We start from the raw sequence: 72,089 nt of genomic DNA, 5'->3' as shown, positions 1-72,089 counted from the left end.
AGTCCTGCAAAGGGAATCTGTGTTAGAAGCTAGAAAAGGATCATAGGCCCTTCTTCGAATCATCCAACATCTAGCCTAAAAGAAGTTAACATGTGTACCTCCACTTGGCCAAAAACCTAAGTTGAGGGTGGCTAATTCAAATATGTTTAGCCTGTAATGACAAATTTTTTTTACCAACTAACCTTCCAAGGGTCTAATGTTTTTAGCCTCAATCCCTCCTTGGACATGTGTACCTCCACTTGGCCAAAAACCTATGTTGAGGGTGGCTAATTCATTAATTGACCTCGTCTTGGCCCTGACCCTACTTTGGGTATTGTGTACCTCAACTCATGGAAAATTCATGAGTGTAGGGTGGCTATTATGAGTGAGGACCTGAAAATGGGTATGAAAAGAGTTTGATGTTGAAACAAAAAGAGAAAGCAAGTAAAATATATGACTCAATGAAATTATCAAATGAATGAAAAGTAAAAGAAAAGAAAGAAAAGTGTTTGAAGAGAAAAAGTTAAAAAAGAAGTAAGAGTCATATCCAAAAAAAGGAGTAAGGCAATAATGAAAAGAGAAGAAAAATATGGCGTAAAATGCAATGAAAAGAGGTAGAAATATTAGCGGAAATGTTAAGGAGGGAAAAAAGTCACTAAAAATGTACCCAAATATACCACACCTGACCCTAAGCTTATGTTACAAGGAAAGAAATTCCTACCGTGATCCTAGAGTCGAGTGTGGTAAACCTAAGCAGTGAAAATAAGGGCAAGCCTATGGCTATGAGTACTAAATATATTTGAACTTGTTCTTGAGCATGAGTATTGAACAACGATCCTTTTACCAAAACTTTCAATGGATATGTGAAAAATGAGGATTTTATTTTGAAGTGAGGGTACTAGTTTCAGTTTCGGAAAGTTGGTACCTTGGTGAAGAGGCAAAACAGTAGAGGTATCTGTGCATGGTGAGTTTGTGTCATGATATGACCTACATGAGTTAGATTATCGAACTTGAGAGTGTAATCTTGCACTTAATCAAATAAAGGGTTGGAATTGATAGTCATGTGATTGTGAAAGATTAAAATAAGTATACTTTTGTACAAATGTTTTTTGAGTCATAGTGCGTCGCTTGAGGACAAACAATGAATTTAAGTTGAGAATGTTGATGTATCGTGGTTTCACAGTGCTTTCAATGCATTTTTCTTAAGAGTTGTGTGTGTCTAGAGACTTTTTCTAGTAGTTTTAACAAGTTTAATATGTTTGTTTTGCAGGAACAATGTTCAAGTTGAAAATGCATAAGGAAGCATAAAATAGTGCAGAAGACGATCTATGGAGGCCATTGACGACCCATTGTTCGATCGACGGTCCGGAGGTGGTGACCGCCGATGTGCAGTGCAGGCTAAGGCAGAAGATTAGGGAAATATGATCAAGTGTGGACCCACGAGAGCAAACGAGGGTCAGTCAATTAATCGATGGACCATACTTGTGAACTGTCGATCGGTTCAGATAAGGTTCCAGTACGTTACTTTTCAAAATTCTATGTGTGGAACGATTGAGGAGAATCGACGGACCGTAGATGAGTCGACGGACCGTACTGCAAGCCCGTAGTCTGATTCAGAAAAGATGCTAGCCAGTGAAGAAAAATAATTTTAAGTCTAAACTGACGGAGGTAGTCAATGGACCGTCATTCCATCGACGGTCCATCAGTTAGGTCATCGATTGAAGCCTCATCAACTAAACAAACTTTCCTTATTTAAATTCATTTTTATTTAGGAGTATGTTTTCTATAAATAGGGGATTAAAACCTCGTTTTGGGGGGTTAGAAACTTTATTGTTGTTCTACTTTGTGTTTGGCAATCAAATAATTTCCGGATATGATTTGAAGGATTTACTTGCAATTTCAAGTTTAATTTTTGGGTTTCTTATTATTGTTGAGTAAGTTCATGATTTCTTCATTCAAAACTATGAATTGTGATCTTGCTTGCATGGGTAACTAAATCCTCAACTAGGGTTGTGGGAACCATGGGTATTTAACAAAGTAAACCTAGCAAATTAGCAATTCTCAAATAGTTTCTTGCATGTATTGATAATTCTTTTGTTGAGAAGTCCTTTTAACGAGTTCACGTGTTAGAACTAGCCTTGTTGCTACTTGTCGAACCAAGGCAGAAGTTAATAAGAAAAGAATTATCAACATATATTTAGTGATAATAACTAATAAGCTAGTGTTGATTGGTGCGAAGTAATAACAAAGTCATACATCAATTATGATGTCTAATATGAGGTAAAGGTAAGTGTTAGTAGTTTATACACACGTATCCGGACCAAGGTAGGGATGAAATTCTCTAGATGTCGGACCAAGGATTTAGAGATACATAACTTACAACTTTACATGCAAAACACTAGGGAAGAATTGGTATTGCTAGGAATACGACGTTATGAACCTATGGGGAACACATATACCCTAGTTAGTCTCACAACTTGATAAAAACTCAATATTACTTTTGCTTATTTGTTAACTTAGAAATGTTTAAGAAACTTGTTTCCTCAAAACAAACTTTAATTACTTGCCTTCGGAAAGACCTTGGCTAAGTAGAAGTAATCGTTACTTGAAGTGAAGTCTAAATCATTTTCCTCGTGGGATCGACCCCAATCTACTAGTTGGGTTCTTTACTTGATTACGATCGCTTATACTTTCTTAGACAGGTGTAATTTGAGCATATCAACACTATTCTATTAAGTGTCTAGTGTAGACAATTGAAATGCAATTATTCTATCAGATAAGTGACTCATCAGTTCTGCAAAGAGGTATATGTTACTATATTCAGATGATAATGACTTTATATATTTCTAATGATATTGTTTTTGTTTGTCATAAAATTTTGAATTCATAAAGACATTCAAACTTAAAAAACATCAAAAATATACATTCATATCATGACTAACCTTCTGAAAATCTCTAAATACTCAAATTCAACTCTTGCCTGAATCCCCATTTACCACACAGATAAGAATAGATTAATTCTAACTTATCACTACTTTTATTTCAATTTTAAGAGGAAAGGTCTCTTAGTAATTATTCGTTCTAAACACGACTCACATATTGGTAGTGACTTCACTTTCAATGAAGAGTTGTATTCATTCTCTAACCAACTTCAAATTTCCATTTAGAATAATAATTATCGTCCATTTCATAAGAAGACGTCTTTAGCTCTAGTTAGTTTCTTTTAAATTTAAAAAAAATCAGTTAGCATGTTAGTACAGTTAACCAAATTAATTCTTTATTTGCTTGCTTGTTTGATCAGTTAATTACTTTTAAGTTTTTTGTCTAAAATTGGCATAAAATCTTGTCAGCTCTCTCGTCATCACTCTCCTCTACTATGCTATTTCATGCTTCGAATATTATAATCATGCTTTCTTAGCTTTTATATTTCGATTGGTGTGCATATTGCGGTTTATATATATGATTTATTAGAAATTAGTAGCTACTTAAATCTTATATGCAGCTAAGTATATTAAGTCTAATTCTTCTCCTTTTGTTTATTTACACGTGAATTTGGACGAGTCTATCTAACTCTAATCCTTGCATTTTCCGAGTTGAATCACTCTCGAGTCAGCCCCGGGTCACTGTTCTAAGATGAAAGTTGATATATGTTGTATGGGAGGCAAAAAATAGGTCCCCATAATCTGAGGTCTGGAAAGCAAGAAACGTAGCAGATATACGAGTTGTATACAGTGATATACATCAGATTTATACAAAAATGGGAATTGAGCCTAAGCCCAAAAGCTGCACTAAGTCAGGCCCAAAATAGAACCCCAGTTCAATCTCTCCCTTACTCTTAAATTATTTGATTGTGATTATTTATCGTTTGTTGTTTTATTAATTCTAACTTTAAAATTAAAGATTAACTTACTTAAATTTCCCAAAGGATAAATCATATTCGCTATATTAGTTTATTTTAATTTATTTATTTTTATCAACTCTTACACTTTTATTGAATATCTCTTGTGAAATCTTTTTACTTATTCTTCAATTAATTTAAAATAATTTACATGCTCTAATTGAACAAATTGCTACAAATTAATATTTTTTATATGATTAAAAAAAATTAATCAATCTAGTTTTATTGAAATTATATTCACTAATAATTAATTTTGAATATTCTAATTAAAGCTCCCTTCTTTAAAAAAAATCTTTGTTTAAGTATTCTTTCAACTTAATATTGTAAATTATTATTTTTATATTTTTTCATTTTTCAAAAAAAATATTCAAATGTTTAACCAAGTTGTAGGACAACCGCGTGTTAGCAGGCGTTTTAAATGTCTTCAAAACCTTCTAAAAGCGTAAGTAAGAATCTCTTACACATTTTTTCTAAATTTTTGAAGACTTAATCTGTTAGAGTCTTTTTATATTATAAGTTATCTTAATTTCTTTAAAAATTTAAGTGGCAACTCTTTTCTAAGTATTTTTCTTATATTTTTTTATACTTAGAACATTTAAAAAAGTGATTTTCTAAAGATAGTAAAATTACGATATAATAATCGTTTGGTCTGTTCCTTTTAAGTTGGACCCCTAAACTACGTCCCTTAACCCCTAAACTACATATTTTTGGTCTGTTTTAGCCTAGCAACTAAATTAGTACTCACCCAAGCCAGCTCATTCTCCAAGAAATCAATCAAACTAGAGAAAAAGAGGAGAAAAAAAGTTGACCAGCCCTAGTCCAAGAACGCAACAAGGTTTGGTTAGCTCCAGCCCAATATAGAAACATTTCTCCGTGAAATTTGTCACATGGTATGTGAAAATTCCCTAGTGGATTTCTTTCATCCGCTAGGTCCCTAGATTTTCGTTAGAATTTCGATTCTCTTAATGTTATCTAGAACTAGGGTTTCTTGAATGTTAGAAGTTTTTGGGTTTTAGCAGTTAGAATAATCCAAATCAGATTAAAACATTGTTGCTTAATTTCTTGCATGATATTCAGAATCCTAATTGTGTAGATTCATTTATTTCATGAATTACACATGCTAGGTCGGTCTAAACTGATATACATGCTTCAGTTTAAAAATATCACATTATCACATATTGTTGTTGCTTACTCGGAGTTTGTATGTCAGTTATTGAGTTATCATGTGCTTCAGTATTTCAGTCATAATATTCTTATATATATTCGAATTCAGAGAAGGTTAGATCGAGTAGACTAGGGTACAGTGCATTCGAATATTCCTAGAATTACGTTACCCTGTATCTTTATAAGTTCCTTCTTTGGGCATAACATTTTAGTGATCCTGACATTCATGCCTCTATACCTCTGGCAGGGTATATTGGGTTTTGTTGATGCGTCTTACACATTGGACTCCACATCTAGCTCATGCAGTTTTATATCGTTTATTAGTAGCTCCCACAGCCAAATTCTATTGGATTGATGATGTTGTCAGTTACGATTAGATTTCAGTCTCAGCATGTTGTAGACTTGGTCAATGCATTCAGTTAGATCATGTTCAGTATATTTAAAATAGCATCTTGCTTATCTTATACCATTGCTCAGTTATATGTTTTTTTCAAATATGTATATTGCTTAGCTTTATTATATCCTACATGGTCAATAAATTTCAAGTAGTGACACATACTTCATTCAACTTTTTTCTCAATGTGTGATCAACCAAAACAACCAGCAGGTTCCAGTTCCTCCACATTCTAGTGGTGGATCAGTGGCAGCCAGGGTTCATAATTTTGTTAGGATGAATCCACCTGAGTTCATAGGATCGCAGATCGGTGAGGATCCCCAAAATTGCATAAATGAGGTAAAGAGATCTTTGGGATGATGCAAGTGACTAGAAATGATAGGGTCAAGTTTGTAATATCTCCTAGCTCGTAATAGCCAAGAATAATCTAAGAAACTAAAATTTATCATTTTTGGAAAGAATAGGAAAAATCTAGAAAATTTCCTAAGTTTAAGAAGTGAGTTTTGGTCATTTTTCAAATGGTCATAACTTCTAGCTCAGGTTGAGTTAGAGTCGGTTCTTTATATGGTTGGAAAGCCTTTAAACAATATTTTTCAAAGGCGCCAAGTTTTTAGAATTTTGATATCATATGAGAGAGATATTCCCTTCAAAAGTTGAGTTGTTGAAGTAAGAAAAATCCAATTTCGGATTTTAGTAAGGGCAAACTTGTCTTTTAACCCATTTACTTCCTAAATCATTTTAAGTGTTTATTTCGGGTTAAAATAAAATGGGATTCAAAATATAAAGGTAATTTAAACTTAAGGCTTGGAGAAGAATAGTGAGAAGAAGGAAAAAGGAAGGAAAGGATCAACAATTCATCAAGTACGCCAAGATCTTCGAGTGGAATTCGTCGAGTGTGATTCCTATTAAGGTATGTGAGATATTTTCTCCTTGGGTTATTTCACACACACACCACCTTGTTTAATTCAGCGAATTTTGAGTAGATTCAATGATGGAAAGTGTAGTTCTTGAAGAACATTGCTAAAAACCATGTTGGTTGAGTTGTTAAATGCCTTTAATTGATTTGATTCGTGTTTTAAAGTTGTTTCACGGGGCTAATCTATTGAGTATTGAGGTTATTAGTGATTCTAAGTGTTCGGGGAAAGATCCTAGATTTTACAAGGCTTAGAGATAAAAAATGGGGAATAAAAGTCAAAATTCTCGTCTGATAGGCCCTGGGGCGCCGCGCTTGCCAGAGGCCCACAAGACAGGCTCTGTTCCACAAGACCGAGAACTTCACGCCAAATCAGAACCCTCAGGACAGATTTTTTTGCCTAGGATCTAGCGTTCCACGCCTCTAAGAGCGTCACGAACACTTGGAGACCTTTTTCTCCATATTTTCGTATTAGTTCCTAAGTTATGTACCTACAATTCCTAGTTGATTCCAACACTATATGGTACAAGGATACATCTAAAAATCATGAAATCATTCATAAATATGGGATCATGAACCTTGAATCCATAATCAAATTCAAGGAAAGTTAACATCAAAGTTAAAGAAGTTAAGAGTCAAGTCTAATAGTTAAGAAACAAGTCAAAGTGAGTTCTTAAAGTTTTTAAGAGTCTTAAATAAACAATGTAACCTAGTTCTAAGGCTCATACTACAAGTAGAGTAAAGAGTAACGAGTTGAGTTATATTCTCAAAAGTTCCCAATAGTTAAGTTACAAGTCAAGCAAAGAGTAAAGAGTTGACTTCATTTCTCAAAAGATATAAGGGAACTAAGTATTCTCCAGAAGTTTATAAATGTTTTCACATTCATGTTAAGAGGGAACTAATATTTCCCCAAAAATAATTTTGAACAAGAAAAGGGAACATCGATTCCAAGAAAGCTTTTTTCTTAACTTAACTGTTGAGAAATTACCTCAAACTAAAAAAAGGAATTTATTTATAAATCATGAACTAAGATATATTTTGCGAGTAGTATTGAGCATCGATATGGGGATAACAGTTCATATTAATTCAAGTCCCAAATGTAAACTATGTAGCCATCAAGGGTACCAATGGGTCATACTCTTTTTATATAATAACGTAACTTAAGCTAGTGGATCCACTAAGTTAAGGAAATCTATGTGATGGCAATGTATAGGATAGTTCTGGCAGCGTGGGAGAGACGTTGTATCACCACTCAGGCTTGTAGTGGTGTTTTCGATTAGAGAATCTATCGCAGAACTATATAACTTTCATATATGAGTAAAGTTGAGTTTTTTATTACATTTCCGATAATGAACTAAGTTGATTTACTCTTTTACAAAGCTTTATATGTATCACATCTGTATTAATTGCCTTTTATATATGCATTTGAATTGAGAATTCATGATTTGAATAGAGCCAAGGTAAGTTCATCTTATTCTTATCAAGCTTAACTCGTTGTTTAGAATTCCAACTAGAATACTCGTACAATTCAATGTACTGATGTCAGTTGGTTTGCATCGTCTTATGATGCAGACGCACGTAACTAGGATAAGCATTCAGCGCCTTGTTGATCAAGTTTGACCACTCATAGTCAGTGGTGAGCCTCCTTGCATTCCGGAGGATCTTTGTTATTGCTTTCCAGTCTTTTTATTTCTAGAATGTTGTGGGTTTTGTCCGAACATTCATCATAGTACTTAAAGAGGCTTCATAGACGTATATTCAATCTGTTTAGTTGATATCTTTTATTTTAGATATTTTATTTTGAGACTTAAGTGTCATTTTGGCCAAGACATTAATTTAAGTTATTTATGAGAATGTTCTTGCTTGAGTATTGAGTAAGTCTTCCGTTGAGTTAAGTAAGCTAGGTCGAGGGTTCGCTCAAGGCGACCAATGGTCATTGGGTGCCGGCCACGTCCAGGGTGTAGGCTCGGGGCATGACAAACTTGGTATCAAAGCATAGAGGTCAAGAGTCCTAGGGAGTCTATGAAGTTGTGTGTGCATATTCCTAGTTATCAGTGTGAAGCATGCCACATCAATTATTAAGAGGCTACAACATTTCAGAATTCCTCACTTGTTTCGTATTCTTTTTCATGCATTACATTTTATCTCTAAAAGTATCTTTAATTCGTGCTTACGCATGTTTCAGAACAACAAGCCTCTACGAAAAGAATTAAGAGGTTGTCCAACCAAAAGAAATGTAGAGGTCCCAGAGGTACCGAATGCACCAAATATGCAACCTCAAGGAGAGGTCACCAATGTTGAGTTTTGTGAGGCTATCCAGATGATAAGACAAGCGGTAACAAACCAAGTTGGGTAACAGAGAAGAGCTCGACAAGAAGAGGTCTACACGTCAAGGATTCATGAATTCCTGAGGATGAATCCTCCTTGTTTCACTAGTTCGAGCACTATTGAGGATTTGGAAAACTTTGTGGAAGAGTTAAAGAAGGTTTTTGATGTGATGCATGTCATTGATGTTGAGAGAGTCAAACTATACCAACTGAAGAATGTGGCTAGAACTTGGTTCAACCAGTGGAAGAAAGGCAGAGATAAGGATGCACCACATCCGAGTTGGGCTTGTTTTGAAGAGGATTTATTGGGGTGTTTCTTTCCTACAGAACTAAAGGAGGAAAAGGTATGGTAGTTCCTTACTGTGAAACAGGACTCCATGAGTGCTCATGAGTATGGTCTGAAATTCCACCAACAGTCTCGCTATGCTCCTGGGATGTTTAAAGTATGAGGATCATAATGATTTAGTTTGTTTCTGGTTTGGTTCATGCATCTAGTAAAGAGGGCAGAGCTGCAATGTTGATCAGTGACATGGACATATCCTGGTTGATTGTTTATGTTCAGCAATTTGAAGAGGAGATGCTGAGGGACAGAGTCGATTATAAGAACAAGAAATTCAAGACTGGGAATGAGTCTGGGAAGCATCATCTGCTAGTGCACCTGCGCCAAGAAATAGAGGTGAGTACAATGGCTAGAATTCGCAGAAATATAAAGCTATTCCAACGTAGTCTCGAGGAAGCGTGGCACAAGGAGGTAGTTGGGCTCCTACATATGCTAAGTGTCGTAGAACTAACCCAGATAATCGTCATGATTGATAGACAGGTTGCTTCAAGTGTGGTCAAGAGGGAAACTTCATGAGATAGTGCAAAATCCGGGCAACAAAGGACAATCTTCATCAGTTGCACCACTAGAAAGGGTTGCATCTAGAGGAACCACTTCTGGTACTATCGGGGGGCAAACCGCCTCTATGCAATTACTTGCCACAATAGCAAGAGAACTTGCCAGATGTTATCATGGGTATGATCAAAGTCTTTACTTTTAATGTTTATGCTTGTTAAACCCAGGAGCAAGTTTATCTTGTGTGACTTCTTATGTTGCAAAGAGTCTATTATAGCTAAAAGAGTTTATTATGATTGTCCTATTTCTATCCATCACAAAAAAACAATGGCTGATCTAGTTGAGTTAGATATGGTAGATTTTGATGTTATTCTAGGTATAGACTAGCCTTATGCCTGTTATGCATCAATACACTGTAAAACTCGAGTGGTCAAGTTCAAGATTCGTATTGAGCCGGTTCTAAACTAGAGTAGTAATTCAGCAGTTCCTAAGGGTCGTTTTGTACCATAAGGCGAGAAAGTTAGTATCAAAGGGATATATCTATCACTTAGTGCGAGTTGATGACTCAACTGTTGAGGTACCCTCCCTTCAGTCAGTTCCTTAGTAGAAGAGTTTCCAGAAGTTTTTTCTGATGATCTACTCGAAGTCCCTCCTGACAGAGAAATACACTTCGACATATATATCATTACAAATACTCATCCTATCTCTATTCTGTCGTACAGAATGACACCCGCAGAGTTAAAAGAGTTGAAAGAATAGTTGAAATATCTATTAGAAAAGGCTCTGGTCTTGTTTGTGAGGAAAAAATGGTTCCCTTAGGATGTGTATAGACTACTGTCAGTTGAATAAGGTTACATCAAGAATAAATATCCGCTTTCAAGGATAGATGATCTTTTCAACCAACTTCAGGGTGCCACATGTTTCTCGAAAATTGATCTAAGATGTGGCTACCATAATTTAAGAGTTAAAGAATGTGACATTCCTAAGATAACCTTTAGAACCAGATATGGGTATTATGAATTTTTAGTTATGTCGCTTGGGTTGACCAATGCACCAGCATTGTTCATGGATCTTATGAACAGAGTGTTCAAGCCTTATTTAGACATATTTGTTATCATCTTCATTAATTACATATTAATCTATTCAAGGAACAAAAAATATCATGCTAATCACCTCAGAATAGTATTTCAGACTTTCAAAGAAAATGAGTTGTATGCTAAGTTCTCCAAGTGTGAGTTTTGACTTAAGTCTGTGGCATTCGTAGGCCACATAGTTTCCGTTGATGGGATTAGAGTATATATCTAAAATATAGAAGCAGACAAAGCTGTCCTAGACTGATGTATCCAATAGATGTTAGTAGTTTCCTTTATTTTTTTTGGATACTATAGAAGGTTTATTAAAGGGTTTTCATCGATCTCGTCACCTTTGACTAAACTGACCCAGAAGAAAGTTAAGTTTCAATGGTACAAAGCTTGTGAGTAAAGCTTTCAAGATTTGAATAAGAGGTTCACTATTGCTCAAGTTTTGACCTTCCCAGAAGATACTCAAGGTTTTGTAGTGTACTGTGATGCAGCAAGAGTTGGCTTGGGTTGTGTGTTAATGTAGAAGGGCAAGGTCACAGCTTATGCCTCCAGAGAGTTGAAACTTCATGAGAAGAATTATCCAACTCATGACTTAGAGTTGGCTATTGTAGTATTCGCCTTGAAGATATAGTGTCACTACTTGTACGGTGTTAATATTGATATATTCACTAACCACAAGAGTCTACAATATGTGTTCACACAGAAGGGGCTCAATCCCAGACAAAGGGGGTGGTTAGAACTACTTAAGGATTATGATATTAGTATTCTTTACCAGCCAGGGAAGGATAATATGGTTTCTGATTCTTTAAGTTGGTTATCCAAGGGGAGTATCACCCATGTTGAGGAATAAATGATGGAGTTAGCCAAAGATGTGCACAGAGTTGCATGCCTAGGAGTCTGACTTATAGATTCCACAGAAGGAGGAATAGTGATGACTAATGGGGTTGTATCATCACTAGTGTCAAAGGTGAAAGAAAAGCAAAACTAAGATCCTATTCTTCTTGATTTGAAGGCAAGCATTCATAAGTAAAGAGTATAGGCTTTTGACCAAGGGGGAGATGATGAGTTGAAGTATCAAGGTAGATTGTGCGTATCTATGGTGGATGGACTTCAAGAGAGGATCATGGAGGAGGCTCATAGCTTCAGATATTCCATTAATCCGGGTTCCACCAAGATGTATCGCGATTTGAGAGAGGCATATTGGTGGGAGGGTATGAAGAAGGACATTACGGAGTTTGTTGCCAAGTGCCCCAATTTCCAGCAAGTGCAAGTAGAAAACCAAATGCCTGGAGGTTTGGTTCAGAATATAGAACTTTTGGAATGGAAATGGGAGATGATTAATATGGACTTAATCACATGCTTGCCAAGGTCCCGCAGATAGCATGATTTAATTTGGGTGATTGTTGATAGAATGACATAATCAGGTCACTTCTTTCTAGTAAAGACCACTCATTCCGCAGAAGATTATGCAATGTTATATATTCAATAAGTGGTAATACTTCATGGGGTCCGAGTTTTAATCACTTCAAATAGAGGTGCACAATTTACTGCTCAGTTCTTGAAGTCTTTCCAGAAAGGTTTGAGTTCAAAGGTGAACTTAAGCATTGTTTTTTTATACTCAGAAGGATGGAAAAGCGGAGCGTACTAACCAGGCCTTAGAAGATACATTGAGGGATGTGTGATTGATTTCAAGGGGATTTGGGATGATAACCTACCTCTCTTTGAGTTTGCATATAACAATATTTACCATTTGAGCATCCAAATGGATCCACATGAAACTCTTTATGAGAGAAGATGTCTCTTATTGGGTGGTTCGAAGTTGGTGAAGCAGAGTTAATAGGACTATATCTAGTTCACCAAGTCATGGATAAGGTGAAGTTTATTCAAGTGAGATTGAAGACAACTACGTCAGAATTCCAACACAGATGTGAGGAGAAGGCCATTGGAGTTTGAAGTTGATGACTGGGTGTAACTAAAAGTTCCAACAATGAAGGGTGTTATGAGGTTTGGTAAGAAGTGGAATCTTAGTCCATGATTTATTATTCCTAATAGAATATGCAAGAGAATTGGCGATGTAGCTTATGAGTTGGAGCTACCACAGGAATTAGTAGCGGTTCATCCAGTATTTCATGTATAAATGTTGAAGAAGTGCATGTGTGATCTTTCATTGATAGTACCAACTAAAAATGTAGGTATCGAGGATAGCTTATTATATGAGGAGATCCCGGTTCATATTTTAGATCGTCAAGTTTGAAAGTTAGAACAAAGGAGCTTGTGTCAGTCAAGATCCTTTGGAGGAACTAATTTGTTAAAGAACCGACTTGGGAAGCTGAATAGGATATGTAGAAGAGATATTTGCACCTCTTTGAATCATTAGAAAATGTGATCAAGGTACTAATTCTCTTTTTAGTACTTCATAAACTATGTGTAATCATGATTGTTAATTTTTTTTTGATTGTTGAGTGTTAAACATGATGTTACCTTTCATAGCTTAGTGAAAGAAATCTCATTCAAGGAAGAATTTTCCCAAGGGAAATATATTGTAACATCTCGTGGCTCATAATAGCCAAAAATAATCTATGAAACTAAAATTTATCATTTTTGGGAAGAATACGAAAATTCTAGAAAATTTCCCAAATTTAAGAACTGTCTCTTGGTCATTTTTAAATAGCCATAACTTCTAGCTCAGGATGACTTAGAGTAAGTTCTTTATATGGTTAGAAATACCTTGGAAAATCTTATTAACGGCGCTGAGTTTGCATGATTTTTATATCGTATGAGGGAGATATGCCCTTCATAAGTTAGGTTATTGAAGTAAGTAAAGTCCAATTCCGGATTTTAGTAAGGGCAAACTGGTCTTTTCACCCATATACTTTCTAATTCATTTTAAGGGTTTATTTGGTGTTAAAATATGTTAAATTTCAGAATATGAAGGTTATTTACACTTAGTTCTTAGAGAAGATAAGAGAGAAGAAGGAAAAAGGGAGAAAAGATCAAGAATGCCAAAATCTTCGAGTGAAATTCATCAGAAGTCATCCCTATTAAGGTATGTGAGATCTTTTTATTTTGGGTTAGTTCACCAACACTAACTTGTTTAATTCAACAAATTTTCAGTCGACTGAATGATGGAAAGTGGAGTTCTTGAAGTACATTATTGAAAATCTTGTTGGTTGATTTGTTATATGCCTTTATTTGATTTGAATTGTGTTACCAGGTTGTTTTACGGGTCTAATCTATTAGTTATTGAGGTTATGAGTTATTTTAAGTGTCTGGGAAAAGATCCATGGAAGTTTAGAGGTTTAGAGATGAAAAACACAGAAGAAAAGTCAAAAAACCTGTCTGACAGCGGTGCACCAGCCAAAGCCCCTCAGGACAGGCACTGTCCGAGGGCTCTATGCCTCTCAAAGCGCCACAGATGCCTCGAGACCCCATTTTTTCCCCATCTTTTCTACTAGTTCCTAAGTGATATACCTAAAATACCTAGCTGATTCCAACACTATAAGGTACATCAACATATCATGAAATCATTCATAAACTTGAGATCATGAACCTTGAATCCATAATCAAATTTGAGGAAAGCTAAAATCAAAGTTAAAGAAGTTAAGAGTAAGTCTAAAAGTTAAGAAGCAAGTAAAAGTGAGTTCTTAAAGTTTTCAAATAGTTAAGATTAAGTCTAAAAGTTAAGAAGCAAGTAAAAGTGAGTTCTTAATGTTTTCAAGTGTCTTAAACAAACATTAACCTTGTTTTAAGGCTTACACTACAAGTTGAGTAAAGAGTAACGAGTTGAGTTAAATTCTCAAAAATTATAAGGGAACTCCCTAAGTTTATACATGTTTCCACATTTAAGTTAAGAGGGAACTAAGATTTCCCCAAAAGAGTTTAGAACTAGAAAAGGGAACATTAATTCCAATAGAGCTTTTCTTTAAGCTAAGTGTTGAGCAATTACCTCAACCCAAAGAAAGGAAGTTATTTTAGAAGCATGAGCTAAAGTATCTTTTGGGAGTAGTTTTGACCACCAATGTGGGGATAACAATTCATATTAACTCAAGTCCCCATGTAAACCATGTAGTCATTATGGGTATTAACGAGCAATACTTTTTCGATGATCACAAAAGTTAAGCTAGTGGATCGACTAAGTTAAGGAGTTATATACGACGACAAAGTATAGGACAGTTCTGGCAGTGTGGGCAAGACGTTGTATCACTACTTAGGCTCATAGTGGTGGTTGTAGCTACATAATCTCCCACATAACTATATTACTTTCATATATAAGTAAATTTTAGTTTGTTATTGCATTCCCTTTAAATGAACTTAGTTGTTTTACTATTTTAAAAAGTTTTATATGTATCGCATGTGATATATATATATATATATATATATATATATATTTCCTTTGAGTATTCATGAGTTGAGCAGAGTCAAGGTAAGTTCATCTTATTCTTATCAAGCTTAAGTCGTTGTTTAGCATTCCATCTTGCATACTCGTACATTCAATGTACTAATCCCATGTTGATTGCATCGGCTTATGATGCAGACGCAGGTAACCAAGATAAGCATATAACACCTCGTTCATATAGTTTGAGCCCTCAGAGTCAGTAGTGAGCCTCCTTGAATTCTGGAGGATCCTTGTTATTGTTTTCCAGTCTTTTCATTTATAGAATGTTGTGGGATTTTTCCCAACATTCATCATAGTATTTTTAGAGGCTTCATAGATGGATAGTCAGACAGCCTTTATTTTGAGACTTCATTGCCATCTTGCCAAGATATTAATTTATGTCATTTATGAGAATGTTCTTCCATTAGCATTAAGTAAGTCTTCAACTGAGTTAAGTAAGCCAGGACAAGGGTTTGCTCAAGGCTAGAAATGGTCATTGGATGTCGGCCACATCCAAGGTTTAGGCTCGGGGCATGAAAAACTTAGCACCCTACTAAATTAAGGATGTACCTCACAAATGGTATACTCAATGGAAATAAAATAGGGGTACAGCTGCAACTCCTATCACTAGGGAGTGCTTTAACAAGACTTTTTTTGGACTCTTCCGAAGAGGGTTGAGGGAGGTAAAAGCTCAAGAGTTCATGAATTTGAGGCAGGGTAGCATGTCCATCCAAGAGTACAGACTCAAGTTCTTCCAACTCTCCGGGTATGCTTTTTACATAGTTTACGATTCCTACGCTCAAATGAAAAAGTTTCTATATGGGGTATTCGACTTAGTGAAAACAAAGTGTTGGAATGCTATATTGATTGAAAATATGAACCATCTCTAGGATCATGGCTCATATTTAGCAGGTTGGGAGAGATAAGCTTAGGAAACAGGCTAAGGAGAATGAAAAGTCTAGGACACACAAGTATGAGTATTCTCAATAGAAATCGGGTGGTGGAAATTTCTCAAAGTTTAAGCAAAAATCTTCAGGCCTAGCACCTTCATTAGCTAGTGTTTCATCCACCAAGTTCAAACACGATCAGAAAGGTAAGGCATTAGGTTCTATGTCTCAAGGAGTGTCTTAAGCACCAGAACCTACCCAACTTGTCCAATATGTGGTAAGAACCATCGAGGAGAGTGTCTTGCAGAAAAGAAAGGATTTTTGGGTGTGGTCGATCTTGTCATAGGTTGAGAGAATGTCGTAAAGCTAAATTCGGTCAAAGGGGGCAATAATTGTAGATCTCAGTCCACAACTTCAGCACCACCAGGAGGTCGTACCTCACAGTAGGGTAACTCATCTTGTACAAGTGGCGGACAACGCCAATACATGTTGTATGTTCTTCAGACTATCTAGGATCACCAAGATTCTTATGATCTAGTAACTGGTACATTATGAGTTTTTAACATGGATGTTTATAATTTGTTGGACCTAGGGGATAATCTCTGCTTTGTAACTCTTTATATAGAAGTCAACTTTGATGCTAGTCCAGAAACTCTCACAGAACACTTTTCAGTTTGTACTCAAGTCGACGACCCAAGTATAGCTAAATGAGTATATAGAAATTGCCCTGTCACAATCTCTCATAATGTCACCTTTGAATACCTTGTAGAGTTAGAAATATTAGATTTTGATATCATTCTAGGCATGGATTGATTATATTCCTATTATGCCTCAGTTGATTGTAGAACTAGGATTGTTCATTTCCAATTTCTTGACATATTCAAATAGAAGGGTAGTAGGTTAGCACCTATGGGTTGATTCATTTCTTTCCATAAGACCAGAAAGATGATCTCTAAGGGTTATATCTATCATCTAGTTCGGGATAAGGATTCAAGATCTGAAAGCCAAACTCTTGGGTCAGTTCCATTAGTAATGAGTTCCCAGATGTGTTTCCAAAAGATCTTCTTGGAGTTCCTCCCGAAATAGAAATTGACTTTATTTCCTTAAAGATACCCAACTTATTTTTGTTCCTCCTTATAAAATGGCTCCATCTGAACTTAAAAAATTAAAAGAGTAGTTGAAAGACCTTCTAGATAAGGTTTTCATCAGACTGAGCACTTCCCTCATGAGGTGCACCAGCATTTTTCATGAAAAAAAAAGATGTCTCTCAGAGTGTGTATTGACTATAGGCATTTGAACAAAGTCACAATAAAGAATAAGTACCATATCCCCAAAATTGATGACTTGTTTGACCAACTTCATGGTTCTAGTTATTTCTCAAAGATAGACATTAAATCTTGTTATCATCAACTCAGAGTCAGAGATAGTTATATTCAAAAACAACCTTCCGAACTTGGTATGGTCATTATGAATTTGTAGTTATGTCATTTGGATTAACCAATGGTTTGAGGGTTGTCCTGCAAACTCTCAAAGATTGCTAGTTATTCTTTAAGTTTAACAAATGTGTGTTTTGGTTGCAATTTATTGGTCTCCTTGGTCATATTGTGTCTTGCGACGCGATTCAAGTAGATTCTCAAAAAAATAGAAGAAGTGAAGCAATGGACTAGAACTAACTCTCCTAGACATAACAGATGTTTATTGGGTTTGGTTGGTTATTACAGAAAGTTCATGGAAGGATTTTCATCCATAGCCTCTCAATTGACTAAGTTGACTCAAAAAAAAGTTAAGTTTCAGTGGTCACATGATTGCGAGAAAAGCTTCACGAAACAAAAAACTAGGTTGACTACAACTTATGTTTTAACTCTACTAGAGGGTTTAGATGGTTACGTTTTCTATTGTGATGCAACTAGCGTCGGACTAGGTTGTGTATTGATGTAGTGAGGTAAGGTTATAGCTTATGATTCTAGACTACTTAAGGTGCATGAAAAGAATTATCTGACTCATGAGCTTGAGCTTGCAACAGTGGCGTTCACACTTAACATTTGGAGACATTACTTATATGGTGTTCACATAGATGTATTCACGAACCATAAGAGCCTTTAGTATTTTTTTCACCTAGAAAGAGTTGAATATTCGCCAGAGGAGATGGTTTGAGTTCTTCAAGGATTATGGTATGAGTGTGCATTACCATCCTAGTAAGTCCAATGTAGTAGCAGATGCTCTTAGTAGACTATATATGGGTAGTGTAGCACATTTTGAGAATGAAATAAAAAAAACTAGGAAAATATGATCAATGATTGCTCGTTTAAGAGTTTTCCTTATGAGTATATCAGATGGTGGTGTAATAGTTCAGAATGGGAAAAGCAAGACATTGATCTGATATTGTTTCAACTAAAGGGTGCACTTCATCATCAAAGAGTGGAGGTTTTACCCCAAGGGGAAGATGGTGTTCTTTGCTATTGGGGTTGACTATGTGTTCCTAAGGTGGGTGAGTCGAGATAGCATATTCTTGAAAAAGCACATAACTCTAGGTATGTTATTCATCTAGGGTATAATAATAATTACGGTAATCTGCGGGAGGTCTTTTGGTTGAATGGTATGAAAGGGATATAGCTGATTTTGTGGCTAAGAGCACTAATTGATAGCAAATGAATGTAGACTGAAGAGGTCAACAGTAACACTTGGACGTGGGAAGTTATCAACATGGACTTCATTACAATATTACCTTCTACTCGTAGACACTAGGAGTCCATTTGGGTGATAATTGACAGAGTTACTAAGTATGCATGCTTTTTAAAGTTAAGATTACAAATTCGACGTAGGACTATGCCAAGATTTAAGTTAATGAAATAGTCAGGTTGCATGGAGTTCCTTTGTCTATCATCTCATACACAGGTCCTCGGTTTACCTCTCACTACTAGATATCTTTTCGGAAAGGTCTTGGTACTCAGGTTAATTTTAACACAACATATCATCTACTAGTGATGGTCAGGCAGAGCGTACCATTCATACCTTAGAGGACATGGTGAGAGCTTGTGTAATCAATTTCAATGGTAGTTCGGATGATCACCTTCCTCTTATAGAGTTCTCCTGCAATAAGAGTTACCATTCCAGCATTAAAATGGCCCCTTATGATGCTTTGTATGGGTGTAGATTTACATCTCTAGTTGGTTGGTTTGAAGTAGGTGAAACAGCCTTGATAAGGCCAAATTCGGTTTATGATGCGATGGAGAAAGTTTAGCTCATTAGAGTCGCCAAAAGTCCTATGCAGATGTAAGGAGAAGGGACTTAAGAGTTCCAAGTTGATGATTGTGTTTTTCTGAAGTCATAATACATAAATTGAACCTTTAACTTGTAATCATTTTTCTTTTATTCCATTCCAATTTGGGTATGCACAAGTAGACTCTTAAACTTGAACAAGTAGACACGTGAGTCTTACGTGGTACGATACATATAGGTTATCACATAGGATAAAAAATGACATGTGGGAGGTCATGTTATACATGTATGTCTATTTTTTAAGCTTTTATACAAGTTTAATAGTCTACTTGTGCACACGCAAAGTTTAAGGGCATAAACGTGATTAAAAGCCAAGTTAAAAAGAATATTTATGTATTATGCCTATTCTAAAGTGTCACCTAAGGAGGGGATAATGAGATTTCAAAGAAGGGGAAGCACAGACCTAAATATGTAGGCCCTTATAAGATCTTGAAAAGAGTTTATACAATGGCTCATGAGTTAGAGTTACCAGCAAAACAAGCAGCAGTGCATCCGGTCTTTCACATTTCATTGCTAAAGAAGTGTGTGGCTGACCCAGCATCCATAGTACCATTGGAAAGTGTAGTTGTGAAGTATAGTCTCACTTATGAGGATGTGCTAATTGAGACTTGTATCGTTAGGTCCGAAGGCTAAGAAACAAAGAAGTCGCTTTAGTTAAGGTTTTATGGATGAGTCAGTCCGTCAAGAGCTACTTGGGAAGAAAAATCATCCATGAATGCTAAGTATCCTCACCCATTTCTTTTCGATTCCATTCCAACTTGAGGTAATAGTTCCTCTCCAATTCTTAGTCATTCATGCGCAAATGTTGTCTTAGCATCATGTTCCTTTAGCTTGTACTAGCATTTTCAGCGTATTTGCATGTCCTTGGAACTTATTTCAGTCAGAAATCAGTTTCTAGTAATTAGTGGTAGGGTTGGAAGCTCTTTTCCTTCATATTCAGCTAGTTTAGTCTTCACTCGAGGAAGATTATTTCCAAGGGGGAGATAATGTAACACCTTTTATCCTAAAAAGACCAACCAACATCCAAAAGTTGCATGTTAATTCCAGAAGCTACATGTGCAATCCATAGTTACCACTAGGGTGACGCACAGACTGTAAGTGGTGGTCCGTGGATTTCAACCTACAACCCTTCCCAAAAAGGTCCAGAAAATCCTCTAAGGGTCGACCCACTGCCAGATCCACGGATCTTAGGCCAGGTCACAGGTCGTGGTCCTGGTCCATGGATTGTTACCCCACGACCTTAGTCTCTTAATGAGTCGATGGTTGACGCGATAGACCGTTGGTTAGTCCGCCGACCGTGTGTCGGTCCGTCGGTTTGCCCCAATAGCTTTTAATTCAAGGGATCGTTTGGTCTTTTCCTTATGATTTGGACTCCTAAACTACGTCGTTTAACCCTTAAAATAATTAGTTTTTTCCAGTTTTAGCGTAGCAACTAAACTAGAACTTACCCCTAGTCAATTCATTCTCCAAGCAATTGATCAAACTAGAGAAAAAAAAAAGTCGAGCAGCCCTAGTTGAAGAATACAACAAGATTTTATCAGTTCCAACCCCAAAAACGAAAGATTTCACCCTGAAATTTGTCACCAGGTATGTGGGTTTTCACTGGTGGATTCTTTTCATCCACTAGGTCCCTAGATTTCAGTTAAAATCTTGATTTCCTTAATGTTTTCTAGACCTAGGTTTCTTGAATGTTAGAAATTATTGGGTTTTAGCTGTTAGATGACCCAAATCAGATTGTCATATAGTTTCTTAGTTTTTCATGTGATATTCAGAATCCTAGTGGTGTATATTCGTTTAGTTCATGTATTAGATATGCTAGGTCAGTCTAAATAGATATACATGCTTCAATTTATGAATTTCACATTATCATATATAATTGTTGCATTCTCAGAGTTTGCATGTCAGTAATTGAGTTATCCTGTACTTCAATATTTCAATCATAATATTGCTTATATACATTCTAATCGGGAGTAGACTTGTACTTCAGTCTTTCAGTCATAATATTTCTTATATAAATTCTAATGGGGAGTAGGCATAGACCGGGTGGACTAGGGTTTAGCATACCCAGATAGTTCCAGAACTATGTGTCCTTGTAGGTTTATAAGTCTCCTCTGTGGGGCATTATATTTTAGTGATCACGCCAGTCATGTATCTATACCTTTGGCAGGGTATATTGGGTCCTCTTGATGGGGTATTTACATCGAACTCCACATGTAGCTCATTTGGTTTTATGACAGTTATTAGTAGCTTTCACAATCAGATTCTATTGCATTGACCATGTTATCATTTACAGTCATATTTCAATTTGAGCATGTTATAAACGTTGTCATTGCATTCAGTTAGATCATGTTCAGTATATTCAATATAGTACATTTCTTATCTTATATCATTGCTCAATTATATGGTTTGTTCAGTTATGTATATTGTTCAACTTAATTCTATCATGCATGCTTAGTACCTTTCAAGTACTAACGCATACTCTACGCTACATCTTATCGTGATCTAGGTTCATATCATAGGCTTTTGATCACACATAGATCGGTTCCCGATCTTAAGCTCTGCAGCATCAGTGGTGAGTCCTCATTCTCCAAAGATGACAGACATGTTTCTTTTCTGATTTTAGTCTTTAGTTTCGTTTTTTGCTAGATTTAGTTGGGGCATGTCCTAGCACTTCTAGTGAGATAGAGGCTTATTTAAGACATAATTAGATTGAGTTATTGCATTGAGTTTTATTTCAGTATCCTACACTCTTCTCAGTTTTATAAGTGTGTGTGTATTTTCCCCATCATTTTAGTTTATCTTATGACTTATCTTCCGCACAATATTTTCTTACTTAACTTTATTTAGTATGCTAATGATATTTCAGCAGGGTTAGCTTGGGAACAATCATGATCTTCAGTCCTGTATCTGCGTCTTGGGGGTAGCTTCGGGATTGACACCTAACTTGATGTCTTGTTTTCTTCTATTATACCATCACCAAGACCCTTAGCGATAAGGTGAATTTCAGCATCAACACCCATGATAAGTAGTTCTTTCCAAAAATGTCAAGTGCCACAAATTCAAGTTTTGACAAATTCGACATGATGAAAAATATCATAAAAGCAATTGAGTTAATATTATGATGTTTATTTCTTTTAATAAATGGTAAATTAATGTTCAAATAATAATTATAATATCATTATAAAGTATATTATATGTTATATGAATGTACATTGAATGTCTCAAGAAACATGTAAACTAATGAAGTATTTAAAACAATAGATTTAATATGTAATTAATATTTTTCTACAATATTTATCATTAGTTTCAATAGATATTAACGCCAAATTCTTTTAAGAGTTTCATGTCATATTTAATACAATAATATTGTTCTTTATAACACACCAATATGCTTATCATAACAAAATGAAAATAGTTATAAGTTATTTTAACTAGCATTCTATCATATTGCTTAGTAATTAATTTAGAGTCGTAAGTTAGTAGTATATAAATAACATAACAATATAAACTTGAAACGTATTGATTATTATTCCTAGTAAAGTGTCCTAATAATATCTAACCAAGTTATATGTGTGTGTGTGTGTGTGTGTGTGTGTGTGTGTGTGTATATATATATATATATATATATATATATATATGCAGTAATTGAATTACAGATCAAAGATTTATGCAAGTCCTATTAGAGATTATATAAACACAGAAATGTATACCTTACTCTAAAACAAATTAATTAACTTTTAGGGGGAAAATAATTCCGAATTAAGTAGGTCTCAGTTGGTTAGAGACTCGTATTGATAACGTGTTGTAAAACAAGAGGAAAGTATAAGAACATTAAACAATATAGGGAGACAAATGGTGATGGGAAGTATAAATCTCTTCGAGTGTGTTTTATAATGGTTAAAAGACTACCCTTTTATAGGATTTAGAAAACACATGTTTAAATCCTTTAATCAAATACAATAGAACAATTTTAATAAATACAATAAATATATACATTAAGTTACGGATAAATTAAAAGAAACATCCACAATTAAATGGATTTGTAACAAATATAAAATTTCATTTTATTTTATTTCTTGTAATAGATGTTTAAACTAGTTTTCCATACATAATAATCTTAGAGTAATTTCCCTAGATAGTCACCCATGTTTTGGAAATTACCTAGAATATCACTTATGTTTGTTTTAGGACTACAATATAATTCAATTTTACCTATTTTCCTCAAACTATACTTGATACAAAAAATACATTATCTCTCTAGTATTAGGATGCCGTCACATTATTTTTTATTATTATTATTAAAAAGATATGCTTTAACATATTTAAACGTTAGGTTGCAGTATGTTTTTTTATAAAAAAAAAGATATTGTTTTCTATTTATGTTTTTTTAAAGTGTTTTATTTTTTAGATATAGAAAGATAAATAAATGAAAAAAAAAGTACCCCGTTTCTACAACTCACTAGTAATGGACTGTGTTAAGTATTCTTAAAAAACAAGTTTTAAAATTTTTAATGATAATATTATTTTTTAGTACAAGTTTTTTAATTAATTTTTTAAATAATAATTATAGTTTTTTATGGTGCACTTTTTCTTCTCCTATTTAGATAGATATTTCTAGGTTCCATTTTGTTGGAGCATTCTCTAAAATCACTGAAAGTGTGATAAATATAAATAGACAATATAGTTTTTTTTATAAAATTATTCAATTTTCAGTTTTTATTTTTTAACCTTAAAATTTGAAATTTGAAGCATTTAAAGATCTTTCATTTTTTCTATAACAGTCATTACTACTTTATTAAAAAAATAGTTCAATTTCATTTTGTTCCTTTAAAATTGAAATAAGAGGCATTTAAAAATCATCCATTTTTTGTCGTTACAGTTTTTTTAAACAAAAGAACTTTTATTTTCTACTTAAAATAGCTATATCAAAATTCCTGTTTTTTTAATTGTATTTTTAGAGCATATTTAAAATATTTTTTGAAAAATTAAAATTCTTGAATATTTGTGGTGCTGACATGTGACACTTCTTACTCCTCCTATTATATATAGATAGATTATTTAAAAAAAATAGGCAAACTCATATATTATACCCAGTAAAAGAATTACATTAAGAACTCTAATATGAGCTTTTCCGGTTCTTCAAGGAAATATGTGGGTTCCTCCGATTATTAAAAAGAATTAGAAAAATATTAGTAATAAGTTAAAAAATATGATATGGCCTAGTAGGAGATAAATAAAGTATTTTTTTGTGTCAAGTATATTTTGAGAAAAGTAGGCAAAGTTGGTGTCATTGTAGTCCTAAAACAAACATAAGTGATATTCCTAGGTAATTTCCCAAACATGAATGACTATCTACGGAAATTAATTAATAATCTTAATCTTAACAGTACATTAATACTTGCTCTTAATCGTAATTTGACTCTCAAAAGAACTTTTAGAAAAGATTAGACAAACACAATTTACTTATATAAACAAATTTTAAACGAATAAGTCAAACAAAAAAAAATCAAAAACACTTTTCGAAAAAAAAATATTTTAAAAAATGCTTATGAAAATAAGTATTTTTTAACAGCAACCCTAAACGGGTTCTACATGTAATAGAATTGATCCATCCTAATCTGGCCCACTTAATGTCAGTTCTATTTTTTTTTCTTAGTTTAGTTCAATACTAGATAACCATATGAAAATAAGGGTCGTTTGACCATATGTGATATGGAATGATGATATTATATAAAAATATGAAATTATGATATGAAATTGAAATTTTGTATGAAATTTTTGTGTTCGTATACTTTTTCATAAACATAAGAATTCCATAAGTTGTAAACTATTAAAATAACCCAATTGTTTATTCAATCTTACCACATACACAAAAAATTATAAAATCGAATGATAAATTATTACTAGAACTTCAGCTAAGACGGAATTTAGAAGTATGGCAAAATGTGCAGCAAAGATCACTTGGCTAGTGAGGCTATTCAAAGAACTTGGTGTTAGTATTGAATTACCTGTGAATATGATGTGTGACAGTAAGACTGCAATCCAAATTGCAGCAAATCCTATATTTCACTAAAGAACTAGATATATCGACATAGATTATCATTTTGAAAGGGAGAAAATATGTCAAGGAATGTTGAAGACAGTTCATTCATACTAAGAATTAGTTGGCTGATTTGCTCACAAAAAGCCTGAGTAAAGTCTAACATCAAGTGTTGTTAAACAAGACTGGAGTTGCTAACATGTTTAAACCATGAGCTTGAGGGGGGAGTGTTAACTAGATTATGTTGTTAACAAGCTAGCATGGTTAGCTTAGTCAGCAGTGTTAGTTACAATTATTTAATGTTAGTTAGTGGTAGTTAGTTCTAGAAGCTTCCTAATAGCAACTACAATTACATGTTAAGTGTGTGTTATATGAACTCCTCATATTGTAACGAACTCTATATTCAATAGAAGATATTTTCCTGTTCAATTATTTCTTCTTCTTCTTCTGCATAAATCAAAGCTCGATTAATGGAGATTAACAATTTTTTTTCGAGGAAGCAATGTCACGTGACATCTCATACCTCTTCTTAAATTCGCCCCCTGCTTGAGGACATTTATTGCATATATCTTAAGTGAAACTTTCATATATCTATTTTTATTTATTATATATCTACTATTTATAATTTTAATAACTATATGAAAATATTGAATTGCGTTATTTGAACTAAATAATTTTTTTCCCTCTTAACTGTTTTCTCAAAAAGTATGTTTTTAATTTTGTTTACAAAAATAGTATAAACGTGGTTCACAGTAACGTTTTATGCTTTATTTATTTTTTAAAAATTTAATGAAAAAAAATCAAAAGTTCACGGAGCAAACAGAAATAAAACGTTATTGACAATAACGTTTTATACTTCGTTATCTAGAATCACGTTTTAGAGATAAAACGTTACTTAAAGTAACGTTTTTATATTTTAGTACGTTTTATCCAGTCACGGGCTCTGCAATTAAAGAATCGAATCCTGTATTTTACAGATTATAAAACGTAACTGACAATCATGTTTATTATATAAAACGTAACTATCAATCACGTTTTAGGTTTATTTAATCACGGGGCACCAGATTAAGAATAAAATCCTGCTACATTGGAATCTTACAGATCATAAAACGTTATCGCTGATCACATTTCTGCATTAAATCGTGACTATCAATTACGACACTATGTTAAAGTTAATTTTCTCTTTTTTTTACTGACGACAAATGGTTATAAAATGAACCTTGTTGAAACAAATGTTCTAAACACTCCAACAATATTCATTCAAAATTTTGTCTGTGTAGCCCAATTTTGAAACAATATTTACGAAGGTATGAATTAAATAAGTCAAGTCAATGTATCATATTGTGTTATTATTTTTACCATAGCTTTCAAATATTTTTCTAATTTATTACTTAGAAAGATGACTTATTTTTATGTGTAGGAATAAAAATGGCAAATTTTGAACATAATGTGATGGTTGCTTTGTACTGGGGTGGCGAAATAATTACTGAAATGAACGGATGCAGGTATACTGACTGTGCTAGAATGATTATTAACATGTATACTTCAATGAAGTATGTTGAATTGGTTGAATTATTGCATGAGAAAACGGGTACAACTAGTGAAAATATTCAAATGGATATTTCGGAAAAATATCCTTGTTCGATTCAAGGTAACCATACAAGGTTCATTGAGTTTAAAATTGATGATGATCAATCTTTGCTACAATTTTTTATTATACCTCAAAATTTTGCGGATAAGATTGACATAAATGTTTTGGAAATGTATGTAAAGACCAAATCAACAAATCAAAATGATATATTTCAAATTAGTGGTCAACATGGTTATCACATGAATTTATTGTCTCAAAATTATGGATTTGCCACGGTTAGTCAACCTCATTATGCAGAGCCGATTGCTCAACCACCATTTCAACAATTGTTAATGCATGACCAAGGATCATTTGGCGAATATTCAAGTAGCCAAAGACATGTTGACAATAGTTCGAGAAAATATGAGGGCAGGTAAAACAACAAATTTATGTTTTAATGAATTTTAATATAATTAGGTAATAACACAATTTTACTCATTATAAATATACATATATAGATAGATAGTGATATTTTTTGTGATTAATTACCTCAACTTTTTTAAGGAATAACCTTATGGAGAATAAATTACTGATTTTAAAACAAGCTTCTATGTATCATAATTTTCTAAAATTTAATTGAACTTCTTTTTCCACAGAGAAAATGAGAACAATGTTGATCCATATAGTGATGTAAATGTTGAAATTAGTGAACAAAGTTCGGAGGAAGATGAACCTTCAAAAGATGATGGTGAAAGTGAATCAGATGAAGATATCAATAATGCTAGAGATTTTTCTCAAAATGTCATTGGTATAAATCTTCCTAATCAATTTGAAAAGGATGTGTCTGAAGTGCAAAATGATGTACCCTATTTTAGAACATTATATAACGAGGAAGACATTTTCATGTCTACATGTGAATCTGAGATGGAGTATTGTTCCGTCTGGTCTGAAAATGGCACAAAAGATTTGAAAAAAGGTATGTTTTTTAATAGTAAAGAAAAATTAAAACGAGCTGTGACAATTTGGAGTTTAAAAAAAATAAAGAATTCACGGTAGTGACATCAAACAAGAGTTTATGGGTTGCAAGATGCAAGTTTCATACTTCATTGGGTTGCTTGTGGTTTCTCCGAGGACGAAAGGTTGGAGATAACCTTTGGAAAATAGGAAAATATATTGAAAATCATAGATGTGAGACTGAGGGGCTTTCTAGAGGTCATGCCAATCTAAATACCAATTTAATTGCATCTTTTATTCTTAATCAAATTGAAAAAAATCCCAAGGTTTTTGTGGTAGATGTCATTTCCAAGGTTCACGAAAAATTTAGTCATCAAATAACATACAGAAAAGCGTGGCTTGGGCGTCAACGCGCATTTGAATTGGTGTATGGTGACTTTAAGAAATCATTTAGTGACCTACCCAAATTTTTTGCAGCTTCTCAACACTTTAACCATGGAAAAATTTTGGAATGGAAACACGAAGAGTCTATGAGTTCATTAGAGGTAAAAACTTTTAAATATGTATTTTGGTCTTTCAAGTCATGCATTGATGGATTTCAAACATGTCGCCCTGTTATTTCAGTAGATGGAACTCATATGTATGGAAAATATGAGATTAAATTATTGATTGCTGTTGGAATTGATGGAAATGATAATATTCTTCCCCTAGCGTTTGTTATTGTAGACAAAGAATTGAAAGAAGCATGGAAATGGTTTTTTAAGAATTTGAGTGCACATGTCATAAAAGATAGAGAAGATATTTGTGTTATATCTGATAGGGCAAAAGGAATATTGACAAGTTTGCAGGAGTTGCGGCGATTTCAGGAGCCTCGAGTCTTCCATCGATATTGTATAAGGCATCTTAAGAGTAATTTTCAATCTCGATTTTCAAACAAGGATCTTAGTAGGCTGATGTGGAGGGCTGCTTCAACCCATCAAGTAAGAAAATTTGAGTCCTTGATTTGGCAAATTAGAGAAGAAAATGAAGATGCATATGAATATCTCATGGAAATCCCCTTGGAGAAATGGACGGTTAGCCATGATGGTGGTAAAAGATGGGGAGTGTTGATAACAAATCTTTCAGAGTCGTTCAATGGAGTGTTGAAAAAAGCACGTGGCTTGCCGGTCACTTCTATGGTCAGACTTTCATTAGAGCAAACTGTTGAAAGATACACTCGTAGGTCTAAAAGAGCGCAACAACTCCTAGAACAAGATGAATTGTGGACCGAAAGGTTCAAAATGAAGTGGGAGAAGACTATGAAAGTTCAAAAAGGCACTTTGTTTTTTATTGAAATATACCCACAGGGGTATTTGAGGTTAGATCTATTCAAGTTGATGGTACTGGTAGTAATCCTCATTGTGTTTCACTGAATGAAAGAAAATGTGATTGTGGAAAATGGATTAATTTACATTTCTCATGTTCACATGTCATGAAGGTTACTGATAGAATGGGAGAGCTAGCTAGAAACTTTGTTAGTGAACATTTCACTGTAGAGAATTATGTTGCAACATATTCTCGGTCCTTCTCACCGGTTTGCCATAAGGAGTATTGGCCATCTCCTAATTTTAGAATGGAAAGTAATGAATTATATCGTCGTCTCTAAATCAATGTATGACAAAATTCATCAATTATAAGATAAACTAAATCAATGTATGACAAAATTACCTGAATCACAAAAAGAACTCTTCTTTATCAAAGTTTTTTTACCTTTTTAAAGCAGATCTGCTGCAGCCGTTTTCAAAGTTTTGAAAATTTCACCTTCACTCTTCAGATATAGCATTCATCAACTCCATTGTGCCTTTGGAGCGAGATTTGATGCTAGTTCTCTTCATCCCTTGTAACTTGAAGGTAGGTTTGGAGAATGAAGTGGGTTTTCTTGGAGGGTTTTCTTGAAGGGTTTTCTTCTCCAATTTGTCGTTTTGGTCTCAGCCGAGTGCCGGCGAGTTTGGAAAAATATGGGTTGCAATCGAGTGCGATAATACAGAGAAGAGAGAGAAAGAGAAGAAGGGGTTAATTCTTATGTTACGCTTCAATAGAAAAAGGATCTTCTTCCCCAACTTTATATAACTAAATTGGGGGTTTTGGTTTCAATAAATTATATATGCTTAAAACATTATTCCCAATAACGTATTAGAGTTAAAATGTAATTTCCAGTTACGTATTATTATTAAATTATATATGCTTAAAACGTTATTCCAATAACGTATTAGAGTTAAAACGTAATTTCCAGTTACGTATTATTATTAAATTATATATGCTTAAAACGTTATTCCCAATAACGTATTAGAGTTAAAACGTAATTTCCAGTTACGAATTATTATTAAACGTCGTTAGCAGACCGTCCCTTTTCTCATTAAATTTTTTAAAATAAAATAATTTTTTTAAAAAATAAATAAAGTATAAAACGTTACTGTGAACCACGTTTATACTAGTTTTGTAAACAAAATTAAAAACATACTATTTTGGTGAATTGATTTATAGAATGGCTTATTTTGATCAAAAATTCGGACTAGTATTTAAGACGACTCTAGTGTTAGATGAAAGATTTACTTGTCTACCAAAATGTTAAGATAGGTCTCATAATAATGTGACTTTGAGTTTGGGATCATGACACATGAATTGAGGATAGTAATAAAATCAAAGCATGTTGGTTGAATTGTCAAAAATCGGCGATACAATTGACTTTTAACAATAATATATATAGTACAAAGCATATCTTTGTGTATATTTTCACACATCTTTAATCATAATTACTAAAAATACTTTCTTCATAATTTATAAACATTAAAGTTGTACCAACAAATACAAGAAAACATTGACTTATCCCAAAATGTGATATTTTGGTGATAAACTTCATAATCCTTTTAGAATGAAAATAGTAAACACACAATGTAAGTACTACTTATTTAAAAGTGCTAAGAATTTATCACATTCGAGCTGCATACTTTTTGTTTACTTGTTTAAAGACTTTGGTAGAGTTCGACAGCCAATCTAGGAGAAAGAAGTGGTTGAAGAGGCTTGACTTTAGGTAAAGCAATACCTAAGCCCTCACTTAAATCTACTGGTTCCTCCTTTAGCATTGAAACGTTGAATCCATGAAGCAATTTTGCTAGCGTCAGATGCACTACTTGGGATCCAAACGTTAATCCAGGACACATTCTTCTTCCAGAGCTAAATGGAATATACTCAAAATTTTGTCCTCTAAAATTAATATTTGTATGTTCTTTTAAAAACCATCTCTCTGGTTTAAACTCATTCGGATCTTTCCAGATTCTCGAGTCTCTCTGAAGCTTCCATAGATTAACAATCAATCGAGTGCCTTTTTTAATATGATACTTATCGACATAACAGTCTTCGAGAGCCTCTCGAGGCCCTGCCAAAGGACCAGGTGGGTAGAGACGTAAGGTTTCTTTTACTATAGCTTGCAAATAGGGAAGGTTTTTGATGTCAGACTCTTCAACCCATTTATTTCTTCCTATATGCTCATCTAGCTCATCCTGTGCTAATTTCAATGAGTGGGTGTTATTTAGTAGCAAAGATAATGCCCATATTAATGTCTCTGCAGTGCTCTCTGATGCTGTCATGATAAGTATCTGCGCAAGTGAATAATACAGAATATTATTTTATCAATAATGCAGATAGTTATTGGTTCAAGTCAAATTTTTTTTTTTATTTTTAAAGAAGATAGTATTAATGCAAATAGTTATTGGTTCAAGCAATTTTTATTTTTAAAGAAGATGGTATTAGTATATTAAATATAGACAGTGAAAATGAAAGCCTTCTTGAGTTGTCATTTGCATATCCCTTTCCACAATAAATTATTTTGGTAACCAAGCCATGTGATTTAGGTAAACATATGTTTTCATACAACCTGCAGCCATAGCTACTTCTATTTATTTTATATAAAATTTCCAAATAAAATCCTTTGTTTTATGAATATGATATATTTTCAATTTTAAGAAAAAATGACACATAAGTAGCAAAAATGAAAATGTAAATTTTTTAGCTGAGTAGCATATAAAGTTAGCGCTAAATATATCATACTCCATCCGTCCCGAATTACTTGTCCATTTTTTCATTTATAGTTGCCTCTAATTACTTGTCCATTTTGACAATTCAAGAAAGGATAATTTTTTTTAATATTATACCCTCAATTAAATGACTAATTACTTTGAAATGTGTAGAATTTTTCATTTATTTCATAATTAATAGGGATAAAATGATAAACTCGCTACGTCATCAATTATTCTTTTAATAGATGTGTCAATTTAAGAGTAGACAAGTAAAAAGAGACGGAGGAAGTACTATTTTTGTTTCTTTTTTTTTTTTGGAAAATGCACAAATACCCCTAGATTATATGACCAAAATTTACACACCTTAAATAGTCTCGTACCTAATCTATTCAATTTAAGTGGGACAGGTCCATAATTGAATTGGATATCCTAAATAAATCTAAGTATTGACTTCGAATTTAGAAAAAAAAATTCTAAGAGTTTATAACCAACACGCTATCGATGAAAATGAAACGATATAGAGAATATTAGAATGTCCCTGCGCAAGAATGACAAACAAAATTGAGAAATAGTCCAAATTTTTAAAATCAACATGGTTTGTGGTGCTTGGGTTCGGGTTTTGGATCCAGATTTCGTCAGAGTTCCAATGTGAACTCGGAACACCAGATGGAAAATAAAAAAAAAAAATTATGTTTTTGGTTCAGACTAATAATCATGAAAGTTAACTAAAAGTAAAGTTGAATGACCTAAAGTATATAGTTCATTTTTTCAAAGCATAAATTTGGGATAATTAGCAGCTTACCAAAGTTGTTGCCTTGATAATGGCATCACGATTGTATCCAGACTCCATATTGGTTTCCTCTGGAAGAGTGGAAAGCATGATATCAATAAAATCAGACTGCTCTCCATCTCCAATTGAATTGATATGTTGTTTTAACCAGCTATCAAAAACACTATCAACTTCTTTATAAGTATCTTTCATTGCCTTAATATGTCCACCAATATCCATCCATTCAAACCATGGAATTGAATCAGAAAAAACGAAAGTTCCACCTAAGTACAACGCTTTCTTTATAGATTCTTTGAAATTCATCTCCTCTGCGGATCCAGTAAATCGCTTCCCAGCAAGCATTCTAATGATTATATTGCATGTTATGTTCTCAAACCAACTACTTAAATTCACTTGTCCTGGACAGTTATTTGAGTACAATTCTTTAATACAACTATTCACTTCTGATGTACGGACATGTTTTAGCTTCTCAAGGCGACTGTTGGTTAAGAGTTCAAGAGTTACCATTTTACGTATATTACGCCAGTATGGTCCGTAAGGGGCTAAAGCGAAAATGGCTCCATTATAGCCTAAATACTTGCTTATTGCCATATTTGGTCTACTAGCAAATATTTTGTCATTCTTAGCTGTGAAGCAATCTTTAACCATTTCCCAATTACTGACAACAATAGCTGGATGATCACCAAGTTGCAATTGAAAAATAGGTCCATATTTATCAGCCATGAGTCCTAGGGTTCGACAAACAGGAAGGTGGCCGCTAAGAAGATGAAGGTGACCTATAAAAGGCCACGCACCTGGAGCTTTAGGTGCTGCACTTGTTATGTTTCTACTTTTGTATTTGCGAGCAATAAAAACGGCTAAGAACCAAGCAATTGATAGTGCTAAGAGATGAGAAAGAAAATACATGTTTATATTGTAGTGAAATTTTAGAGCCATTTGGTTATTATATTACTACATAATAGAGGAGATCAGATAGTAGTATTTATAATTGAATTACGAGGTTACAAACACTGTAAAGATTTTTTTTGTGGGGCCTAAAATTAGAGGAGGTAAGAATCAGGGGACCCACAACCTAGACCATATAGTGTGGAATATTAATTGCAATGAAGTACATGCATATAGGCCACAAAAAAAAGATACATGTTACTCTCTGGGTTTATTATTATCAAAAGATATGCACATTTTTAATAATTTAATTTAATTAGGAAATTAACATATATTTTGTTACCCATGTGATTTGTACTTGCGTGTTGTTAGGCAATTAGAGTGTGAGTCTTGCTTTGACACGAAACTCATGAGGGAGGAGATGTCAACTGAAATCTTCTCGAATGGTTGTTAATGCATGACTTCATTGTTGCTTTATGCAAGTAGAATTTTCTACGGACTGGATGAATGAATAGATATAGCAAATTATAAAGAGAGGAAAGTAATAAGGGGAGAAATTGACACATAAATTTTTATATTTATTTGAATTATCAATATGATTCCATTGTATAGTCACATAAGGTTACAAAAGTTCTCTTATAGCCTTAGGAAACATTAATATTTGAAAATTTGTGTCTGAAGTGCATGTATTTTGTTTCTGAAATTTCAACAATTCAATATCTAAATCTATTTCAAATAATTTAAATTGAAACATAAGTCATATATAATAAAGAACAAATTTTAATCATAAACTTATCAAAACGACAACAAATGTAAAATCTATTTAGCACATTTTAATTTTTTTTAAAGTATGTACCGGTTTCAGTTAGACATGACTAATAATTCTTGTTAAAATTTACTTACGTTTTAAGAGTAGGTGTATGAATATTCTTGCCAACAAAATAGTACTCCTTTTTATGTTTAAAAAATAATCTTTTCCTTTTCTTGAACAACTTTTTAATATTTTTTTTTACGTGGCATGTTTAAGATAAAAAAATTAAAGGATACTTTGATATATTTGACAGATCTCTAATTATAGATCACAAAATTAGAAGTATTTTACTTTCTTAAACTCTATATCAAGTTAAATCAAATCACTCATTTTTTATTTTTTAAAATCAAAATTTTGGTGGTTGTTACACCGTTTTATTAATATTCATATCAAATTTAATACAAACTTCAGCTACGAGCCGCAAAATAATCCAAAAGCTCAAAGGCCAAAGCTACACATTATTTGGACCAACCACTAAAATCGAACCTATCTACGGCATGACAATTGGGTGGGACGAAAGCAAGGTAGGACGGATTTCGGAATATTCGGGCTGAGCGGATTTAAGACCGTGTGAGGTGGGTGGGATGCGGGGCGGATTTAAGTGAATTTTTGTAAAAAAAACTAGTGTGTGGTAGGGTGAGCGGACTGCGGGTATATATAATTATATGTGAGTTTAAACTTAATTTTAATTTTAAACATGTTATAAGAGTGATAGAGCATTATTTGTTAAGATAATTTCTTTAAAGGTACTAAAATATTCGAGATAGTAAATTAAAATGGTTCAATAAAAAACTAATTCAATTTCTTACGTATTTCCCAATATATTGGCCTTTAAAAAGAAATATTTAACTCATTATTCTATTAAACTAATACAACTTAATAAAAAACTAAATTTATTTTTAATATCAAACTTAACTAGAAAAAGAAAAGATTAATAATTTATGTGGAGCGGGTTCATGAGAACGGGGCAGCATGGGGCAAGTTGAGGATGAAAAAAAAATTATGCACGGCTGGAAGTATTAAAAATTTTCCAGATTCCTCAACAATCTCGATATCATGCCCCGAGACCTAGGATCACGAGTAATTTCAAGCTAACTTTGCTAGCATATGAGCATCATATGATACTTCATGATAACTGAAGTATGATAATTCTGAACGGACACTTAAAACACAATGCAAACTGAAATGATAAGGAATACCTATACTATCTGAATATATAAGAAAATTGAGAATTTAACAACAATTGAAAAGTTAAAATCGAATGTTAAAGTTGAAACTAATTATGTCTGAAATAAAGATTCTACTGATTAGAAAATACTGAGACATGCCCCAACTAGATCTAATAAATACTGAACTAAAGACTAAAAGCAAAGGAAACATGTTTGTCGTCCTCGGAGAATGAGGACTCACCATTTATACTATTGAACTGAAGATCAGAAACCGATCCATGCGTGATCTGAAAGCTGAGAAACTGAATCTATATCATGAGAAGATGTACTGGAGAGTAGAGTATGTGTCGGTATCGAAAGGCATCACGATTGTACTTGAGGTTGCAAAAATTTCCTTTATAGATATAGCAAATTATAAAGAGAGCAAAGAAACAAGGGGAGAAATTGACACATAAATTTTTATATTTGCAAAAGTTTCCTTTATAGACTTGAGGAAATATTAATGACAAAGTGTTACGTGTGAGCCTTCAAAATTCCTATAATCTATATGATTTTATTTTTTTTGGGTTCACAATCTCTATTCTATAGATTTTTATTCTCTTTTTTTCTTTCTTTCTTGTTACTAGTAAACTACAATGAGAACGATGATTTTGTAAAACAAAAGAGGTGAATAGTATTTTATACTGCTTGGTATCAATTTTTCCGAGATAAAAATGTCTTCTTTTTTTTACTTTTACATTAAGTATTCAATCAGTGTCATCATTGAAACGGGATGAATCAATTAAAGTCCAACACACACATATATTCCATTCCTTGAAATCTAAAAGTACACAGGTACCCGTTTTTTGGAATCACAATTTAACTAATGTCTACTTTACAATTTTCTTTTACAAGTTAACCTATTTTTTGGGAATATTTCAAGTATACACGATTAATATTGAAAATTTGTGTCTGGCGTGCATGGATCTTGTTTTTGGAATTTCAACAATTCAAAATTTAAATTTATTTCAAATAATTCAAATTGAAATAAATTTAAAGGACATTTTAATATATTTGACATATCTTTAATTTTAGACCACAAAATTAGTAGTATTTTTTATTTACTTAAACGCCATGATAAGTTTAAAAAATCACTAAATTTTTATTTTTAAAATTATTATAAAGAAAACTTAGAATAATATAATGTAATAATAAGAAGAAGACAAGAAGTATAAAACGGAGGAGAGAAATTTTCTTATTTAAGTGTATTTCAAATGGTGAGTGATATTTTTATTTATAGTGTTGAGATATCACTCACAAAAGTCATCTAATAAATAGATACATAGTTATCTTGGATGTTCTTATCATATTAGAAGCAACAATACATGAATCCAATTTGTTTGGATAAATCTAATGGATAATCCACATGTATAATACAATGGATTTATAATACTCCCGCTTGGATATTCATGGATAATGTGTGTCTTAAAACCTTATTAGGAAAAACTCAATGGGAAAAAGTCTAGTGAAGGAAAAAGAGTACACACATCTCATAATACACTTTGAATGTTGTCTCGTTAAAAACCTTGCCAGGAAAATTGAACTTGGGACAAAACCATAGTTAAGGAAAAGAGTACAACGTGTATTTCACTCCCCTGATGAAAACTTCACGTGATATCTCGGAGACAGCGCGTTCTGATCTTCTACCTCAACTTCTCAAACATTGATGTTGGTAATGCCTTAGTGAATAAATCAGCAAGATTATCATTTGAACGAATTTGTTGAACTTGTATCTCACTATTTTGTTGAAGATAATGCGTGATAAAGAACTTTGGTGAAACATGTTGTGTCCGGTATTTTTTGATGCATCCTCCTTTCAATTGAGCTATACATGCAACACTATCTTTGTATATTGTAGTTGGTATATTCTTTTCAACGAAAACCCACACATTTTCTGAATATGATGGGTCATTGATCTCAACTAGACGCACTATCGACTTGCTTCATGGATGACTATTATTTCCTCATGATTTGAAGAAGTGACTACCAACGTTTATTTCATTGATCACCAAGATATTGTCATGTCTCCACATGTAAGAAAATATCTTGATTGCGACCTATCTTTATGTGGATCAGATAAATATCTTGCATATGGGTAACCAATTATTTCTGACTTGGATTTATTGGAATAGAATAACCTCATGTCCATAGTGCTCCACAGATATCGAAGTATGTGTTTAACATCATTCTAATGTCTTTTTATTGGAGAGGAACTGAATATTGCCAATAGACTTACTGCAAAACAGATATCTGGTCGTGTATTATTAGCAAGGTACATTAATGCCCTGACTACGCTAAGGTAAGGAGTTTCAACACCAAGAAGTTCTTCATCCTTCTCTTGAGGTCGAAATAGATCTGTATTGATGTCAATCGATCTTACCACCATTGGGGTACTCAATGGATGTGAGTTATCCATGTAAAAATGTTTTAATATCTTTTTCTGTATATGTTGATTGATGAACAAGTATTTCATTTGACAAATTCTCAATCTGTAGGTCAAGACAAAATTTTGTGTTGCCTTGATTTTTCATTCCAAATTCACTTTTTAGACACTCAACAACTTCTAAAATCTCTTTACGAGTGTTAATGACGTTCAAATCATCAGCATACACGTCTATTATAACAAATTCAGATTTCGATAGTTTAATGAAATATACGGACAAATGGGGTCATTTTTATACCCTTTCTTTTATAAATATTCACTCAGACAATTGTACCACATTCTCCTCGATTATTTCAGTTCATACAGATATTTCAGAAGCTTTATTGAACAAGTGTCTCTTGAATCTTTCTATGCTTCAGGAACTTTCAATATTTCAGGAATTTTATGAAGATGTTGTGGTCCAATGAGCCATATAGATAGGTTATGACAACGTCCATTACACACATTTTAAGTTTTTCATGAACTGCCAGATTTATAAGATATCTGAAGGTGATTGCATCTACCACAGGAGAATATGTGTCCATGTAACAAATGTCAGGTCTTTGAAAAAAATCTTGAGCAACAACTTGAGCTTCATATCTCACGACTTCACCTTTCTCATTTCTTTTTTGCATAAAAACTCATTTGTACCCCCAATGGCTTGATACCCTTAGGTGTTTGGATTATTGATCCTAAAAGTTCACGTTTCTCTAGTGAAGTCAATTCTTCTTGAACCGTGTCCTTCCATTTTCGCCAATCATTTCTCTATCTACATTCATGAATAGATTTTGGCTCAAAATCTTCATCTTGTTGCATTATTTCATTATCAACATTATAGGCAAATATGTTGTCAATCACAACATTATTTTGGTTTCATCTCTTTCTTGTCGAGGCATAATTCATTGAAATTTCATTATTTTCATAAGGTTGAATCTCTTCGGAGGTTTTATCATGTGTTATGACTTGAGTCTCATCTTGAGAAATTTCTTTCAACCCATGATCATCTTGATCATTTATTCCTTTTCTCTTTTGACGATTTTTATCCTTGGAACCAATTGGTCTACCACGCTTTAAATTTGGTCTAGACTCATTTGCCTTAACAATTTATCCCGTCGGGACATCAACTCGAACTGAAGCATTAACAACTGGAATATGCAATTTAGTAATTCTTGAAAGATTAGTAATTGCATTTGGTAGTGGATTTGAAATAATTTATAATTAAATTATTTTTTTAATTTCTTTTTCACATTGATTTGTTTGAGGATCCAGATGAGATAGAGATGATAAATTTCAATTTATCTTTTTTCCTAACTGATTATGTTCTCCCCCTAATGTTGGGTATATTGATTCATCAAAATGAGAATCAACAAATCTTGCTTTAAATAAATCTCCAGTCATAGGCTCCAAAAAATTTATGATTGAAGGAGATTCATATCCAACATATATCCCAACCTTTTTTGGGGCCTCATCTTTGTGCGTTGTGGTGGAGCAATTGGAACATATACCGCACATCCAAAAAGTCAAAGATGGGAAATGTTTGGCTCTTGACCAAAAGTCAATTGTAATTGAGAGAAATCATGATAATTGGTCAACCTTATCTGCACAAGTGTTGCTTCATGCAAAATAGCATCCCTCCACATAGATATAGACAACTTTGTTCTCATTAGCAATGACCTAGCTATCAGTTGCAGATGTTTAATCAATGATTCTGCTAGACCATTCTGAGTATGAATATGAGGAAGTGGATGTTCACTTTTTATACCAGTAGACATACAATAATCATCAAACGCTTGGGATGTAAACTCACCAACATTATCTAGACGGATTGTCTTTATTTTATAGTCTAAAAATTTTACTTTTAATCCTATTATATGAGCCAACAATCTCACAAAAACTATGTTGCGAGTTGATAATAAGCACATATATGACCATCTTGTAGACGTATCTATCAAGACCATATAATATTTAAAGTGTCAACATGTTGAATTGGTCCACATATATCACCCTCTATACGTTCCAGAAAAGCAGAGGATTCAATTCCAACGTTAATAAACTTTTGATGGTTTGATTATCAACTTTTCTTGAGAACAAGAAGCACAAGTGAATTCCTTTAATTGTAGGATATTTGGTCCCTTTAAGGTGTGCCCATGTGAATTCTCAATTATTTTGAATATCATATTAAATTCGGGATGACCCAATCGGTCATGCCAAATGATAAAATCATAAAAATTAGCAAATCTTTTGGTTACTACGGCATGTGCTTCAACCGTACTTATACTTATATAGTACAACCCAGAAGAAATCGCAGGTAATTTTTCATGCACAATTTTCTTCTTTATATTAATTATAGTAATGTAAATGTACCCAACATTTCCTTCATTAGTTGTTTTGAGTTATATTCTAGTGTACATGATTTGGGTATCTATATATAAGAAAGTATTGAGAAAAGAAATAAATTTTCATGATTTAGGATCAGAAAATGAGTTGAAAAAATTATCAGGCATACTTGGGGAGGTTCAGGCATGGCACGCCCCTTCTACGCCAGAGGTCCTGGGGCGGCCCGTGTGCGGTGCACCCAAATGGGGCTTCTGAAGTTGGGGACTGGTGTGGCGCTCTCTCGACGCTCCCGAGTCAGTGTTTTCACCCACTTTTCGTCATTCAGTCTGTTAAAGCCTTTTTAAAGCTTATTAACACTTCCAGTTGATTTTAACTATTCTAAATGACTTTTAAACATCTAGATATAATCCAAAAACATCAATTACAACCTTGAATCCATAAATTCAAATTCAAGGAAAGTTGAGAGCCACGTCTAGGAAGTTCTTAGAGTCTTTTTGTAAATGCTTCTAACTTTGTTTTAATACTTAAGTTCAATATGAGTAAAGAGTAAAAGAGTAAAGGTTGAAGTTCATGTCTTCACAAAAGTATGTGGCACTAAGTATTACCAAAGATTTTAAAATGTTCTCACATTTAAATAAGAACAGAAATTGAGATTTCCAAAAGAGCCTTGTGTTAAAGAATGACAAAAGTCCCACATCGGTGATTAATGAGATGGGTGAACTCTTTATAAGGCTTGGATAATCCTCCATCCTTTGAGCTAGCTTTTAGGGTGTGAGTTAGCCTAAGACCTAATTTCACATGGTATCAGAGCAGGGTCCGTCTCACCCGATGTTGGGGTCCCCAAAATTAAAATTGCCCACGCACCAGATGCTAAGCACTGGGCGTGAGGTGGGGTGTTAAAGAATGACAAAAGTCCCACATCGGTGATTAATGAGATGGGTGAACTCTTTATAAGGCTTGGACAATCCTCCATCCTTTGAGCTAGCTTTTAGGGTGTGAGTTAGGCCTAAGACCTAATTTCACACCTTGAGCTAGTATTCAGATTAGAGTATATGCTTTCATGATAGAGCAAGAGGGACCCAACTATGATTTCAAAGGTATCCTTTGAGCACTAATCTTAAATCGCAGAAGGAAGTATGTTTCAAAATGTAAGAGCTAATATAATATTTTGCAAGTAGTATTGAGCACCGATACGTGGGAGCGTTTAGACAACTCAAAGCCCCCATAAACCATGTAGTCATCGTGGGAAGAAAAGGGTCATACTTTTTAGATGATTCCTTTAGTGATTTTTATCATATACTAGTGGATCCACTTATTAGTTCATGTCCTATACCCTTGGGAAGGTATATGATGCTCTGGCAGCACGAAGGAAATCGTTTTATCATCAGAATAACTCTTTTGTCAAGGTTGTCGATTAGAGAAACTGCCACAAAAGTTAATTATATTTTATATTCACAAAGTATTTGTATTTTGACATACATCTCAGAATTATATTGTATCTTTGCATACACTCAAAGTGGACATCATATTCTAAACAACTTTTCCTTATATTGCACTTATATTAAAACTACTTTATATTGAAATGAGTTTAGTTGAGCTAGGTAAGTTCTTCCAATTTCATATCAAGCCTATATTTGTGTTTTAGCATTCCAACTCGCATACTCGTACATTTAATGTACTGATACCAGTTGGTCTGCATCGTATTGTGACGCAACTGCAGGTAATTAGGATCAACATTCAGCGCACTGTTGATCTAGTGAGCAGCTCAAAGTCAGTTGGTGAGCTTCCTTGCATTATGGAAGACATCTCTTATTTTCTAGTTTTCAGTTGTTAGGATGATTTAGGGTCCTATCCTAACATCCCTCTTTGCATTAGAGGCTTCACAGACAAATAGTATAATTTTATAGTCTTATTCATTTCAGTTGTATTCGTTTAAGACTGGTATTGCCATTTTTTTTTACTAATATTGATTTATTAAGTTATTTCATGAGTTATATCTCTTGTTTTTAAGTTTTTCGCTGAGTAAGTAAGTCATACCAAGGGTTCACTTGAGGCCAACAATGGTCTTTGAATGCCGGCGACGTCCAGAATGAGGATCGGGCCGTGACAGTGACCAAGAAAGACAACTATATACAACAACCAAACCCTAGACCTGGTATCTAATGCAAGAGCATCCAAGTACAAAAAAATTATATACATCAAATTTGTTTAATCAATAGATAAAATACAAATACAGTTAAAAATATACTTAAAAAATTATCCCACGAATGAAATCACCACATACTAAAATTTACAACAATATTATATATCACAATGATAGTTTGGTCTTTAAAAAATAATTATTTGGTTCTACTTTTTTAAGAAACATAAATTTTAGATTCTTTCCAACAATACAAAAATTACTTTTATTCCTAATTAAGATCATTTTACTGATAAGCCAAATATCTTAAATTTTCTAAAATGATTTTGTACAAGTGATTTTGACCTCACCACAATACTATAACGTTGAGATATAAATCTTAATACAAATATGCTCTTATGGAAGATAAATGTCAAGATGTAAGGTGTGTTTAGTTTGGAGGAAAATATTTTTTCATGCTATGTTAGTTTAAATGTTTGAAAAATATTTTCTAAATTAACATTTTTTAAAACTCTATTTTATACTTTAATATTTTTTTCTTACCCTATCCATACCCGTACCCGACCCTCCCCATTCCACAAAAAATTGAATACTAATTTTTTTTATTTTTTAAACTTCAAATATATTTTTATTCCTACACCAAATAATCCCCCCCCCCCCCCCAAAGAAATATCATCTGAAAAATGTTTTAAATTTTGATTTCTTTTTATACCTTATGACCCAACCCCCTACAATCCCTACCCCCTAACCCCCCTGCCCCTCCACCCCCTAATAAAAAATTACTTTTGAAAACTACGTCAAGTTTAATTGTTTTTAAAAAGAAATTTTATGTCTCTCCTGCCACCCCATATATATATATATATATATATATATATATATATATATATATATATATATATATATATATATATATATATATGGATATTGTAGACATTAAAATTTTGTAGGACTCTACAAGATGCGTTCAATTCGAGTTGGCACTCTACAAATTGTGTTCAACTCAGATAAGGATTCTTGGAGGCTACTCAACCCTAAACCCTAGTTTATGCCTATATAATAGGGTACTAAATTCCCTTAAAAGGCATCTCGAAAAATCCATAAAGAGATCAAGATCTCATAGAGAGATCAAAGCTAAATCATTCTAGTTCGAGAAATACGCCACTAACGGCCCTCGAATCATGGATAAATCATCTTAGAGAGTAGAATCAAGCGAGGAACAGATTTGTACTCACAATCTTGATGAATAAAATCACGTTTTTTCATATTTAATTTGTATGGTTTGTTTATTTTCCATATGTTGAAAATTTGTTGCAAACAAATTGGCACGCCTAGTGGGACCAAATCTGCCCTTCATCTCTTCTCTCTTAAATCAAATATGAAAATCTGAAGCTGCAAAGGTGGAAGAATAAGTACTTCAAATCTCGTCTTTGAGTTTCACAAGTCTATACTCTGTCAAGCCTTGAAGCAGGGGGCATTTGTAGACATTGAAATTTTGTAGGACTCTACAAGATGCGTTCAATTCGAGTTGGGACTCTACAAATTGTGTTCAACTCAGATAAGGATTCTTGGAGGCTACTCAACCCTAAACCGTAGTTTATGCCTACATAATAGGGTACTAAATTCCCTTAAAAGGCATCTCAAAAAATCCATAAAGAGATCAAGATCTCATAGAGAGGTTAAATCTAAATCATTTTAATTCGAGAAATACGCCACTAACGGCCCTCGAATCATAGATAAATCATCTTAGAGAGTAGAATCAAGGGAGGAACAGATTTGTACTCACAATCTTGATGAATCAAATCACGTTTCTTCATATTTTATTTGTATGATTTGTTTATTTTCCATATGTTTAAATTTTGTTGCAAACAGATATATTTCAAATTTATTTCTTTTCATTTTTAAACCTCTCCTGTCACTTCCCCCTCCCTCCAATCCCTCCCTCACCCTCACCCCTAGCTCCTCCCCCGCCGTCCCTCACCCGTGTCCAGGTCATTTCCTTAAAAAAAAATTTAAAAAATCATTTTTACAACCAACCGCACCCAAGCCAAATCCATAAAAAAAATTAAAATTGTTTTGAAAATATTTCATATTACAAAAAAAAGTTATTTTTATGCCGCCCCACTCCTAAACCCCTCCCCCCCCCCCCCAAACCTTGTGAATATATTTTTTTAAAAATAAATTACTAGGTCCGATCCTAGGTAAAATCTTAGGGTTGAATTTTGGAACAGTCATCATTTTTTCCTAATTTAAATGTCGAGGTGTGTCCTAGATCAATTGTGAGGGATGATTTTCAAATAAGAAATTATTTTTCCTAAAAAGTATTTTAAGTCTCAAACAAAAAACAGAAGACATTTTCTGAAAATATTTTTCATTCAGCAACCAAACCTTAAAAAATATTTTTCAAAAAATAATTTCTACTCACTAAACAAATATAAAAAAAAATAAATTAAAAATTCACTTAATTTCCACAAAAACATTTTCCTTGATACCAAACACTCGTAGATCTCGTTTTTATCAATGTTATTCACAAACTGAAAGTAACCAAAAGAAATGTTATTCACAAGGCGGCACATTACATATACATCACAAAGTATGGATTATTTTCCACGGTTTGAATTTTACATTGTACTTCTTTTTACATTTAAAACTTTGAGTATTCAAAATTATAATAGTTAAATATAAGAAACCCATATGAATTGTCTCATTTTTTAAATTTCATATCCAAATTAGTGGGAGTGTGAGTTTCATACTTATTAATCATGTGTTTAGAAATAGTATTCTATTAATTTAATCACATATAAGTTTGTTGAAACATATAAATTTAAACAACATAAAATCACATATACATGTGTTCCGCACCGCCTCGTCCGCATTAGTTTTAAAGAAACTCACTTCAACCCTCCTTCACTATAAGAAAACTGTGAATTACATGTGAATTTTCCTGAAAATTTGTATGAAAATTTGCAGGAAAACTTTTCTGCGAATATTCATACTAATCCCCAATAAAATCCACATGTAATTAAGAGTTTTCTTGTAATGAGCCTACATCTTACCCGTCCCGTAAAATCTTGAGCCAACCCCTTCCCGCGTACCCTTAGACCCACCTCACCCCGTATCCTCCCCGAGGATTATGATCCCTAGCTAGATGAACACTTGAGCAGTAATTATTGAGATCATAGAAATGCTCATTAATTGTGCCATTTGATATGGCCTCTTCATGGGCAAATCAATATTGTGATAACGGCCTCAATAACTTTGTCTTCAAATTCTGTATTTGTATAAAGAATTTAAGAAAAACTATCTAATTACACAAACATTAATATCATATATAATAATCTAATCTACTTTCAAATAATTATCTATTATTCTTTTATTTAATAGCTTTGTACCATTTTTGGAGTGAGATAGATTGAGACATACCCACCTACCTAATTTCACCCCTAAATTATGCATTTAACTATCAATCAATCAGTTCTCTCTCCTCCTATATTCATTAGGCCAAATTCAGTCTTTCTCCTCCTTGTACCTCTCACGTTCGTCTTCGATTACTCACCACAATTTGAATGAAAATGGAGCACTACACATCCAAAATTTAAGGTTTGAAATTTAGGGGATCTGTTAGAAAAAGAGGCAAAGAGAAAAGAACAAAATTATTGAGAAGAGAAAAGTTTCTATCGCTCGTTGTATTCTTCAACCTAGACATCCTCAATTTTGATCTTCACTCCACCATTTTCCCTTATGACACTACGCTCAGAAGATTCTTTCATTACGATCTCGTTAACAAAAATAAGAGGCTTATTTGTAATTGATTTCATCCATTGTCCTTTATATTCTAATACACACCGAAGACGTAATATCATATAGTTATAAGAGTTGAATATGATTATGAATGCTTAAGTATTATTGATACAATATGTGATATAACTCAAACATACTAACATACTAGGACGCCACATTCTTATCCTTATCATGCCCCCTCAACATTGGCTCAATTTGCTTGAGACTAATGTTGCTAACAAAGTTGACAAAGGACCTTTTGTAAAGTGCTTTAGTGAATGCATCTGCTAGTTGAGCTCCAGATGGAATGTGATAAACTGAAATCTGTCTACTTTTCACTTGGTCACGGAAAAAATGAAATTCGATTGCACATGTTTCATTCGACTGTGAAAAACTGGATTGTGACACCAATTTTATCGCAAAAAGCCTTAGGAGGACAAGGCAGCTTGACCCGGAATTCTTGCATCAACTACAAAACTTGCTATAACTCTGCCTCTGTTGAAGATCTAGCACAATGCGTTGCTTGTTGGAGCACCAACTAATGAGATTCTTTCAAAGAAAAATAACATAAGCAAAAGTGGAGTGTCTAGTGTCGGGAATACCACCCCAATCTACATCTGAGTAGGCAAGCAACTGAGAAGAGTTGCCATGTTTGAAGTGAAGTCCATAGGTTATCGTTCCTTTCAAATAACGAAGAAGCCTCTTTGTTGCTTGCCAATGTTTAGCTTATAGAGAGTATCGGCATTGCGCGAGCTTGTTTATTGCAAAACATATATCAGGCCTTGTGAAGGTGAGTTATTGCAATGAGCCAATGACCTACGTATAAATTGTAGCGTCAGCTGGAGGAGAACCATCATCCAAGGATAAAACATCACTTGTGGATAGAGAAGTACTTACACTGTTTGCATCCAACATATTGAACTTGTTGAGTATGTCCGCAATGAAATTACTTTGTTTGAGAGTCAATCCATGGGCATGCTATATAACTTCAACACCTAAAAAAATGTAAAGGACCAAGTTCTTTAATCGAAAATCTAGTTGCGAAGAGCTTAATTGTGACATGGGAGTTGTTAGAACCTGTAACAACTCTCATCAACATAGCTCATAATAATAATGAGAGAATTAAGAGACCACTTGATAAATAAAGAATGATCAGATTTGGAAAGAACAAAGCCACAGGATAAGAGAAACTCCTTAATTTCAGTATACCATACTCGTGGTGTTGGCGAAGTCCATCAATAGATTTGTGTAGTTTAACACATGATTTGAAAATTGGGAATCCACAAAGCCAAGTAGTTGTTGCATGAAAACAATATCATGAAGAGTATCTTGTAAAAAGGCATTGTTTATATAAACTTGACGGAATGACCATGTAAGACACACGAATAGGGACAAGATGAGACGAATTGTTGTGGTTTTAGTAACTTCATTGAAGGTGGAATGAAAATCAATTCCAGGACGTTAATGAAATCCTTTTGCCACTAATCTAGCTTTACAATGCTCTATGGATCCATCAAGTTTGTGCTTGACAAGAAACACCCATTTACATCCAACTACTTTTTGAGAGGGAGTATATTGAACAAATGACCAAGTTTTTTTTAAGTGAGGCCATGTGTTGTTCTACCATTGTAGCCTGTCATTCAGGATATTTGGATGCTTGACTTAAGGTACTAGGGGTAAGCGAAAGGTGCTTTACTGTTGAGGTTGCAAGGTAATCAAAAGCCACTTTGAGTTTGAAAATATTATTTTGAGACCTGGTTGCCATTCAATTTGATGGTGTTTTTGGAGTTGGTTGTGGAGATGCATATGGATTGCTATCTTGAGAAGGAGAAAAAGACAAAGAATGAGTAGAATGATTTATAATTGAGCCAGTTGGCACGTCATCCAGATGGACTTGAGTCTACGATCTGTGAGTAGAAGTGGAATTGAACAAATTAGTAGCATTAAGAGTTGGAAAGGGCTTGCAACAATAGGTGAAACAGGTTGCGAGGAAGAGGAAAACTAAACGGGTCAGCTGGACACAACTATTTTTCAATGTGCGAGACTTGTGAATGTGATATTTGAGGATAGCTGGTTGTGAATGGAAAGATATGTTCAACGAATACAACATGCCTACAGATATAGACTTCTAAAGGAGGCAAGCATAAGTGTGGCAGCAGAATATCCCATAAATACACAAGGATTAGACTTGGTATCAAGTTTGGTTGATGTGTAGGGCTTTAACCATGGATAACAAAGATAACCAAAGACCCTTAGCTTAAGAGGGTTTGGGGTGGTTTTTGAAATGGAGATTTAAGACCAAGAAATGGTGTTGGAAACATGTTAATGAGGTAGACCGTAGATTGGAATGTGAGAGACCAAAATTTGAGATGGACAAAAGCATGGTGGAGAAAAGTTAAAGCAGTGTCCATAACGTGGCGATGTTTTCTTTCGGCAGTGCCAACTAGGTTGGGATTGTATGGAGGGTTTATGAGATATTGGATCCCAAAGCTCAAGACAGTGGATTTAAGGCCAATGTATTCACCTCCCCCATCAGTGAACAACATTTAATTCTCAGTTGAAATTGGTTTTAACCATTAGAACAAAATTATTAAAAATTTCCTTCACATCTGATTTGGATTTTAATGGAAACAATCAAGTATATTTCGTGAAATGATCAACAAAAGTAACACACAATCTGAAATTATCAAAAGAGATAGTTGGAGAAGGACCCCAGACATCTGAGTGAATAATATTAAATTTCCTAAAACTTGTTATTGAATTGTCACCAAATGGTAAACCAGGACTCGTATTGCATAAAAACGAATTACAGAATGTAAATAACTCGACATGGTTCGCTGGTAGGTTGAAAGAAGAGACACTAGATTTGGTAATACGAGGTTGACGATGACCAAGATGAGTATGCCATAAATGCAATGATGGATATGTTGATGCAACAAATTGTGATTGAGACGAGGTTTGACTGATTTGGTCATGTCCACGGGCCACTCATAGAGATCACCATTAATCTTGCCTTGAAGAAGACATGCCCCCATTCTCAAATCCTTCACAACAAAAGAATAAGGAAAAAATTCAATGGAAGTAAGATTTTGTCTACAAAATTGAGCAACAAAAATCAACTTCTTTCTTATAAATGGAGAGCAAGGACATCTTTTAAAATAAATTCGGCCACAAGACTAACAGAAGATAAAGTAGTATGACCAATATGAATTATAGGAATTTGTTTACCATCACCAATAATTTTTAATCCGTTCCACAAAACTCATGTCACGCCCCGAGCCTACACCCTGGGTGTGGCCGACACTCGATGTTCATTGCTGGCCTCGAGCGAACCCTTGGTTTGGATTACATACTAAGTGGAAGACTTAAAAACAAGAAAAATCTATATAAGGAACTTATGAAATAAACTTTAAATATCCTTAAAGGAAAACATTCAACTGGACAAAAAGGCTACTAAGTCTCATTGCAAAGCATTTGAAACATTACGCAAGACTCATAATTAGTTGTCGGACTATCCATGAAACCTCTAAAAACTAGGATGGATGTTTGGAAAAACCCCACAACATCCTAAAGAACTAAATTAGAAATCAATAAACGAGTCGTATGGGATGCTAGGTGGCTCACCACTGACTCTATAGTGCTCAACTAGATCTACAGTACGCTGGATGTCGATCCTCCTTACCTGTATCTATATCATAATACGATGCTTACCAACCAGCATCAAAACATTCAATGTACGAGTACGCGAGTTGGAATGCTAAACAACACTAACAAAGGCTTGAAAGGGAAATATGAAAAACTTACCTTTCTTAACTCAACTCTACAAAGATAAACTCATTTCAATATATACCAATTTAAAATAAGTGCAATACAAAGAAAAAATGTTTAAAACTTGATGTCAACTTTGTATTTATGCAAAGATACAAGTTAACTGTAAAAAGTATGTAAAAATACAACTAATTGTTTATACAAAATACATTAAACTTATGTGGGAGTTTCTCTAATCAACAACCATCACTTAAGAGCTATAGTGATGATACAACATTTTGCCTCACGCTGCCAGGGTCCTCCTATACCTTGCCTATTAGTATAGAACCTGAACTACTAAATGGATCCACTAGTCTATGCTAAAAACCACTAAAGGAATAATCTAAAAAGTATGACCATTTTCTATCCATGGTGGCTACATGGTTTATAGGGGCTGAGAGTTATCTAAATTCTTCCCCATATCGGTGCTCAATATTACTCCAAAAAATAACATTATATTAGCTCTTATGTTTTTTGAACAGACTTACTTATGTGGCTTGATATTAGTGCTCAAAACATAGCTCAAAAGTTATTTTGGAAATCCTAGTTTACTTGTTTGCTTCATTTAGAAAACTATTACTCTTTTTTTGAAAACTAGCCCAAAGGCTCTTTGGAAATCTCAGTTTCCATCCTTATTTAACTGTGAAAACTTTTCCTACTCCTTTGGGAATAAATAGGCACATATACTTCTTTGAATAAAATGCTTCACTTGACTTTGAAAAAAAACTCAAACTTAAGTCTTAAAAAGAAGTTAAACGTTTGTGAAAGACTTATTGAAAAGACTCTAAGGACTTTCTAGACTTGGCTCTTACCTTTCCTTGAATTTGAAGTTATGGATTCAAGGTTGTAATTTCAGGTTCCTGGATTACTTCTATATGTTATGAAGTCATTTTGAGTAGTTAGAATAATTAGGAAGTGTTAAAACACTTTAGAAAGGCTTAACGGACTGAATAATAAAAATTGGGTGAAAACGCCAATTAAGGCGTGTCCGGGGCGCGCCGCACCCTTTCCAAAGTTCAGTAGCCCCATTTGGGTGCACTGTAGGTGCGCCGCCCCAAGACCTCTAGGGAAGATGGGGGGAGCCGCACCTGTCTTCCCAAGGTGACGCTTGACGAATTTTTCTCTCATTTTTTTTGACCTTAAATCCCTTTAATTCAATTTCTTTTCTCAAATTAACTCCATATTATGTACCCACATCATATACACAAGGATCTAGCCCAATGAACTTAAGAAACAAGACTTTCAACCTCAAGAAATTTCATAAACTTCAACTCATGTTCAAGAACGAAAGCAATTCAAGAACATTCAAAATCAGATTTTTTTAGGATGAAATCATGTTGAAACAACATGTTTGGCATGTGGGTGAAATTACCCAATTTTGGGATAGAGTTATATACCTTTTTAGGGATCACCTCTGATGAAATACACAAGTCAATTCGACGATCTTGGCATATCTTGAATGCCCTTCTCTTTTCTTCTCTTCTCTTTAAACCTTAGCTCTTTTGGTAAAAGTGTAAACTGATTTAATTCAGCTTAGACCCCTAACTTAATTACTAAAAATGAATAAATTAAGAGGGTAAGAAAAAGAGAAAAATACCCATTCAAAATCTGGATTTTGGACATTTTCCTTAATTCCAACATCCCAACTTCCAAAACGCATAACTCACTCGACGAGCTTAGAATTGCGCAAACTTGGCAGCTATGGAAAGATGACCCCAAGGGATTTCCAACAATATTTGGCAGTACTCTTAACTTATCTTGAGCTAGGAGTTATGTTCATTTGAAGTCGACCAAAAGCTCACTTTTTAACTCACTTAAAATTTTCAGATTTCCTTATACTTTCCAAAAATAAGTATTTCCAAATTTTAAACTCCTTTCTAGTTCTTTCTATTTGCAAGATATTATAATATTCCCCCCTGGAAGCATTCATCCTCGAATGAGGTTATTCTTACTAGACTAATGGCAGTAACATCAAGTTCAAACAGACAACAAGCAAATGCAACTACAACATACTTACTCATAAGTTAAAGAGTACTAACAAGAAAATTAGTACCATAGTCTGCATTTTCTCTTGATTCAAAGAGGTGTGAATATCTCTTCTTCCTATCCTCTTCAGCTTTCCAAGTAGCTTCTTCAACAAATTGATTCCTCCAAAGGACTTTGACTGATGCAACTTCCTTTGTTCTCTACTTGCAAATTTGACGATCTAGAATTTTCACAGGAATCTCATCATAAGAAAAGTTATCTTTGATCCTAATATTTTCAATTAGTATGACCAAAGAAGGATCGCCGATGCACTTCTTGAACATGGAGATATGAAATACCCGGTGAACCGCAGGTAACTTTTGTGGTAGTTGAAACTTAAAAGCTACATTCCCCATTCTCTTGTATATTCTATAAGTTCCAATGTAGAGGAGACTAAGATTCCCCTTTTTACCAAAAACACTTAATACCCTTTTTGGGCAAAACATTAAATATACCCAATCATCCACTTGAAACTCTAATCCTGACATCAATGTAGGATTTTTGATGACTCTATGTCATTTTCAACCTCTCTGTAATCACCTCTTCTTCTCCATATCTTGGTGAGCAAAATTTGGTCCAATCAACCCTGCTTCACCGAATTCAAACCATCTAATAGGAGATTTTCATCCTTTATCATAAATTTTTTTGTAAAGAGCCATTTGGATGCTAGAAGGGTTACTAATGTTGTAAGCAAGCTCAATGAGATGTAGGTGATCATCCCAATTTCTGTTAAAATGAATCACACAAGTCCTCAACATAAATTCAAGGGTCTGAATAGTGCGCTCCGCTCGCCCGTCAGTCTGAGGATGGTGGTAATACTTAAATTCACCTTTGAACTTAAACCTTTCTGAAAAGATTTCCACAATTATGGGTAAATTGTGCACCTCTATATGAAATACTGAAAATTAGGAACTCTTTGAAGTTTCACCACCTCTTGAATATACAATCTATCATAATATTCTGCTGAATAGCTAGTTTTTATGTGCAAAAGGTTGTCTGACTTTGTCATTATATCGACAATCACCCATACAGAATCATGTTGCGTGTGAGACCTTGGTAAATATGTGATGAAATCCATATTAATCATCTCCCACTTCCATTCTGGAAGTTTTATATTCTGAGCCAAACCACCAGTTCTTTGGTGCTCTACTTTAACTTGTTAGCAATTTGTACAGTTAGCAACAAATTTGGCAATGCCCTTCTTCATGCCATTCCAAAAGTATAATTCTCTCCAAATCACGATACGTCTTTGTGGAACCCGGATGAATGGAATATCTAGAGCTGTGGGCTTCCTCCATGATTCACTCTTGGAGTCCATCCACCATTAGTACAACACAATCTACATTAATATCTCAATACACCATCTCCCCCTTTTTCAAAAACTTATACCTTTTGCTTATGATCATTTGCCTTCAATTTAAGAAAAAAAGGGATCTTGTTCTTACTCTCTTTCAATTCTAACACTAATGATGACTCAACTCGATTTGTCACTGCTATTCCTCTTTATGTTGAATCCATGATTCGGACTACTAAGCATGAAAGTCTATGCACATCTTTTGCTAGTTCTTTCTTCTCTTCTTCGAGATGGGTGATACTACCCATAGAAAACCTAGTTAAGGCATCAGCAACAACATTAGACTTACCTCGGTGGTAAAGAAGATTCATGTCATAATTCTTGAGTAATTCCAACCACCTTCTTTTTCTAAGGTTAATATCTCTCTAAGTGAACACATATTGTAGGCTCGTGAACACATCCACATGAACACCATACAAATAGTGATATCATATTTTCAAAGAAAAAACTACGTCAGCCAACTCTAAGTCATGGGTTGGGTAATTTTTCTCATGAAATTTCAACTATCTTGAGGCATATGTTATAAACTTATCATTCTGCATTAGGACACAATCAAAACCAACTCTATATGCATCACAATACACCACAAAACCTTAAGTATACCCCGGTAAAGTCAAAACTAGGGCAGTAGTCAACTCACTATGTGACCTAAGAAAGTCATCATACTCAAGCCAAAACTCACACTTAGAGAACTTGGCATACAACTCTCTATCCTTCAAGATCTGTAAAACTATTTTTAGATGACTAGCATGGTCTTATTCATTCGTTGAATAGATTAGTATGTTATCACTGAAGATGATAACAACATATCTAAATAAGGTTTGAAGACTCTATCCATAAGATCCATCAATGCTACGAGTGCATTCCCCTACTCTTAACTGATGAAAGCCAAATCTGAGATCTATCTTAGAAAAACAGGTGGCACCCTAAAGTTGGATGAATAAATCATCATTTCTTGGTAGAGGATACTTATATAATTCGATTTTCAGTTCTAAATTTATATATATATATATATATATATATATATATATATATTTATTTATTTATTTATCATTTTTGGAAATATTATGCTTCTTAAAAAATAAAATTTACTAATATGAGGGAACTAAAGGACAAAGAAATTTCAATATTGAAGACATAAAATTAGTACAAAAGATAAATGAAAAAATAAAAAATATTCCCGACCTTAATATGCCATTAGAATCAGACTATTTAATAATAGAAACAGATGGAAGTTTTGAAGGATGGGGTGCAGTATTAAAATCAAGGCCACATAAATATAGTTCCAAACAGGAAGAAAAAATATGTGCTTATCAAAGTGGAAAATTCAAAGAAAAGGTTAATAACGCTAGTAAAGATGTTGAAATTTTAGCTATAATATATGGTTTAAATAATTTTAGAATTTATATTCTTAATAAACCAGAAGTATTAATAAGAACAGATTGTGAAGCTATAGTAAAATTTTATCAAAAAATTAATGATAAAACTACTAGTAAAAGAAGATGGCTAAATTTTTTAGATACTATATCAATTTATCATTCTATAATTCTTTAACACATCAAGGGAAATGATAATAGTATTGCGGATCAGCTAAGTAGATTACTGATCAAATTTTAAATTTTACAGAATGACACCTCTACTATCAGACAAAGGTAAAAGAGTTCAACCTTCAACCGCAGGTTTGGCAGACTCTTACAAACAGACAATGTTAGCAAATTTGTATTTTAAACCTCTAGACAAAATAGATGATGTTAGAATAGAAAGACTACAGTTCGGACAACAAAATTTAATAGCATACGAGCCGTCTAACTGGACATTCAGACATTTATCTAACTGTAAATTAGACAAACAACAAACATGCTTCATAGACAATATATGGATAGCTCATAACAAAAAAGACACTAAATATGTTATTGCAGTTTTAAATGCTTTAGGATATTATTTTACCAGTAAAAATAAAGAAAATAGATTTAAATATTATGTAGTAATTCATGGTAAAACAAATGGTGTTTTTCAAACATGGATAGAAGTTTTAGACTCTATTAAAGATTTTCAAAAACCACTTTTTAAAGGTTTTAATGATTTTACAAAAGCTTTAGACTATGCTAGAGGAATATTAGGGCCAAATTACTATATTTCTCCAGCCCTTAGACAAAACTCAAATAAAACCCCACAATACAACATCCAGAAAGATATAGACAAAATAATAGTCTGTGATCATTGTTCATCAATGACCGAAACATTCAAAAGGCTAAATTTGAGAAATGAAGCCCTAATGCAAGAAAATGCCAAGATCAGAGAAAGACTCCAAAAAATGGAAAGCAAAGGTAATACTAGACAAGATGTGCAAACTCAGACAGATATACAGGGTTTTCCATCCCAAATAAAAATGGATGAGATGGGTGTGCATTCCCCACTAAATGCTAAGAAATACACTGTATCGGATGAAGATACAGCTAGTCCGATTCAAACGGTAGCCGGTAATGACTTTTCAAATCCGTTGATGACTGTCGCTTTGCCAAAAATTGAAAAAGATGAAGGTTCATCTTCTAGAAGAAGGTTACCACTTTCATTTAAGCAGACTATTAGACAAAAAATTAAAAAATCCCAAAAAAATAAAGATCTAGAATCCCTTATAACCGAAACCGTAGAAAAATTACTTAAATAAAAATAAGAAAAAGATAAACATATAAACCCAAGCCCAATACAAAGCCCAAGACAAGATTCTGCTTCAAGCCCAAATAACTCAGATAATATTTCAGACTCAATGCAATTTGCTCAAGACCCAAATGATGATGACTCCGGTATGAGTTTTGATTCAATTGCATTACATAATTTAGACACTTATATATATATATATATATATATATATATATATATGTATGTATGTATGTATATTATAGTTTTAAAGAGGAATACCTCTTTTGTCAAAAAATGTGAGTCTCACTTTACTCACTACCACACATGTGGAAAAACTGTTGGGACGCTTCTTTACTTTAAAAATAAAAATAATGTATAGGTACGAGATAAGATATAAGTATTGACAGACATATATTAGACTACAAGGACAATAATGCATGAAAATGGACATTATTTCATGTGAGGATGGGGCCCAGATGTGTATCAGCTTATTTTGGTATCATCTTATTTATCGAAACATCGACTTATTTAAAAGACCTAAAAGTCCTTATATGAAAAAAGATTATTATTTTAGAAAAACTTTTGCTTACCATAGAACTTTGTTTTATAATAGACAACATTTAAAAATAGTTAAATTATATAAAAAAAAATCCTTAGAAATTCATTTATTTACATTAAAATTAAGATTATCTTTAACTTATACATATAAAAATTCCGTAAAGACACTTAGAGAAACTCTTAGACAATCTCAACAACAAATTAGTGAAGAATTAAATCAGGTAGAGTTTGAAATAAAAGAAGTAAAAGAAAGAATTAAAATAATTAAAAGTAATCCTTATTACTATAATTCGGTAGGATAATATATGAGAAGACCATATAAAAATACTAGAGAATACAAAAAAACTAAAAAAGAATTACAAGAGTTATATGTAAGAGCAGATATATTACTAAAAGACCTAAAAACTACTAGCTTTAAAAAGGAAATAACTAATAAATTAGATTATATATTTTTCTTAGCTAGAATATTAGAACAAAAATTAATAAAACATTTTAGATCAAGAAATATTTCAATAAAAAATACTTTATGAGAAATCTTCCATTTGCTAGAAGTATAAGATTTAATTATTGGATAAGACACAGAGATATAGAACAAAAGAAAATATTACAAAGAATAAAAAAATCTATAGAAGCTTACAAATATAAATACGAAAACAAAATTTTTTATACCAAACGCTTTTTACCTAAAAAAAAACTATAGATAACAAAGAATATATAAGCGCTTTAAAATGGGAATTACAAGGACTTGAAAACACTATACATAACTATAATGAAAGAATAATTTTTTTTGAATGGTATAACCCAACTACTCTAGGATAAAATAACAACAGTAAAAATAGCTTCATTAAAATATATAGAATACTTAGACTTACAGATCCATATAGAATTTTTTTTTCAAAGAGTAAAACCAGACAATATAATTAAGTGTAACTTTGAGAACGGAAATCACTGCTTACATACAGTAGACGATCAATACAATACTTTAATAGATTTGATAATCAATCTCAGTGAAAAAATAAAAGAATCAAACAACAAAATTATAAAAATATTAAGTAAACAAGAAGAAACACAAAATAAACAAAAACAACTTTTTAGTAAGATAGAAAATGTAACGACCTGTTTAGTCATTTTGAGCAGCCGATTTTATTTCTAGAAAAACTGTCTTAGTCAATGGATCCCACGACGGACCGTCATGGGCACGATGAACCGTCGAGGGGGTCTCATTCCAAAATACTTAGAATTCTGAAATTTGGGTACTAAAATCGACTCTCTGAACTTTGTAACGGAATGGCAGGACGGACCGTCGTGGGCACGACGGACCGTCATAGACCCTTTAATGGAATTGAGTCTCTGAACTCTATGACGGAGCAGCAGGACGGACCGTCGCAGGCACGACGGGCCGTCACAGGCTGCGTAATCCCAGGCTGGGTCGGATTTCTGTTAAGTAATTTAAGGGGCGTTTTGGACTATTCCTGCTTTAATTATAAAGTTAGTGGGTTAATGTTAATAGTTTAATTACTTGGGGGTTAAAAGAGATAACCTTGAGTTAATTCCTCATTTTTTATACTTAATTATATGCTAATTAGGGTAAAAGAAAGAGGGTTTGAATAAGAAATATAGAAAGAACAAAGAGGGGGACAGAGAACGATCGAGAAAGAGGGAAACGAAGAGAAAACAAAGCTTTGGGAAATTGCTTGCTTGATCACGAACCTTCGGTGGAGGTAGGTTATGGTTTTTATGCTATTTTATAGTAAACTCTTAATAGCGAATGATATGTATTGGGTAGTATTATAAACCCTTCTATATGCTTAATTGTGTGCTTGCATGATGTGTTTATATAATTGTGATAAAATAAGCATGATGAAGCTATTGAATCCTAAATCTTGAAAACCTCTTGTTAATGATGATGTCTTGGTATGAAAGAAGGCTTGATGAACTAAAGTAATGAGATTGATGATACCTTAGTATGAAAGAAGGCTTGATTAACTAAAGTAATGACATTGATGATGCCTTAGTATGAAAGAAGGCTTGATGAATTAACAGAATTAGGGGATCGAGTGTCATGAACCGACACGTAGAATTAGGGGATCGGGTGTCACGAACCGACACGTAGAATTAGGGGATCGGGTGTCATGAACCGACACGTAGAATTAGGGGATCGGGTGTCACGAACCGATACGTAGAATTAGGGGATCGGGTGTGACGAACCGACATGTAGAATTAGGGGATCGGCGTGTCACATTCAGACACATAGTATTAGGGGATCGGAGTGTCACGTTCCGACACCAGGATAGTATAATGAGGATCGGAGTGTCATGTACCGACACCAGAGGAATAAAGATAATGAATCTTGAAAGATGTTAATATACTCAATTTAATGAACCTAATTCCCAAATGAGTATGATGGGGAAGCATGAGTTCTCATTGATGTGCTTGGTGTTGTGACCAAGGGTTATGGTAATTGTAAATGCCGCATGTTGAGTATTGTAGTTGATTTTATGATATTATCTGATATATACTATTTTCTATTTTGAGTTGGCCGATGATATCTACTCAGTACTTGTGGTTGTACTGACCCCTACTTGTATGTTTCTTTCTTTGTTATTTGTGGAGTGTAGCAAACGTGCCGTCATCTTCAACTCAACCGCAACTCTAGCCAGTCTTCATTACACCGGATTTCAGGGTGAGGTAATGCTTCTAGCATTGACTGGGTCTTCCTCTTCATGTCTTGATGTCTTGAACTTCTGGCATGGACTTACTTTTACTTATTTTTGCTTCTTAGATACTCTTAGATTTAGCAATTTGAGATAGATGTTCTTGTGATGATGACTTCCAGGTTTTGGGGATAATAATAGTTGTTGATCTTTTAGAAGTTATTCAATTGATATTCATTAATGAGTTTAAGTCTTCCGCATTATATTGTGTTATTATATTGAAATGTTGGGATTTGTATTGATTGGTTCGCTCACATAGGAGGGTAAGTGTGGGTGCCACTCACGACGTGATTTGGGTCGTGAAAAATTTGGTATCAGAGCATTAGGTTCGTTGGTCTCATCACATAAGAACGAGTCTGGTGGAGTCTTAAGGAACGGTAGGGGGACGCCTTTACTTTTCTTTAAGAGGCTATAAGACTTTAGGAAAATTCCATTCTTTCTTTCTTTATTTCGTGCTATTACTTGGATCCAATTGGTATCTAGGTGATAAAAATTGATATCTGACCATCTTCACTCTATTTCGCAGATGGTTAGAACTAGAGCAACGACTGCACCAACATCAACACCGACAAGACAAGAAACGTCTGAGCCAGCCACTGGGGCTGTAGCTCAAAGAAGAGTAGTGGAAAGAGGCCGTGGAAGAGGTCGTGGGAGGATGTCCTCTAGAGGAAGAGGACAAACGCCTGGCCCATCTGGTACTAGGGCGGTGACTCCTCCACCGACTGATGAAGTAGTAAGAGAGGGCGAGGATGGGGAAAATGAGAAAGTGCAGAATGAGGAATTGCCACCCCAACCTACCCTAGAGATGATCAATCAGGTTCTTGCTTATCTTAGCGGGCTATCTCCTCAAGGCCAGACACCTCCAGTGTTTTCTGCACCAACACCTCAGGTTCCAGAGGTACAACATGCGGCTACCGTGGCTCTCCGCATGGATGCCTCATTGGAAATAGGCACGTTTCCTCGTCTGACTACAGGGCCTATAATGACAAATGATCAGCATGAACTTTTCAGTAAATTCTTGAAATTTAAACCTCCAGTTTTCAAGGGTACTGAATCTGAGGATGCCTACCATTTCCTGGTTGACTGTCATGAGCTACTACACAAGATGGATATAGTAGAACGGTTTGGTGTTGAGTTTGTGACTTATCAGTTTCAATGGAACGCCAAAATGTGGTGGCGGTCACATGTTGAGTGTCAACCAACAGAGGCACCACCTATGACTTGGGCATCATTCTCTAGCTTGTTTATGGAGAAGTATATCCCCCGGACTTTGAGGGATAGGAAAAGAGATGAGTTCTTGAGCCTAGAGCAAGGTAGGATGTCGGTTACTGCATAGGAGGCTAAGTTTCGTGCATTATCCATGTATGCCACCCAAATTTGTTTCAGTCCACAAGAGCGGATTCTCCGTTTTGTGAAGGGGTTGAGGTCAGAATTGCGGATTTCAGCCTTACAGGTTACGGCTACGGCAAAATCTTTTCAAGAAGTGGTAGACTTCGTGATAGAGGTGGAAGGAGTGAAGCCAGATGACTTCACTATGGCATCGACATCAAAAAGGTTTCGAAAGGGAGGTGAGTTTAATGGTTCTTACTCTAGAGGACAGGGTTCAGGAGGTTACTCAGTCCGACCAATTCAGTCTTCACTACAGACTGTAGTTGGGGGTCTACCTCAGACCGGTCAACACTTTTCTGAGAGACCTATGCTTGAATCCAGGGAGTGTTATGAATGTGGGGAGACTGGACATATTAGGAGGAATTGTCCAAAACAGAGTTATAGACCCCCAATAGCTAGAGGTAGAGGTGGTCATGGTAGAGGCCGTTATTCTGGAGAACGTGGTGGCCGAGGTAATGGTGGTCACCAAAACGGCCGGGGTAATGGGCAAACTGGAGCCACTACATCACAACATGGTAGGGGCAACGGGCAGACAGGTGATAGGTCCCATTGTTATGCTTTCCCTGGGAGATCTGAAGCGGAGACATCTGATGCTGTTATCACAGGTAATCTTTTGATTTGTGATTGCATGGCTTCTGTATTATTTGATCCTGGATCCACATTTTCATATGTATCTTCCTCATTTGCTAATGGTCTTAATTTACATTGTGAATTGCTTGACATGCCTATTCGTGTTTCTACTCCGGTGGGTGAGTCTGTGATAGTTGAAAAGGTATATAGGTCTTGTTTGGTGACTTTTGTGGGGAGCAACACTTATGTAGACTTGTTTATCTTAGAAATGGTTGATTTTGATGTAATTCTAGGTATGACTTGGCTTTCTCCGAATTTTGCAATCTTGGATTGTAATGCTAAAACTGTGACGTTAGCCAAGCCTGGGACAGATCCGTTTGTATGGGAGGGCGACTACAGTTTCAATCCGGTTCGTATCGTCTCCTTTCTTCGTGCTAAGAGAATTGTTAGTAAGGGTTGTTTAGCTTTCTTGGAACACCTCAGGGATGATACTACCCAAGTACCTTCAATTGAGTCGGTTTCGATAGTCCATGAGTTTTTGGATGTGTTTCCTGCAGACCTTCCTGGTATGCCACCGGATAGAGATATAGATTTTTGCATCGATCTGGAACCGGGTACTCGCCCCATTTCTATACCCCCTTATAGAATGGCTCCTGCGGAGTTAAGAGATTTAAAGGCCCAACTTCAAGAGTTGTTGAGCAAAGGCTTCATCAGACCAAGTGCATCTCCTTGGGGTGCTCCGGTGTTATTTGTGAAGAAAAAGGATGGGAGTTACCGGATGTGCATAGACTACCGGCAGTTGAACAAGGTAACTATTAAGAACAAATATCCCATTCCTCGCATTGATGACTTGTTCGATCAGTTACAAGGTGCTTGTGTCTTCTCTAAGATTGACTTGAGATCCGGTTATCATCAATTGAAAATACGGGCAACGGATGTGCCAAAGACTACTTTTCGGACCAGGTATGGGCATTAAGAATTTGTAGTGATGTCTTTTGGTCTTACGAATGCCCCTGCTGCTTTCATGAGCTTGATGAACGGGATTTTTAAGCAATATCTGGATCTCTTTGTGATCGTATTTATTGATGATATAATGATATACTCAAAGAGCAAGAAAGAACATGAGGAGAATTTGAGAATGGTATTGGAAATGTTGAGGGAGAAAAAGCTTTATGCCAAATTCTCCAAGTGTGAGTTTTGGATAGATTCAGTGTCCTTCTTGAGTCACGTGGTGTCTAAGGATGGAGTGAAGTTGGATCCTTCTAAGATTGAGACAGTGAGGAATTGGGTAAGACCTACTAATGTGTAAGAAATAAGGAGCTTTGTTGGTTTAGCTAGCTATTACCGTCGATTTGTCAAGGGATTCTCTTCCATTGCTTCCCAATTGACAAACTTGACTAAGAAGAATGTTCCATTTGTATGGTCGGACGAGTGTGAAGAAAGCTTTCAGAAGCTCAAGACCTTGTTGACTACTGCACCAATTCTCACCTTGCCCGTGGAAGGTAAGAACTTCATTGTTTATTGTGATGCATCCTATTCTGGTTTGGGTGCAGTTCTAATGCAAGAGAATAATGTAATTTCTTATGCTTCGAGGCAATTAAAGGTGCATGAACGTAATTATCCGACCCATGATTTGGAGTTTGCTGCGGTAGTGTTTGCATTAAAGCAATGGAGGCACTATCTGTATGGGGTTAAGTGTGAAGTATACACGGATCATCGTAGCCTATAGTATATCTTTACTCAAAAAGATTTGAATTTGAGACAGAGGAGATGGATAGAACTACGGAAGCACTACGATATCACTATCTTGTATCATCCGGGAAAGGCTAATGTTATGGCAGACGCCTTAAGTAGAAAGGTAGGGAGCATGGGAAGTCTAGCTCACTTGCAAATTTCTAGACATCCTTTGCCTAGAGAGGGTCAGACTCTGGCTAATGACTTGATGAGGTTAGAAGTAAATGAGAAGGGAGGATTGTTGGCTTGTGTGGAGGCAAGATCTTCTTTTCTTGAGAAGATTAAGGGAAAACAGTTTGATGATGAGAAACTAAGCAGAATCCAAGATAAAGTATTGCGAGGAGAGGCTAAGGAAGCACATATCGATGAGGAAGGTGTTTTGAGAATCAAGGGAAGGTTATGTGTACCCCGCGTTGATGATTTGATCAACACTATTCTGACAGAGGCTCATAGTTCAAGGTACTCTATACATCCTGGTGCAACCAAGATGTACCGTGAACTAAAGCAACACTTTTGGTGGAGTAGAATGAAGCGCGACATTGTTGATTTTGTTGCCAGATGTCCAAATTGTCAACAAGTAAAGTATGAACACCAGAGGCCCGGAGGAACACTTCAGAGAATGCCCATTCCTGAATGGAAGTGGGAAAGGATTGCAATGGACTTCGTGGTTGGTCTTCCCAAGACAATGGGTAAGTATGACTCCATTTGGGTAATTGTTGATAGGTTAACTAAGTATGCTCACTTCATTCCGGTCAAGGTGACTTACAATGCAGAGAAGTTAGCCAAACTTTACATCTTGGAAGTGGTGCGATTGCATGGGGTTCCACTCTACATTATATCAGATAGAGGTACGCAGTTTACTTCTAAGTTTTGGAAAACATTGCATGCGGAATTGGGTACTAGGTTGGACCTTAGTACTGCGTTCCATCCTCAGAGCGATGGTCAGTCTGAGAGAACGATTCAAGTGTTGGAGGATATGCTTCGTGCATGTGTGATAGAATTTGGTGGCCATTGGGATAGCTTCTTACCCTTAACAGAATTCTCCTACAACAATAGCTATCACTCAAGTATTGATATGGCCCCATTTGAAGCATTGTATGGGAGGAGATGTAGGTCTCCCATTGGTTGGTTTGATGCATTTGAGGTTAGACCTTGGGGTACCGACCTTTTGAGGGATTCATTAGAGAAAGTGAAATCTATTCAAGAAAAGCTTTTAGCGGCGCAAAGTAGGCAAAAAGAAATATGCTGATCGAAAGGTTAGAGACTTGGAGTTTATGGAGGGTGAGCAAGTCTTGTTGAAGGTTTCGCCCATGAAAGGGGTGATGCGGTTTGGTAAAAGGGGTATGCTAGGCCCAAGGTATATTGGACCATTTGAAGTACTTAAGCGAGTAGGGGAGGTGACTTATGAATTAGCCTTGCCTCTAGGGCTGTCAGGAGTGCATCCGGTGTTTCATGTGTCTATGTTGAAAAGATACCATGGGGATGGAAACTACATTATCCGTTGCGATTCAGTGTTGCTTGATGAGAATTTGTCTTATGAGGAGGAACCTGTTGCTATTTTAGATAGAGAAGTTCGCAAGTTGAGGTCAAGGGAGATTGCATCCACCAAAGTTCAATGGATGAATCGACCCGTTGAAGAAGCCACTTGGGAGAAAGAGGCTGATATGTAAGAAAGATACCCACACCTGTTTACAGATTCAGGTACTTCTTTTCGCCCTTGTTCTCCTTCTTATGATCGTTCGAGGACGAACGATGGGTAAATTGGTATCTACTGTAACGACCTGTTTAGTCGTTTTGAGCAGCAGATTTTATTTCTGGAAAAACTGTCTTAGTCAACGGATCCCACGACGGACCGTCATGGGCACGACGGACCGTCGAGGGGGTCTCGTTCCAAAATACTTAGAATTATGAAATTTGGGTAATGAAATCGACTCTCTAAACTTCGTAACGAAATGGCAGGCCGGACCGTCCTAGGCATGACGGACCGTCATAGACCCTTTAATGGAAATGAGTCTCTGAACTCAGTGACGGAGTAGCCGGACGGACCATCGCAGGCACGACGGGCCGTCACAGGCTGCGTAATCCCAGGCTGTGTTGGATTTCTGTTAAGTAATTTAAGGGGCATTTTGGACTATTCCTGCTTTAATTATAAAGTTAGTGGGTTAATGTTAATAGTTTAATTACTTGGGGGTTAAAAGAGATAACCTTGAGTTAATTAGTGGGTTAATTCCTCATCTTTTATACTTAATTATATTCTAATTAGAGTAAAAGAAAGAGGGTTTGAATAAGAAAAATAGAAAGAACAAAGAGGGGGACAGAGAACGATCGAGAAAGAGGGAAACGAAGAGAAAACAAAGCTTTGGGAAATTGCTTGCTTGATCACGAACCTTCGGTGGAGGTAGGTTATGGTTTTTATGTTATTTCATAGTAAACTCTTAATGGCGAATGATATGTATTGGGTAGTATTGTAAACCCTTCTATATGCTTAATTGTGTGCTTGCATGATGTGTTTATATAATTGTGATAAAATAAGCATGATGAAGCTATTGAATCCTAAATCTTAAAAACCTCTTGTTGATGATGATGCCTTGGTATAAAGAAGATTTGATGAACTAAAGTAATGAGATTGATGATGTCTTAGTATGAAAGAAGGCTTGATTAACTAAAGTAATGAGATTGATGATGCCTTAGTATGAAAGAAGGCTTGATGAATTAACAGAATTAGGGGATTGGGTATCACGAACCGACACGTAGAATTAGGGTATCGGGTGTCACGAACTGACACGTAGAATTAGGGGATCGAGTGTCACGAACCGACATGTAGAATTAGGGGATCGGGTGTCACGAACCGACACGTTGAATTAGGGGATCGGGTGTCACGAATTGACACGTAGAATTAGGGGATCAAAGTGTCACGTTTCGACACATAGTATTAGGGGATCACAGTGTCACGTTCCGACACCAGGATAGTATGATGAGGATCGGAGTGTCACGTACCGACACGAGAGGAATAAAGATAATGAATCTTGAAAGATGTTAATATACTCAATTTAATGAACCTAATTCCCAAATGAGTATGATGGGGAGGCGTGAGTCCTCATTGATGTGCTTGGTGTTGTGACCAAGGGTTATGGTAGTTGTAAATGCCGCATGTTGAGTATTATAGTTGATTTTATGATATTATCTGATATGTACTATTTTCTATTTTGAGTTGGCCGATGATATCTACTCAGTACTTGTGGTTGTACTGACCCCTACTTGTATGTTTCTTTCTTTGTTATTTGTGGAGTGCAGCAAACGTGCCGTCATCTTCAACTCAACCGCAACTCTAGCCAGTCTTCATTACACCGGATTTCAGGGTGAGCTAATGCTTCTAGCTTGGACTGGGTCTTCCTGTTCATGTCTTGATGCCTTGAACTTCCGGCATGGACTAGCTTTTACTTATTTTAGCTTCTTAGATACTCTTAGATTTAGCAATTTGAGATAGATGTTCTTGTGATGATGACTTCCAGGTTTTGGGGATAATAATAGTTGTTGATCTTTTAGAAGTTATTCAATTGATATTCATTAATGAGTTTAAGTCTTTCGCATTATATTGTGTTATTATATTGAAATGTTGGGATTTGTATTGATTGGTTCGCTCACATAAGAGGGTAAGTGTGGGTGCCACTCACGACGCGATTTGGGTCGTGACAAACTTAGATTACCTTAAGGAACAAGGAATTGATTTAAATAAAAAATTAAACGAGTTAAAAAATAAATCTAAAGAAGAAATTAGTAATACATTAATAATAAAAATACATGAAACAAAGACAGAATTAGCATGAATAAAAGACATAGTTCTTTCATGATAGATTTAGTAGAATTAGAAACACATAGAGAAGCAATAAAACTAATAGAAAAAAGAATAGTCCTCCCATTAGACTATAAAAAATTTAATCCACCTTCAAAATCAGATCAAATTATTATACAACAAAATAATATAATAATAACACTTTTATTACAACTAAATAATAAGATAGATAAAAACTTTAAAGAAAAATTAGAAAATAAAAATATAAATACAACCGGAATAGAAGAATTAATAGAAAAGATAAATAAAATAGAAATTACTCATCAAAAAGAAAAAATAATTAAAAAACAGAAAAATGGATATTTTTCCAACTAGACCAAGAGAAGAAAGACCGACCAAGTTACTCCCAGAATATGATAAGCAATAAATTTTTGTCAAGAATATTAAATAGAAAGACAAAGGAAGAAAATAATCAACAATTAGAAGAAATAATAGATACAGATAAAGATATACAAATCTTCCAACAAAATCAATTAAATTTATTGAATCCAAAAGTATTATATAATACAAACTCAAAATCTCAACTATATAGACATTATAGAGAAGAACAATTATAAGTATTAGGAAAAAACACTGTAAGTCTACCACTCATAAACGTGAATCGGTAAAAGAAATTAAATATGTTAAAAAAGACTTAATGCATATAGGATTAATAGTTATAGGAATTAAAAGAATAACTAGAAAAAACTTAGGAACAAAGACATTAATTACAATATATGATAATAGATTGTCAGACATAAAAAAGGCAATTATAGAATTAACAGAAGTAGATATGACTAATAATGGAGGAATTTTCTACATAAGTCCAGATTTTATGATGAATTTAAATGAATTCGAAAACCAAATAAGAATAGGGATACAAACTAAAGGATACGAAAAAATGCATAGTGGAAAGAATTTATTAATGTGTGTAGGATTTTAGGAAAAATGATAGATAATAGTAACACTAGATTTAAATTACAAATAAAAGATGTCGTAGAAGTAATGGGAAATAAAGAGATAAAATTAATAAAACCTATAAAAATAAGTCCTGAAGAATATGCAGGATTAGAATGGAAATTAGGAGAAGAAAAAGAAGCATTAATACCAGATGCTCATTTTATATATACAAATTCTAAAGGAGAACCTTCTATTAGATTTACAGATTACAATTACGAAGCTCAAAAATATTTCGAAGATGAAAGTGTTGTAGAAGAAATGCCTTTAGAAGGAATGAATATATAAATAATATTAGAAGAAGATTTTGCAGTAGATTTGTCTATAAAAAAATCCAAAGAAACAAGTAAAAACCATAAGAACAGACTATTTACATGCAAAGGATGTAAATTAAAAGACTTAAATTTAGAACAAACGATATCTCATTTTAAAACATGTGAACAAAGAAATGATAATAAAGGATATAGATTAGAAAAGAGTTTACAAGATAAATTAGAAAAAAGTAATAATATAATGACACAAATACAAGATAATGATAGTGAAATATCTGAGTTAGAATTTATACTAAGTCAAAAAGAATTAATAGAAACATCAAGTTCTAGTAGTCCATTCCAAAGAACAAATGAACAAGGATATACTGCAGATAATAGCACAGGAAATATACCATGTAGAAGAGTATATAGACAAGGAGATACACCAATAACAGAAGTTAAACCTATGGGAAAAAGAATACCTATAGAAGAACCAATAATACTCCAAGAAGGAAGAAGTAAAGGAAAAAAATTAAATATAGCAGCACATGATCCACAAAGATGGAATTCAGTAATAGACTTATGGAAAGGACTAGTAGTAGCAGATTTTATAAAAAATTATACAGAGACTTATGGAAAGGACTAGTAGTAGCAGATTTTATAACAAACTACCAGGAGCTTTAGGAAGAGAAGTAGAAGAAAGATGAATTAAAAGAGAAGGAGTAGAAAAAAACCCTCAAGCAAAATGGTCAATAGGACATAGAATACAACATATAATGGAAATATTACAAGAAAAATGTACTAATTTACAAATACAAAAATAATTAAAGCAAAATAAAATGAATTTCTGTAAAGATATAATATATACAACCCAAAATTATGATAAAAATCAATATAAAAAGAAAAAGTATAAGAAATATAACCCACAAAACAATAAGAGATATAATAAAAAAGGATTTTTTCTAAGAAAATCTTTAGCTAGGAAACCATATTCGAATAGGGATAGACATGTTACAAATTATAGAAGAGATAGAAATTATAAGAATAAATTAGAATGTTTTACACGTGGAAGTATAGAACATCTAGCAAATACTTGCCCTAAAAGATATAATATTAAGACTAGAAATGCTCAATTAGTAGAAGAATTTAATGAAGCATTATTAAATGTAGATGAATATACGTCAGATAATGAAAGCATCTACTCTATAGTAAGTATTGATATAGATGAGAATAACAAAGAAGAAGATTCTTCTAATTCAGAAGGAGAAGAATTAATTAATGAAATAGGAATAGAAAATTTAAATATAGATGACCTAAAAATTAAATTTATGAATATAATAGAATGTGAACATAATTTTGAAAAAGATAGAGGATTAGATAGTAATCCATGTAACTGGTGTAAATGGTATCCAAGTAAATATATAAGAGCTAAATGTAATAAATGCTTTAAAGAAGGATGTATAAAATTTATAGAAACACAATTAGGAGTAATAACTCAGAAAAGAAAAGAGGTATATACAAATGAACCTCTAATAAATTTAAAGGTATTAGTATTAGAAGGAAAAGTCAAAGAATTAGAAGAAAAAATAATAAGATTAGAAAAAGGAAAAAATATTGAACAGGAAGTACAACTAGATAATCAAGAATTAATGAATGAAGAATCTAATACTTTAATATGTAATGAAGATAAAAATATAAATACTGCTAAAATATTAGCAAAACTTCAAATTGGAAAATATGAAATAAAGGCTTTAGCATTAATAGATTCAGGATGTACCAAAAGTATTTTAAATAAAAAAATTGTACCTCCAGAATTAATAAAGACTTTAGAAAAACCATTTGCAGCTATGCAAATGGATGGAACACATAATATATATAGATACTACATAGATAAAGCACAAATAAGTTTTTTAAATACTTGTTCAGAATTCTATAAACCAACCTATATATAAGATGGATAAAATATGGGTAAGAGATTTAGATAAAAGAGTAGACTTTGTGTTAGGACTAGATTTTATACTTTGCAATAAAGGAGGAACTTTAATAACGAAAGATGGGATACTTTTCATGAAAAATATTACTTATACTTCGGTTTTAACTAATAAAATTGACACTAAAGTAAGACATAAAGAAAAATGTTGTGATAATTGTGAAAATAATATAAAATGTACTAAAACGGGATGTAATACATTATACGAGAATATACTAGAGATAGATAAAGAAGATAAAATAGTTAATAAAAACTATGTTTTAATAGAAATGGAAACAGAGTTATATAATTTTAAGAAAGGAATTCAAAAAATAGGACAAATAAAAAAACAACAAGATCTAGATAATATAGTAAAATTTTTAGATCAAATAGAAATAATAGGAGAAAAGCCTCTAAAGTATTGGGAAAATAATCATGAAGTATGTAAGCTAGACATAATAAACCCAGAATATATAATAAAAATAGCCTCAATAGAAGCTACAAATCAGGATCTATAAGATTTTAGAATACAAAATAAAGAACTATTAGAATTAGGAGTAATAAGAAGATCTACTTCAAAACATAGATCAACAACATTTATGATAAGAAATCATAGTGAAATAATTAGAGGGAAAGCTAGAATGGTTATAAATTACAAAAGACTAAATCACAATACTAGAACAGATGGTTATAAATTATCAGATAAAACAGAATTAATAAATAGAATTCAAGAAAAATAATTTTTAGTAAATTCGATTGTAAATCAGGATACTGGCAGATAAAAATGTATCCAGACAGTATAGAATGGACAACTTTTAACTGCCCTGAAGGACATTTTGAATGGTTAGTCATGTCATTTGGGTTAAAAACAGCACCTCCAATTTTCCAACGAAAAATGGATAAAAATTTGTTTTAGTATATGTATATGATATTCTAGTATTTAGTAAAAATATTAAAGAACACTTAGGGCATTTACAAACAGTTTTTAGATTATTTGTTAAAAATGGGATAATAATTAGCAAGAAGAAAATTGAATTATGTAAAAATTATTTAAACTTTTTAGGAATTACTTTAGGAGAAGAAAAGGTTAAACTACAACCTCATATAGCTAAAAAAGCTCTGGACATGCCAGATAAATGAAATAATCTAAAAGATTTACAAAAATTCTTAGGTATAATTAATTATGCAAGACCTTGTATTAAAGATTTAGGAAAAATGACAGGACCATTATACTCTAAGACAGGAACTAAAGGACAAAGTAATTTCCATATTGAAGACATAAAATTAGTACAACAGATAAAAGAAAAAATAAAAAATATTACCCATATTAATATGCCATTAGAATCAGACTATTTAATAATAGAAATAGATGGAAGTTTTGAATGATGGGGTGCATTATTAAAATCAAGACCACATAAATATAGTTCTAAACAGGAAGAAAAAATGCGTGCTTATCATAGTGAAAAAATCAAAGAAAAGGGTAATAAAGCTAGTATAGATGTTGAAATATTAGCTGTAATATATGGTTTAAATAGTTTTAGAATTTATATTCTAAATAAACTAGAAGTATTAATAAGAACAGATTGTGAAGCTATAGTAAAATTTCATAAAAAAATTAATGATAAAACTAGTAGTAGAAGAAGATGGCTAAATTTTTTTGATACTACATCAATTTATCATTCTATAATTTTTGAACACATCAAGGGAAATGATAATAGTATTGCGGATAAGCTAAGTAGATTACTGATCAAAGTTTAAATTTTACAGAATGAGACCTTTACTATGAGACAAAGGTAAAAGAGTTCAATCTTCAACCGCAGGTTTGGCAGACTCTTACAAACAGATGATGTTAGAATAGAAGGACTACAGTTTGGACAACAAAATTTAATGGCATACGAGCCGTCTAACTGGACATTCATACATTTATCTAACTGTAAATTAGAAAAATAACAAACATGCCTCATAGACAATATATGGATAGTTCATAACAAAAAAGACACTTAATATGTAAATGCAATTTTAAATGCTTTAGGATATTATTTTACCAGTAAAAATAAAGAAAATAGATTTAAATATTATGTAGTAATTCATGGTAAAACAAATGGTGTTTTTAAACATGGGTAGAAGTTTTAGACTCTATTAAAGATTTTCAAAAACCTCTTTTTAA

At 33.8% G+C, this 72,089-nt stretch overlaps 1 protein-coding gene, 1 long non-coding RNA gene and 1 other non-coding gene across 3 annotated transcripts; 1 reads left to right on the top strand and 2 right to left on the bottom strand.

The window, feature by feature from the left end:
* Positions 1-27,361: 27,361 nt before the first annotated feature.
* Positions 27,362-29,776, bottom strand: LOC138338158 (uncharacterized). The gene is made up of 2 exons (XR_011211527.1): positions 29,447-29,776; positions 27,362-29,298 (listed from the first exon to the last, which is right to left on the bottom strand). It is a non-coding gene; the product is annotated as an uncharacterized lncRNA (long non-coding RNA).
* A 713-nt stretch (positions 29,777-30,489) lies between these two features.
* On the bottom strand, positions 30,490-33,673 carry SLCYP82U1 (cytochrome P450 82U1). The gene is made up of 2 exons (XM_004247013.5): positions 32,555-33,673; positions 30,490-31,332 (listed from the first exon to the last, which is right to left on the bottom strand). Exons 1-2 carry the CDS (start codon positions 33,476-33,478, stop codon positions 30,700-30,702), a joined length of 1,557 nt encoding a protein of 518 aa, XP_004247061.1. The 5' UTR covers positions 33,479-33,673; the 3' UTR covers positions 30,490-30,699.
* LOC112940006 (U6 spliceosomal RNA) lies at positions 32,236-32,335 on the top strand. The gene has a single exon (XR_003248322.1). It is a non-coding gene; the product is annotated as a U6 spliceosomal RNA (small nuclear RNA).
* Positions 33,674-72,089: the final 38,416 nt, after the last annotated feature.

This window comes from Solanum lycopersicum, chromosome 9 (genome assembly GCF_036512215.1).
Source record: "Solanum lycopersicum chromosome 9, SLM_r2.1".
In the NCBI taxonomy this organism is placed as follows: domain Eukaryota; kingdom Viridiplantae; phylum Streptophyta; class Magnoliopsida; order Solanales; family Solanaceae; genus Solanum; species Solanum lycopersicum.
Note: the sequence above shows the minus strand (reverse complement) of the source record. Positions and strands in the feature narration are given on the sequence as shown.

Excerpts from the sequence above, each read along its gene's own strand:
- SLCYP82U1 (XM_004247013.5), bottom strand. The coding sequence starts at position 33,478 with ATGGCTCTAAAATTTCACTACAATATAAACATGTATTTTCTTTCTCAT. Across the intron at positions 31,333-32,554 it reads TTATCAAGGCAACAACTTTG|ATACTTATCATGACAGCATC; the intron begins GTAAGCTGCTAA and ends TCACTTGCGCAG.